A 72,089-nucleotide genomic window follows, 5' to 3' on the forward strand; every position below is an offset into this window, starting at 1 on the left:
AACCGCCGACCTTCTGATAGGCAAGTCCAAGAGGCTCAGTGGTTTAGATCACAGCGCCACCCGCGTCTGCCACTAGACTTAACTGTCGGGGTCTTTTTAAAAATAATAATAATCGATGAGCATTGCCATTCAGATGGTATGCAAGTGCACTACGTCTTGTGGAACGTGGCTTACCAGCCCTCCCCAATATTTTATTCAAGTTGGCAGGCCTGCTGGCTGTAGGCAGAGGTAAAATCCTTGGTAGCAGAGGCAGTGTGTTTGGTCTGTCTCTTTAACAAACATGCCTAGTCTTTAGAAGAAACTCCCCTCCGCTCTCTGGATGTGGTTCCTTCCAGAGCTGAGTAGGAACTAGTTGGAACCTTAGTCATGCCTATGTAGCAGGTTCTAGCAGATGTGTTGAGTGTTGTTCTGGTACAGTCATACTTCGGTTTAAGTACACCTCGGTTTGAATGTTTTCAGTTTAAATACTCCGCGGACCTGTCTGGAATGGATTAATCCACTTTCCATTACTTTCAATGGGAAAGTTCGCTTTAGGTTAAGTACGCTTCAGGTTAAGTACAGACTTCCGGAACCAATTGTGTTTGTAAACCGAGGTACCACTGTATTCACCAGGAAACACAACTATCAAAGTATCCTGACTCCTGTTGCTCTTGGTAGTTCTACCACCCTCGTAAGTTTTTTGGGAGGGTGACTATGGAAAGAGTATTCTTCGTGGCAGCCTCTAAGTTGTAAAATTGGGTCCCCACAGTAGTGCATCTGGCACCTTCAGTGTATAGCTTGTATGCTGAAGAAGCAGCTCTTTACAGACATTTGATATTATTATTATTATTATTATTATTATTATTATTATTAGGCACTTATTAGCTGCTTTTTAAAATGAAAAGTAACCTCAAAGCAACTTAGGTAATATAATAGAATAATATGCATGCTCTCTATGCTGGGTTGCCCTGGAAGAAGACTTGGAAACTTCAAACATCCACCAAGAGGGTCCTCCCTGGCTGTTCTTAACATCCAAGAGGAGACGCTATTTCAGATGCTTTAGACACCAGTGTGAGCTACGCACTAGTTGTGGTTGTAATTTGTTTTAAATTGTTTCCTATGCTGCATTTTATATCGCTGTAACCTGCCCTGAGATTTTCTGGTGAAGGGTAGGTTATAAACAACATTTGTAGGGTTGCAGGTTCCCCACCCTTGGTTTAGTACCAAACTTGGGTCTCCAGCTGTTTTTGGACTACAATTCCCATCATCCCTGGCTGCTGGCTTGCTAGCTAGGGATAATGGGAGTTGTAGTCCAAAAACAGCTGGAGACCCAAGTTTGGGAAACACTGGTTTACATAAACTGAGGGCTCACCTACACTTCTGCTTGTGCCATGCGTAGAAAGCATGAGTCCAAGTGGTTTCCCCCTTGTCTGACGCTTTCTAGTGGCTTTGCCTTTGCCCTGCTGCTTTCCCCTAGAAAACCCACTTTTTAGTGCTAAAGCAGAACAAACGGTAATCCGGAGAAAACCCGATTGCCATTTGCTCCAGTCCAGCGCTAAACTGCAGGTTCTCTCAGGGGGAAGTGTGTGCATGAGCCCTAACTGAATTGTGCTGGTAATATGCAATAGATCTATTTTTTTCATTCTTATTTCAGCATAGATCAGATTAAAAGTTTTGGTCCATTCTTCTACAATGTACAGTTACCAAACAAATAATGTAACTGAGCGATGAAATGATGCCTTTATGTGTGGGCAAGTGCTGGGCTGTGGTTGAGTATGAATGGATGGGATAAAGGGGGAAAGTGGAAGGGATCGCGAAGGATTTGTGAATCAAATGCTGCAGTTGTATGAAAATAAATCAATACACAGAGAATGGAAAAATAAATAAAGGCAATAACATGTGCATTCATGCCTATGCATTTTGGGGTTAATTCACAATCCTTTCTTCAGTTGGTAACTGGAGAAGTCGTCCCCCCCCCCCTGAAAGTGCTGTGTCACTTCTTCTTTATCCAAAATTCCAGCCAGAGCTCAGGAAGTTACCTCCGTGTGCTACTTCCCCTTTTCTTCTCTCTCCAGATTTACACAAACTAATTAGCCATACATTATTCATTGTCAAATATCTAATGCCCTGTTCCTTGCTCACTTGTCATTAGCAAGCGGCTTTCATTCTGGCAACAGGAGTCTGCGAGGTGGTGCTGTTTTACAGGGGCGATTATTTAAATTGCTCAAATCCAATAAAGGCTGGTAGGTAACCAAGCTGCCAAGGTATCATGGCTTCTGGCTGTCAGTTAAGTGGCACGAACAAAATCAGTTTATGCAAGTCCACTTTTTTAAAAAACAAAAAACCTCGGCATTCTGCTGCCTCTTTTTTGAGAAATAATGTAGTATAACCTTTGACTGTTGCTGCTGCTCTTGGAGTGCTGGCTGGGATTGATGAGAGTTGTAGTCCAAAACATTTGGAAGGCACCACGTTGGCAAAGGTTGTGTATATATCTTTAATGATTTCTCATAAACATGTGTATCTTTCATGAATGCTGGTTTCGTATAACGTTGGTAAATTCTGTGGAATTTATACTCAGCTTATTTTAGGATCTATGGTTTTTTTAAAAATTTGCATTGCTATTTCTGGCATTTTTGCAGTGATTGTAATGTAAACAAGTGGGACCTGTAACAAAATGTTGCAGGAGTGATTTCTCATGTTCAGCCAGCTATGTCTTCTTTCAGGGTACTTCATTCTATTTATGGCTCCTACGCAGGTGGCGCTGTGGGTTAAACCACAGAGCCTAGGGCTTGCTGATAAGAAGGTTGGTGGTTCGAATCCCCTCAACGGGGTGAGCTCCCGTTGCTCAGTCCCTGCTTCTGCCAACCTAGCAGTTCGAAAGCATGTCAAAATGCAAGTAGATAAATAGGTGGGAAGGTAAACGGCATGTCTGTGCGCTGCTCTGGTTCGCCAGAAGCGTCTTAGTCATGCTGGCCACATGAACCGGAAGCTGTACGCCGGCTCCCTCGGCCAATAACGCGAGATGAGCGCCAAAACCCCATGACTGGACCTAATGGTCAGGGGTCCCTTTAGTCAACCCATATTCCATGCCCACTAAGCATGGTTGGTTGTCACTGGATTATACAGTACACACTTCTGCAAACCTTAAAGAAGAAAATATCTAGATTAGGACTCTTGCTAAGATAAATAATGAGTGCTTGCTTTAATATCTGCAAAGGGAGGAATATCCCAAGCTGTAGACTTTCAAGTTTGATATCCACTCTTCACAGTGGAGCCCTGGGAATTGTAGTTTGGGGGCTTTGAACAGAATAGTTGTAGTGGTGTCACCAGACTACAATTTCCAATATTATTTGGACGAAGCTGTGGCAATTAAACTGCTACAAGTTTGTAGAGTAGTGAAGCATCTACTAAATATAGGGCAGTAATCCACAAACCTTCGTCCTCAAAGAGGCCTAATGGTATTATGGACATTGATCTATGTGAAGTTAGTGTGTTTGAGGTTTTTATTTTGTTTTTCACGTTGCTTTGAGTCTCCCGATAAAAGTTCTGCTTTCAAATTGCTCTTTTGTTGCTGCTTTATGAAGTGATTTGAAGCAGAAATGAAACTTTAGATGGTTTTTTTTAAAAAAAAATGCCTGAAAATAAACCAACTGATTCTTTTCATTTTTTCAGTTAGCTGGCTTGTAGTTTAGTGGGATGTGTGGGAAGCCGCAATTTCAAATACCGGTATGTATTTTTAACATCAAGATCCCTTTCTTAGTGTTTTGCTGTGTGTTAATTTTGTGGGGGTTTTCCAGCCAAAGGGAAACAACTGCTGCGTCATTCAACCCATCTCTTTACCATAAATCTTATCTCCTCGTTGCCTCATTATAATGTAGTTAGTATAAGGCACACAATCTTATTGCTTGCTTTATTTCCATCTTCCGTGTGGCCCCATGCAAGTTATCACTGTAATGATATTTATCTCCATCAGGGAGGCCTACATGCAAATTACAAACTTTCAGAATGTTTATACCAGTCAGTACATATTTAAGAGCAGCTTTCTGGTAATTGTTATTTATTACATTTTTATCCTGCACTTCCTTCAGGGAAGTGCAGGATAACAATTCATGGTTCTCCTCCTCCCATTTTATTTGCACAGCAACCCTACGAGCTAAATTAGCCCAAGAGATTGTGGTTTATCTAAGACTACCAAGACTTGGGGGGAATTGAACTTGGAGCTCCTCAGTTGTGGCCCAACACTCTAATCCACTGCACTTTACTGGCTAGCAAATCTTCCATTAGTCTCCTATAAATTGTCTTCTATCCAATTAGTCCTCTGATATGCATCCTACAGTATGCCTTACCCATTACTCCTAAATGTGTTGAGTCGGATCAGCATCTACATGACACATTTCTTGCCTTCTGGCTATACACTTTGGTCCCACTCATCACTGTGATTCACCAATGGGCAGGTGGAAAGTCAGGACGCATTGGAATGGCCTTGACTTTCAAGCAATTCTTGTGCCTTGTAGAGGGGAGCTCATCTGAACAAGATAGGGGATCGTTACTTTAGCAATTCCTTTTAGTGCATAAGCTAGCAGTTACAGCTAGTAAGTTCTCAGCTATGTTTGAAATTCACTAAAGGCTTAGAATACCACTTTGTCCAGGGCTACCATATTGAGGGTTGGGAACCAGATATGGCTAAACAGGAGGCTATATTTTGATCTAATAGCAGATATCTCAAAAAACAACCAGTGGAGATTCCTGTATATCTTATATATGACAAGGGCTGCCCTAACGTCCGGAATTTCCTGGACATATCCTGAACCCTGCAGTCGGCAGCAGTGTCTGGGTGGAAATTGGCAGAATGTCATATGGCAGCCCATGGCAGCAGTGCCGATTTTCCATAACAACTTTGGCCAAAAAAAAAAAAAAAGCTCAACAACTTTTCCAATGTATTTGAACCAGTGTGCACCTGACTTTACAAGCAGTAGTGGAGCTTATTAGTTATGACATTATATATGACAATTTTAAGTCATCCTTTCCTCCAAAGACTCAGCGTAGAATGCACAGGGTCACCCCATATTTTCCTTACATTAATCCTGTTATCTACACATTATCTACACATTAAGCTCATCGGTGAGGGACCTTCAGTGAGTGCCCCTTCACTGGGCGGGAGCATAGCTCAGTCAATGGAGTGGGAGACTCCAAATCTCAATGTCATGGGTTCGAGCCACGCATTGGCCAAAGGATTCCTGCATGACTCTCGTGGTCCTTCCCAACTCTGTGATTCTGGTTGGTTACCAGGGAAAGGACCTTCTTGTTAGTGGTGGCTCAGTTGTGGAATACTCTTCCAGAGCAGTTCACCTTCCTTGTTGTCTTTGCAGCCCAGGCAAATACCTTTTCATTTTCCCAAGCTTTTAGGATACCACTGTAATGTTTTTGACTGTTTTGCGCTGCCTTTGTGACCTTGTGGGCATGCAGTTTAATTATATTGTTCACACTGATGCATTAAGTGTGGCATTAAGTGTTTTACTCAGGAAATGTGACTAAGTTTGGTCAATTAATTTCAATGGGTCTACTCTGAGTAAATCAGAGCTGAATGCTCCTTAATTTTGTTTTCTCCTTTCTGGGGTATGATTGAAGGCCAGTGCAAAAATACTTATACGAGATGCAAAAATGAATGGGCTAGGCTTAGAAACAGTAGCTGGCCCAAGGCCATCTAGTAAGCCCAAGCAGAATTTGAACCCAGGTTGCCCTGTCCAAGTCCAGCACTTTATCTATTTCATCATTACCCTGGCTTTTTGTGCTGGCTTATTGGTCTTACAGCAGCACTGTAAGGATTTTGACATCTAAAGATAGCTCTCCTTGCTTGAGCTATAATAGACGAAGGTTTAATAATGCCTGACAGCTATGATAGATAAAGAATCTCTTTCTGTGTGTCTCTCTCTTACACATACACACACATTTACAGATGCAGACTATTTTTAGGATATTGGTATTAAAATAGTCAGCTCAATAATACATTCTGAGTGGCCTATGCAGTAAAAAAAGGGTGACGGGGGGGGACCATGAAAATAGTTATTGCTTGAATCTGCTTCCCTTTGTTCAAAATTTGTTGAAGACTATGATGTCAAAAGGTTAAATTGAATGTAAAAGACTATATTTAATGTCACATGAGTGTTTTGTTTTAACTTCAAAGCTTCTTCACATAGTAACTTTTCTCTAGGACAAGATGTGTTCTTCGGTAATTGCTCTTCATGGAGATGGATATAAAGGAAGTTCTATCTTCAGAGTAAAGATTTGAGAAAAGAAAGTATTATGGGTTTTTTATATATTAAAAAAATCAGCTATAAAATTTATAGGCTGATCACGTGAGTTGATATGGTGCTGTAGGTAGCATCTCCTAACATTTGGTGTAAGTTCCTCAGAAGAGCAGATCCTCCAAGTGTCTTTATTTTCCAGCGACGTCCCAGATTTAGAGAAGCAATCCCAGTTTCTGATTTGATCTTGGAATGTCCCACTTTTCCTCAGGATGTCCCTATTTTTGTTGGAGAAATGTTGGGAGTTATCTGACCCCCAAGCTGTCTGAAGGCAATGCTGTGTAGGAATGAGTTGTTGTTTTTAAATGTTCAATGTTTTATTATGTTTTTATGTAAGTTGGAAGCTGCCCAGAGTGGCTGGGGCAACCTAGTTACAAGTAGGTAGCCGTGTTGGTCCGAGTCGAAGCAAAATAAAAAAAAATCCTTCAGTAGCACCTTAAAGACCAACTAAGTTTTTATTTTGGTATGAGCTTTCGTGTGCATGCACACTTCTTCAGATACACTGAAACAGAAGCCACCAGACCCTTATGTACCAAAATAAAAACTTAGTTGGTCTTTAAGGTGCTACTGAAGGATTTTTTTTATTTTGCTGGGGCAACCTAGTAAGATGTGTGAGGTATAAATAGTAAAAATATCATAATGAAATGGGACCATCCCTGTTTTCATCAGAGAAATATTGGAGGGTATGCAAGAGAGAACTATCAATGAGAAGCTGCAGCTTTAATCTTTGCCTTTTGGGTACTGTATTTGTCTTGACTTAACAGACAAATTACTGTAACACTTTTGCAACATCTCCTGCCTGCATGTTTTCAGTTTCAAATTTTCTGTAGGCTTCTCACACTGTTAGGACTCTCCCTCCTTTATATAAACAAAAAGAACTACAAATGTGTTAATATACATAAGAATAGGAATCTTTGCTTTAAAAAAGCTGGCAATTTGTACAAAGAAGACCTCACATTTCAAACTAAGGGAAAGCAGTACACATCTGACAAGCAGCTAACCTCTTCAAAACATTTGGTTGGTCTGTTAAGTTCCTGCTTGTTACAAGCAGCCGAGCAACTAAATATAAAATATGGGAAGTTTTTGACGTCATCTGGCACACCAGAACTAGAGCTATGTATGCTTTGCAACAAGGGCGAGAAACTTGTGTACCACCCATCATCCTTGGCCATTGTTCATACTGGCTGGGGTATCTGTATGTGTGGTACAATGATAAACTACAGCCTTGGTTTGAGTATTTTCAGTTTAAGTACTCCGTGGACCCGTCTGGAATGGATTAATCCACTTTCCATTACTTTCAATGGGAAAGTTCGCTTCAGGTTAAGTACGCTTCAGGTTAAGTACAGGTACAGACTTCCGGAACCAATTGTGTTTGTAAACCGAGGTACCACTGTACCGTAATTGCATTCAACAGCAACATTTGATTTCCCACAATATGAGGCTTGTGCAGGACCAGACCAGAGTTCGACTTTTTCATTCCAAGTAGGCATGCAAAGAACTGTGAGAAGTGCATGTTGAGACCAGTGTCAATTTCGGTTGGATTGAGACCAGTGTAATCTTAGATAAGGCTTGCAAACTTATTTTCTATGCCATAAGTGGAAATACTTTTATTTTTTGCTGTGGAGGATTCATGAAATAAAGATTAGGGGATAGTGGACTTGGGAAGACTCACTAAAGGCGTTTCAGATGAGATTAAGTTAACCTTGTTTATAAATTATAATGTTTGGTAATGACTGAAAGGGAGAACAGCAAGATGGACAAGGTACATAAATAATGTACTGTAGTGAGGTGCCTGAGACTGAACCTTTGAATCAAATTTCCTTGCAAAATAATTTGGTTGAAATAACTTTTGGCTAATTTAGAATGGAAGTAGAATTGTACGCTACAATTAATTCCAAAACATTATGATGCGTATAAAAATGTATAGTCTTACACAATTATTTTCAGATCATATAAACCGTTTGCCTTTTACAAAATGTGCGGAATATAAGCACATATGTTTTGACCTGCAATAGTTTAAGTGGAAAGAAAACAAAACGAGAGCTGTAACACCGTTTTTTTAAGTCTTAAGGGTCATTTGAAGAAAACCTATTAGAAGAAATTTGTCATTAGTCATACTATAATATTGCAAGAAAGCCAGAGGGTGAATGTGACAGTACATATTTGTGTACTCAGTATCCCTGTAGTGGGTAAATTGCAGGAATGTGGCAAGGATCTGGGATGGGAGATGTTTGAAGTAGTGGCTGTCAATCAGCACAATCAAAGGATGGCCTGCTCTGACACAATTAGCTGATTTGGGCATGACCACTTAATTTATAAGGTCTCTCTGACTGCTTGAAAGCTTTATCAGTCCTTAACAGGCGCATCGAGAATACTACATTGCTTGAGGTTGGTCAGTGATAATCTACTGCACTGTTTTTGGATTATTTGATAGTGCCGAACTTAAAAATGCCTCATCTGACAGATTGCTCTTACTATCAGGTGAGCTATTGAAAATAAGTGCTAGTTTGGGTGCTGTTTCTCATTTTTCTAATGAAGAGCAATGATGTAGTTCGTATCTAATGAATGTCTCTATTGGTAGATTATGCAGCGATCTTAGTACACATTATGCATGGGTTTCAACTCAAACTTGGTCTAAAAACAATGTTCAAAGGCATGCTGAGGTTACTCTGCGTTCTTGACATTGCATTCTTTCCTGCGATGATTGTTTCTGTGGCTAGAGAATTAATTGTATAATTAATTTGGGGGAGCAGAGAAGATTGAATGGATTTCTTGAAGGCTGGGGTTCTCTGTTTGCTCATGGAAATAGCATTGTCCAATTAGAGGGCAATATTCACTATCCAGTTAAAGTACCACGTTTATGTTTAACTTAGCGGACATAGATCTTGTATAGCTTGTAGGTCACAGTGTCAGCCAGTTTCCATGACCTGCAATTTAGTTGCTCACAACTGTATTATTAAAGGTCCTCGAGCCTAATCTAAAAGAAATTGTACTTCACCGTTTTCTTTTCTTCCATAGGTCCAGACCCACTTGGACAATCCATCTAGGTATCACGTTCAGCAAACTCAGAGGCATCAAGTGAAGCAGTACCTAACGTTGGATGCGAAGCTGTCTAGCCAAAGCCTGTCATCTCATTCCCATTCAATCCATTCTTCAGCAGCTATGCCCATATTAAGGAGTGGGCATATGCCTTCGACCAACATCAGCACTCCTGGAAGTCCAGTGACCAAGTTATTAAGTCTTGGAGGAGAACATGAAAATGCGGTATGTCATAGAGCTGCAAAATAGTCTAAGGCCTCTTGAATGTTGGTTTGCCAAATTAGATGGAGTTTACAAGATGGGGGGGGGGAAGGTCTCCCCATTTGTTCAGCATTCCTACACCTAAATATGCCTGAGTTAAACTACATTTGTTGAGTGAGATCTGGAGGCTTGTGCATGACATTCCATGTCATCACTGTGGATTTTTGACAGCAGTAGCATTTGCACCATTGTCCATGGTCCTTTTATAATCATATAAGCATTGCTTAAAGAGATGTTTTCTCTCTGATGTGTTAAGGGGTGATTAATTCAGCATCAAGTCTCAGGACTAAAGAAAACCTCCCAAATTTGCACAGGTTGGAGGGTTGGAGCCAGACTGAGTCATGCTTAGAGCAGACCCACTTTCATGACAAACTAAGACCTAAGTTTGGATTCAAACCTACCATTGTTAATTACAAACTATAGGATTTTATAGCAGCCCTTGTTCCAGCAAACAAGGACTGCAGAGTCTTTGCATGATATATGCATATAAATAGCAAATAGAGCTCATATTCTGCATGCATAGATACATTCTGGGCTGCTACTAGAAACCAACCCTCTCACAATCTTGGAATCTTTTCAGACTGTGAATTTAAACAATAGCTGCCAAGTTTTCCCTTTTCTCGCGAGGAAGCCTATTCAGCATAATGGAATTTCCCTTAAAAAAGAAGGGATAACTTGGCAGCTATGATTTAAACTCCTATGTATATGTTGCCTTCCTCATTTATCAGACTTGCATTGCCATTGAAAATTTACCTTCCCCCAGTATGAGTTTGCTTTAGTTGTAGGGCTCTGGTTTTTTTGGGGGGGGGGAGGGCGGGAGAATTGGTCCCAAGTATTAATTTTGGAAGGACATAAATATTTCCAAAATGCTTTGAATGTGGGAATACTTTTATTCACAGTTATCCTTTTCCCTGCACGCTCATCTTCCTTATTTGCTGTCCCCCCCCCACTGAATTAGTCACAAACGGGTGATCCTAGCTTAATCATAGGTCAATTTATAAATGAGATGCTGTTATGATGCTATTCAGCCAAACAGTATTGGCTATCAACATCATTTCATTTGTACCGGTATGCCTCCTTTCAATATTTATGCTAAAGGCATATGCTATGCTAAAGGCAGCGTACAACATGAAAAATATCACATAACCGCTAACACAACAAAAGTAGTCATAAATAACAAATTATACATCAAAAAGTATGCAGCCAAACTGAAACAATTTCCGCACAAATAAAAAGATCTCAAATAAAGATTAAAAAACAACAAAAATAACAGTGACAACCTCCTCCCACCCAAACCAAAAAGCCCCAAACAATACCCCAGTCCAAGAGTCTTTTTAACAGCTTCAGATTTCATAGTTGAAGTCAGTCAGTCAGTCAGTCAGTCAGTCAGTCAGTTAGCCCCCTACTCAGGCCCAGTGGGGAAAGACGTGCAAGGCAGGGAGCAGGTTTTCAGGACTTGTAGCCAAGCCAAGATGCTCAGTACAGCTATGAGGCATGCATGAGTGAAATGCTTTGTAGATTGATCAAGTTTAATGACAGAGCAGGTAAGAGAGGACAATGTTGACGGATGGTTTTGGAAGCACTGCCCCCAAATAATCAGAAGTAGATTTTTTTTGTTTCATTTACATTTCTGAAAACATTTCCCCAACTTAGTAAATCGTCATAGCTCAGCCTGATCAAGTGGTTTAGAACACTTGCAGCAGACTCCTCGCTACGTACATTCAGACGTACATCCAAGGGTGCCAACTTAAATAAAATATTGGGCTGGCCCAGGTAAGCCCCACCCTGCATAATCAAGACATTACATAAATAAGACATAATCAAGACATTACATAAACAAGACATTACACACGAACACCATTTGAATGGCAATGCCCATCAACTTGGGGGGCACCCCTTCAAATATTTTACTGAGGCCACCAGATGGACCTTGTCCCATAGGAGTTTGCTCCTATGTGTACATCCTGCTGAATTCAATGGGGCTTACTCTCAGGTAAGTGGGGTTAGGATTGCAGCCATAGTTGCTTCTCTTCCACCAAAGATTTTAAGCTGCAACCTCCCACTTGCGTGGGAGTTCCCCTCATTGAATTAAATAAACTTACTTCTGAGTAGTTGGGATTGTGCTGTTAGATAATAGTAACAACAACAACAACAACAACAACAACAACAACAACAACAACAACAACAACAACAACAATTTATTTGTACCCCGCCCATCTGGCTGGGTTTGCCCAGCCACTCTGGGCAGCTTCCAACAAAGATTAAAAATACATTAAAATGTCACACATTAAAAACTTCCCTAAACAGGGTTGCCTTCATATGTCTTCTAAATGTCAGGTACAGGTAGTTGTTTATCTCTTTGACATCTGATGGGAGGGTGTTCCACAGGGCGGGCGCCAATACCGAGAAGGCCTTCTGCCTGGTTCCCTGTAGCTTTGCTTCTCGCAGTGAGGGAACTGCCAGAAGGCCCTCGGCGCTGGACCTCAGTGTCCGGGGCAGAACGATGGGGGTGGAGACGCTCCTTCAGGTATACTGGGCCGAGGCCGTTTAGGGCTTTAAAGGTCAACACCTTGTGTTAGGGTTGTTTTCAGCTTAAATGGCCCTTTTCACTTGGCTTCAAGAATAGAACTGCATCATGCACCTTTTCTGAAAGCGATTCTGATCACAAAGAGAATTCTTTTATCAAAGGATTAGTGGGTTTTTTTTTTAAAGTGAATATTTGTAGGCTACGTTCCTCTATTCACCATCCTCTTGCATTCATTGACAACTTCTTTTATTAGATGGAGGACGTAATCGATGACATAATCAACATGGAATCTAGTTTCAAGGATGAAGGGATAGGTTGCTCGGAAACTCCGCTTCTCCTGCAAAGCACTGTAAGTTAATTGACACTTCCCTTTTTAAAAAATAATTAATGAAGAATACAACTGAGAACTGTAATTCATTGTTGCACAAAGGTGATATTTGTTCTCTGCCTTCCTCTCTTGCATAAAACTATTTGAGAAAATTATCCTTTCCACTGACAAATTTCAGGATGGTGGAATGAGCAATAAAATGCCATCTTGTTACAAAGGTGTATATATATCTGTGTTATAGGGTATCTCTGCTGATAGGAAATCAAGTTTCCCTTCTTACAATGCACTGATTTTGTGTCATTATATATCTTGATTTCCTTGACAATTTATAATCAATTGTTTTAACAGTAAGCTCAGATGCGTTTTTAGAACATACCAGAAGTAATAAATGTCTAAGAATCCTGATATTCAGCAACTTATTTAACATTTGTCTCAAATGTGGAAAAATGTTGTAAGGCCAGACAAAATAGGCTGATTTTCTCTACTTAAGTGATAGTTTCAAACATTCAAAAAAATGTTGAAGCCTATTGTTGCCGAGCATCAAAAAGAACGGAACAGATCCCTCTGTATACCTTTAAATTAACCATTTTATTTATTATGTTAGTATTAAAATTTATAGGCTGCCTTTCAACCCCAACCACACCATCTCCACTTTCCCAAACTGATTCACAAAAGCATATGAAATGTGCTCAAGAAACCAGCTGATCAAATTATAAAATTCATGCCACCAATTGCATGCAAATTATTAAAATTCATAAACAATAAAACCGATAGCACAATTCCCCCCCCCCCGCTGCCCCCACATAGACTGAGATCATCTCCCAGGCTCAGGTTTCTAATTGCACCCTAGTTAGTGCTATTTGTATGATCAGTTTCTTGTCAGTGATTACCACGATCTTCAAAGCTGAGTACATCTTTGCTGGGAAAGGACCAGACTAAATATTAACAATGCCTTATCTTGGGTAACTGGAAAAGGCTGCACAAGACAACAACAAGGCAGAAATCTTTGCTAGGCACATTTTACACTAGATGTACTTAAAAGTCCAAGGAAGACTCAAAGGTCACCTTGATATTTGAGGCTCAGCATTGCATTTCCAGGTTTTGTTCACAAGATTTGCACAAAGAGAAATGGCCGTGATAAGCAAGCAACTTACTACTGTGAAAACAGGTAGCCATCAATATTCCTTCTTATTAAACAAATATGAGACATTTCCCTTAAGCTTAGAAACGCTTCCTGAAGAACAAATGGGGTGAGGCTTGGCTGGCAAACCCTGCCAAAAGGATCTTGTGGCATTCGGACTGCAGGAAGGACTGACTATGTAATAGAATCAGATTTGCCTCCCCACAGTTCAGTAGACTCATGCAAGGGGTCTGTACTGATCACTGCTAAGGAACTATTTTGCACTTCGGACTTCATTTGTGGCAGTCCCAACTCCTCTCTCATGAATAGCTACGGGCATCGTTGCAATTAATATAAGATACTGTATTTGACCAAACTGCGGGAGGCAGTGGAAGACAGGAGTGCCTGGCATGCTATGGTCCATGGGGTCACGAAGAGTCGGACACGACTAAATGACTAAACAACAACAACAACTGTATTGGAGATGGCATTTAAATTCATCCCAATTTCCAAAGCAAGCTTCACAATGTTCTGGGTATTTAGTAGCCCCAATTGCAGAGAGACAGGACAGAATGCAGCAGCTCATAGAGACACAGTGTGCCATGCACTTTACCATGATGTTCTGGTTGTTTTCGTCATCTGCCAGACCTGCAGAGCAATATTTTCACCTCAGTCTATGTCTTTTTTTGTGTTGTTGGGATGTTTTTGTTTTTATTGATTGAATTGATTGATTGAAAACGTTAATATGGGTCCAGGTACTAACCAACCACCTGTGTGTACATTTAGACGCACACAGTGTCTATAACATTCTGCAACTATTTTTGTGTTCCAAAACTAGACATACTTTCAGATTTCACAAAACCCAGGTCTATGTCCGCCAAGTGACAAGATGCCCTGCTCTGTGGTATTTACCGGTGTGAGGGGCTTCATGTGGTCTACTGTCGGTGAAGAGAGTTTTGTTAATTATGTGTGTGAGTGGTGCATATTGTTCCCGGCCCTTGCAAACACCACTGGAGACTGTGCGTTACACATTTGTCCTTGGATCGGCCCGTTTCCTTTGGTCCTCTATAAATGCCATCTGAAGAGGCTGCTGAATATATGCCGTTGAAGTGTATTCCATGGTAATTTAGTAGGAACGAAAGGAAGGCTGTTCTCTTCCTTCCTGTTGAGCATTCAGCCTTTGAAAGGTAGGTGAAAGCTGCCTTCCTTGCTCAAGTGTTCAGATTTTATTCTAGAGCTGCCAGTCACTTATAAATAGAAATGTGATGGGCCTAACCAATTCACACTGTACTTTAAAAGAAAGGCGACAAAGAAGAGAGGAAAGGGGGTTTGTTAATCTTTTAAAAGAGAAGAAGACATTTCGCACAACATGTGCTACACGTTCAGTGTGTACTGCGATCTGAAATGACATGTTATGCCATACGTCTGGTGGGTATTTCTTTTGGTACCCAAAGAGATGGGTACCAATTTGAGTGCCGAACCATCTCCTTTAAAAAGTTGTTTCCATTAATGAAATTGGGAAGAAGACTCTTCCCAAATGGGGGACTATTGTAGTGGAATACCTCTACTTATTTTCTCTTGGGGGAGGAAATCCATTCCATAAGGAAAGGGGCAATGGTAGGTTTCCTCATATTGTTTGATGGGAAGGGATTCTGGATCTCCTGCTTTGGAAACAGCAAAAAAATCTGACACAAAGTGCAGCTGCTTGAAGAGAGACTTTGAAAAAAAAAAGGCTGATAGGAAGTTTTTGCCATCCTATAAGGAAAAGGCCAGTCCTGCTTTCAAGAAAGCTGTGTTCTGCTGGAAACGAGATGGGTATATGTCATCTCACCATTATATGCTCCAGTCTGGTTCCAATGGGGAGAAATGAACCACATGGTGGTCAATAAGCAGCTACTGACCTATTCTGTTATGGGCTTTTCCAGATCATGAAAACATGGCAGTGATGTTAGTCTGTCTAGTTTGCCCAGTGTCCTCCTGAGTCCTCTTCAGGATTCCCCCATCATGTGCAAGAGGGAGAGTGGGAGGCATGGGCCCCGGCTAGACACCCTCCAACAAGTCACTGGTCTGGTTCGCACAACATGGCAAACCAAACTATGGCTTAGTCAGGCCCACATGAATGTGCAGACTCTGGAGATAAAGCTTGCAGACACTTTGCTCCTGATCCTTTTTTATTTTGCACATTCTGAGCTAAACCAAGGGCTCGATTAATGTTTCACTGACTAACTTAACCACAAACCTAGATTCAAACGATTGTTGTTGTTTAGTCATTTAGTTGTCTACGACTCTTCGTGACCCCATGTACCAGAGCAAGCCAGGCACTCCTGTCTTCCACTGCCTCCTGTAGTTAGGTCAGACTCATGTTGGTAGCTTCAAGAACACTGTTCAACTATCTCGTCCTCTGTCGTTCCCTTCTCCTTGTGCCCTCAATCTTTCCCAACACCAGGGTCTTTTCCAGGGAGTCTTCTCCTCTCATGAGGTGGCCAAAGTATTGGAGCCTCAGCTTCACGACCTGTCCTTCCAGTGAGCACTCAGGGCTGATTTCCTTCAGAATGGATAGGTTTGATCTTCCTGCAGTCCATGGGACTCTCAAGAGTCTCCTCCAGCACCATAATTCAAAAGCATCAATTCTTTGGCGATCAGCCTTCTTTATGGTCCAGCTCTCACTTCCATACATCACTACTGGGAAAACCATAGCTTTAACTATACGGACGATACATCAAGCCAAATATGGCTTAGCTCAGGACAGTACTAAAAAGGGCCAGGGTGGAGGAAAGTGACTGCAGACTCTTCTTTGGGATCCCAGACATTTATGCAGTCTTGGGAAGCCCATGGTTTGGCTTACTGTGTCATGCTAACCAAGTCATTGTTACCAATCTTGCAGTCATTTATGTTTTGAGGTCTAAACTTCAACAACATAGCCTTTTCTACAAAAGTAGGCTCTCCATAAGGTTTAGAAGTCTGATCATCCAGGGTCCTAAAATGAATGGGGAGCCTACGAGAGTAGAAGAGGTTCCCCACTTCAGAAATTCAGCCCTCAATGTGTGGAGGGCTCTGGAGTGGTGACACTGAAGTGATGAAGGGGGTGCTTTTGCTTACGGGATGATAATTGTGTGGATGAAACTATAGGGAAGGGGGTAAATTCAATTCAGTTTGAACCTAAAGGCAGACCTACCTATTTTATTCTGATGCACACAAACTGAAATGTCCACTTCTCTGGAGTTTGCAATACAGTGCAAAATTAAGCCAAGCAGTGTGTACAAAGATGCACTTACTTGGGTTAATGCATGCCTAGAAATATATATATTAGGGGAAATAACATATGAACATGCTTTATAGTATGGAAAATTGTTTTGCAGAGATATGGATGAAATTGCACACAAAAATGTGAAAATTGCACTAAAAGGGTGCTGAATTTTCACGATGACTTAAAAAACCACCCTCACATTTTAGAAAAATGAGAAACTGAGAGAAACTGCCCATCCCTAGAGGACGAACACTTGAAGAGGGCTCTGATCTTCAGATACTATCCGTCTCACTTATCTGTTTACTGCATCATCAAGTTCAGCAGTTTACAAAGGCAAGTGTAGGTAAAATATGTCGCAGATGGGCAGTTAAGCCACAGAGAATTAAGAGTTCAGAATTAGGTGTATTTTCGAGGTCATTTGTGATGCTTGAAACTAACCATTACATATAGTCTTTCAGCCCTTCTCTTTGTGAGCAGTTTTGAAATGCTAGACCAAATGGCCGGGTAGAAACAGCTCTGCTTCCCCTTTGAGTTAGAAGAGGAAATATCTTTTGATAGCTTTGATATCATTGTGTGAGTAGCGGCAGCAGTGGCAAAAGACGAGTGTGCATTAACAGGACAAAAAGCAATGCATATTTTCTAGTTCATCTGCCCATTTCAAAGATTAAACCAATCCATGTTGGCTGCTTATACTGAATAAACCCCAAAAGCAAATGATAAGAAAATGAAACAAACATTGAACAAATTGTATTTTAGTTAATTTAGGAAATGAACGAGAACATGCTTCTAATTTCAGCTATCCACTTGACAGATGAAAATTGTGCAGCTCCTAAACTTTATTAACTCAGTGGTGGTTATGTTTAAAATGAATCAATATGGTTGATGTTTAAATTGAAGATTTTTAATACGCTCTTCTTTTGGGCAATTGTTACCTAACCAAGTCACTCAAGGAGCATACTTTCTGTTCACTTAAATAATTGATTTAGCACTGGGCTCTGAGAATTCTTGTATTAAGAGGATTTGTGTTCAATTTTGACCATAGTGAACCATATTAACTGGAACTGCATTGTTTGTTTGTTTAACCAAAAACAATTTCCTAACCAAATGCAGATTTTTTTGGGGGGGGTTGTATTTAGGGCCCATTTAGAATCATAGGATCATAGAGTTGGGAGGGACCACGGGGGTCATCTAGTCCAACCCCCTGCAATGCAAGAATCTTTCACACAACACGAGGATCAAACCCACAACCCTGGGATGAAGAGTCTCAAGCTCTACTGAGTGAGCTATCCAGGCTCACACCCTGTGCCACTGTGGTTAATCTCTGGTTAATCTCAAAGCCTGGGCAGGTTGCTTTGGCTGGAGCCATCAAGTAGCATTTTCAGGTTTTAAAAAGTCAAAAACAGCACTTTGAACTTGACTTGGAAGTGCATAGGCAACCATTGTAACTGATAAAATATTGGAGTAACACAGTCTGCGTGTCTTGCCCCAACAAGCATCCAGGCAGCAACTGAAGCTTCAGAATCAGCTTTAAAGGCAGCCCCACACTGCAGTCTGGGTGTAACCAGGACATATCTGAGGCAAGATCTACCATCCCTAGATGTGTTAACCACTATCCTAGTGGAGATGCAGAAACTCATTTCCCCCAATTAGATGAGTTAGAATAAATACATAAGGAGAAGTAAACCAAACAGATAGATGCACAAACTTGCACAACACCTTGAGCTTTGGATAAAAAGAAGATCATTGTTAACAACATTCTTATCATAATCTCCAGCTACTTTGGCTTAATCGACATAATTAAAGTTTAGAGAAGCTCCATATTTCATTCAAATGAAATGTTAAGACACTATTTTGCGATGATTAAGGTTCTGTAGCAATCTTTTCACAGAGTCTAACCTGGGAAAATACATTTTGTTTTCCTTATTGGCGCTTCAGTTATACTTCAGTGCAGTTGTACCATCTAACAGGGACTAGTTAACCATTTGCTGCGTTAATCATTTAGTGCAGTTCTCATCACTGAGTGAAATGATTTACAATTTGGTTGCATGAAGACAGAGAGAGAGATGTATATTGGCCTATAGTGACTGGTGCAGTGAAGAGAGCAAAATGCACTGAATTGAAAGGTACTATTTCTCTAAATGTATTTGTTGGCATGTGCATGCAATATAAATATCTTCTGGCCTTCAGCAGTTCAGCGTACTTGACTATCATGTTGCGGAGCATATTTTTGTTATCTGTCATGCTGGTTTGGGTTGGATAGAGTTTTGCTTGACTCAGTTTGTGCACTGATCTGCCTTTGGCGAATTAAAAGATGGTGACATCCTTCAGTTTATATTAGCTTTGATCCTTAATGCAAGAGAGGTGGAATTTTGATTGCGTAACAAGAATCCTTGATCTGTTTGTCTTTTTCCTTATTTTAAGCTGCCTTTTGAATGGCACGGGGAACTCATACTCTTGCTGTAGTTCGGGGATAAGACCGCATCAAGAAAAGTAGCTACACTTTATGACTAAGACCTGTAGCTCAGATATGGTGGTGGTTGTTGTTAATAATAGCGGTCAGATATTTTTACCCGTCCTGCACCATGAGGTTGCAGCCATTTAAAAATACAACATTAAAATTGGTTTTTAAAAATCACAGTAAATGAAGAAGGGCAAGTCTTGAAATATACATCTCAGGTGTCAAAGGCCAGGGTCAAGTGGTGCATCTTCATCATACAACGAAAACCACAGGAGATATCAAACACACCTCTGTGGGGAGGAAATTTTCCAGCTTAGGGGCTACTGCAGAGAATGCGCTCCCTGTGCCAACGCCCCACCTGACTTTCTGTGGGTGGTGAAACTACCAACAGGGTGGGAAAAGATTCCTGTCTGGCACTACTACCAGTCAATGTTGACAATACTACGAGATGGACTAGCAGTCTGATGCATCCCATGTTCTGTGTTCTAAGTTCATGTATCTCTTTCAGTTGCTGCCCCTTTGCTTGCCTATCATCTTTTTCACAGATGTCAGTCCTTTCTGATGCAAACCTGGAAGCTGGTTTTCCTTTTGTTTTTTGCACATCACTGCAGGCATTTTAAAAACAGACAATATGTATGTGCTGCTTTTTTTTTTAAAAAAAGCACACCTAAATTAAATATGATGTGGGCCCGCCACAGTGACTGCCTGATTAGAACTGACAAAAAGAATTTTGTACAGCTGGGCTTAGTTTGAGATGATGATCACCAGAGCTCAGCCCCAGAACTGTTTAATATGCTAGGGCATGAGATCAGCCTTGGAATGTGAGAGGTAAGAATGCAGAAGATGGTGCATCTACAAGTTATGTGGTGATGCAAATTGACTCCCCATCAAGCAGTTGTATAAGAAGTAGGATCTGTCCATTTTGGACCTCTCAGTTTCTCATGTTTCCAATCTTAACATCAGTTCTCCACATTCTGCAGCAATTTGCAATTCAAAAATCCTCACGAAATCTCACCAGTGAATTCCTGGTGTGAATTTCTCCTAACAAGCACATTTTTATATGCTGTTCTCATTTTAGTAAACAAATCTACCTAATACATTTCCTTTTTGTGCCATTTTCATTACCATTTTTATGCTCACTCCCCCCCCCCTTTGGAACATAGCTGCCAAGTTTTCCCTTTTCTCGTGAGGAAGCCTATTCAACATAAGGGAAAATCCCTTTAAAAAAGGGATAACTTGGCAGCTATGCTTTGGAAAATGGTTGGAGAACTGCATTGCAAAATTCAGATGAATGCAAATTTGAAAGGATAGCTGTGTTTCAGTTTGCACATCGTTTCAGAAGTGCAAATTTGATAGATTCTGCTTTAAATTGCTCCTCCATCCCTAAAAAGAAGGCATGTGTTTTGAAAATTGAGAGAGATTCCTAGGTCTGGAAGACCTGGCCAGTCCTTTTGGCAGTCATGAAAATAGTGACGGTTTGGAAGCTCCCTTAGAGTGCCACAAGGAGGGGGAAAAAGATACACTTTTACTATGCTAGGAGATTCCATGGGAAGAGGAAGAGATTAACTAAACTGAAACTTGACACACAGCGGCTTGACTAAGAGCTCATTATGTCTCCTCATTCCTCTGCACTTACATAGCCAAAGAGTAAATGTAATTGAATCTGCCAGCTCCACTCTGCCTGGTGGCGTCTCAAAAAGGAGTCTGCCTGCATATAGGTGTACACATAGAGTCCTCTTTTAGATGTTCTGTGACCACATGGATGTTAGGGCTGATTAATACAGTCCTGCTCTTCATTTTACATGCTCACTCTACATGTGGAAAGGGGATTAAAGATTTGAGCTGCTTAAATGTTTTGGGTATATTCTTTATTCATTCACCAAAAAACCCCAAAATTGTATTAATACCTGTAATTTCCTATTCCTATTCCCACCCCCAACAAAACCTGGTAGGATTCGCTTGGATAAAGACTTGTAGTGATGCTTATTCATCTCAGAGGACGTTGAGGAAGCAATCTAAATAACCACAAAGATCATCTATGTTGCTAAGATCTTCAATTAAGGATCCTGTAGCTACTTCAATCTCAAGCAAATAGCAAGCCAGTCTGCAATGTGCGTGTCAATTTAATTGTCACCATTCAGTTAAAGAATGATCGGAAAGGAGACAGAACTATATATATATATGAAAATTATGATGAGAAGAATACATTTTGTCTTACTACTCAGGAATAAAATAAAGGTGCTTAAGCTGGAAATGTGCTTAGCTTTCAAATCCTACATATTAAACACGGCTTGCTCTTGAATAAGAATTCTGAACATTCTTTCAAACCTATCTCTATGAAGACATAAAAAAGATATGAGAATTGTCTGGAAGCGACAGGATAAAGACACACAAGGCTTCCGATTGGCACTTGCTGGCTACAGTTTAAGCAGTTGTAGTTGCTTCAGTTCGGTGATAGCTAAAGACTTGTATTCTCCACCCCATTAGTAAGAATAGATGGGAAAAACTACTAGTTGCCCATATCTTTGCACTTATATGGAACAAGCAACTGACGGAAAAAGAGGATAGAGTTACAGTACTGTGGTACAGTTACATACAGGTGGCGTGCAACAGTTGTGTGGCTCCTGTGTATCTCATGCAATGTTATTATAATAATTATTAACATTTATACACCTCTTAATGCCAAAATAGGCTTCTTAGCAGATTACTAGCATAGAAACCAATTAAAGGTCAAGGTAAAGGGACCCCTGACCATTAGGTCCAGTTGTGACCGACTCTGGGGTTGTGGCGCTCATCTCGCATTATTGGCCGAGGGAGCCGGCGTATAGCTTCCAGGTCATGTTGCCAGCATGACAAAGCCGCTTCTGGCGAACCAGAGCAGCACACAGAAACGCCGTTCACCTTCCCGCTTGGAGCGGTACCTATTTATCTACTTGCACTTTGACGTGCTTTCAAACTGCTAGGTTGGCAGGAGCTGGGACCGAGCAACGGGAGCTCACCCCGCCGCGGGGATTCAAACCGCCGACCTTCTGATCAGCAAGCCCTAGGCTCTGTGGTTTAACCCACAGCACCACCTGCGTCCCAAACCAATTACAGGAGAATTAAAATATACGCATGCATAATTGAAATGTGCATTAAAACAACACAACAATTAAAGCAGGATAGTCAGGTTGAAAAGCTGTGGAAGCAGGTGCCTCTTTGAGGGAACCGGTGGTATGCCAGTGCAGATGAGACCTCATATTTCAGCAAGGAGTACTTTCTATAACACTAGTGCCACCAGTGAAAATGAAGGCTGCTGCATCACCACAAGTCAATAATCATTAGGCCACAGCAAGTCTAACTGGGTTCCATTTGTTCTTGATGCTCTTATCGAGTCATGGAGAAGCACACCAGTATAGAAATAAAATAAAATTTCGAATATAAAGTGGAAATACTAAAAAAGAACTTGAAAGGAAAGAGAAATTGTCTGGTTGACTGAAGCCAGGATGAAGCATAAGAATAATTACACTGCTCAAATACGTTTGGGTTCTTAAAGACCACTTCAATAGATTTCCACTGTTTCCTCTCCTGAAGGAAGCTGTTCTTCCTATTTTCTTCTCCCACCCCTGCTTTTTTTCTTTCCATTTGGGCCACGTCTGTGAGATCTGCCTCCTTGTTTCTGTGCTCATTATCGCAAGATGGAGAAAAGTTATGGCCAAAGCACATCTTTGAAATAAGGGGTCGTGTTCCAGTTTTGATAGGAGAAGATATTAGCACAATGAAAGTCCTTCACATCTTCTGTTACTGTCAAATATGTAGCCAAGGAAATGTATTTTTATGTTGTGAACCGCCCTGTGATCTTCAGATGAAGGGCGGTAGACAAATTTAATAAACAAATAATAAATAAAATTTTGTTCTGTTCTGTGGTAGCCTCCTTTTGCCCATATTTTAATGGCCAATGGTCTGTGGCAGGTAGAGATGCAGGTAGAGATGCATAAAGTTGCCCTGTCCCAAGTAAGACCATTGCGTCCATTTACCTCTGTCTTGCCTACCCTGCATGGCAGCTGGGTCTCCAGGGTTTCAGGCAAGAGACATTCCCAGTCCATGAAACTGGGACCTGCTGTGTGCAAAACAGGTGCGCTGACACTGTGCTACAGCCCTTCCCCACTCGTGTCATACCAATGTAAACTGACCATGATCTGAACCTCCCAAACTACTGTATGGATCAGTGTGTACTCGCCCTTCTGATTTTGCACTTCTTCAAAAATGTGGAGTAAAGTTATTGGCACAGAAAGAAACATCAAAATGCGTTTCAAAATATGTAGTTTGGGACAAAATGCATCTAGAAAATGTGTACATTGCGATATAATGACAGTCGTACCTTGGTTCTCAAACAGAATGCGTTCCGGGAGTCCGTTCGACTCCCGGGGCCATTCGAAATCCAAAGCACAGCGTCCTGCAGCCATTCAGAAGCCATGGAATCTGCACTGGACATTCGGCTTCCGAAAACCGTGCAAAAACCCAAACACTCATTTCCGGGTTTCGATCGTTCAGGGGCCGATTTGTTCGGGAGCCAAGACGTTTGGCTTCCCAGGTACCGCTGTATGTGTTTTACAGCACTTTGCGATGTAATACATAAGAAAGTAGTATTTAAATGTGGGGTTTTTTAGTGGTTGATGGTGAATCCAAGGGCATTTGCTAACCAACTCTGTGATTGATAGAATCATATAATTTTATAGTTGGAAGGGACCCCGAGAGTCATCTAGTCCAACCCCCTGCGATGCAGAAATATGCAAGGGGCCCATATGGAGATCAAATGTGCAACCTTGGCGTTATCAGCACCATGCTCTAGCCAGTTGAGCTAATTCCTCTCCCTAGCAAATTCAACTAAAAAAAACTCAGGATACCTATAAAGTAAATTTTCTGGGTTTTTGTGTATTTCTTGTTACACATAAGAAATTAATGAACAACAGTGCTAACATTTAGGCATATATGGAAGGTGCATAATGATTTTTCTAATCTATCACAGTACCATTTTAAGGCAGTTGTCCACAACATGGCCCCCAAACCCATTTTAAGGTGTTTTGTATCACAGTGCCTCTTCCTTTCTGCAAAGTCTCAACAAACTGAGAAATGAATCTTGAGTTCAGGGAGATAGTTACAAATTCACTCAGGTCTCAGGTAAGACCAGCAAGGTTATTCTCCCTTCCAACTTAACTCATATTCGAAGTGTAGTTGCAGTAATCCTGTTATTGGAAAATATGCTATGGCATTAATTCCAGATCGGACATCAGGGGCCATAACCAGGCATCATTCTGCATATGAAATGCACATCAGCCTCACTCAAGTTTCTGAATATGGAACAATGCCAGACTTTGACCCTTAACATTTAATTTTGTTTTATACAAGATAAGGGCAAAGTCTGCCTTTAGATGCATATTTTCTACCTCCCGCTGCGATTAAGACATGAATACGCATCGGAAAAGGAATTTTGTTCTTAAGTGTCTACATATGCTTTTCACCTTACAAATCATGAATTTATTCTGATTCACTCACCCCTAACTTTTCTGACTCTCTCTCTCTCTCCCCCTCCCCAATCCCTCTATTTTCCCCACAGCTTTCAAGTAGCATTTTGGATATATACAACAGTGACCAAGGAATGCCAGCTGCTAATATGGGTCTCACAAATGCATCCTGCCCATCTACTTTGCCTGTTAAAAGGGAAATCACAGGTAATATAACGCTGAGATGTTGGCACAGGCTTATCATTTTGAAAATAATAGAACCTGCCTTTCTCCCACCCCCCACCCCGAAGTCCATTCTGCCAGATCCTAGCCAGTGCTTTTGTTCAAGAGAAATAGGTGCCAGAACTCACCATGAAGTTGTTATAGTAAGTCACTGGGTGACTCGCGGCAGCCCTGAACAAATGCCGGTTTGACAAGAGCTGCGTTCACCGCCCGCGAAAGTGCTAAAAGCTACGGCAAGCTGTCTCCCTAGCTAGTCCGGGGGTTGCCCCTGGTTCTGGTGCAGGTCAAATAAATGTGCCCCCACTTCCCCTGTTATCTTAGATTCAGGTGATTGGCTAGGGCACCTTGAAAGGGATCTCGTGCAAATGCGCACATGTGCAACGGTAGAGGCCTGGCTGGAAAGCTTGAAGCGCACCGCTGCTACACAGAAGACAGATTGAAGAAAAGGAAATATGAATTGGGCCTGTCCTGTAGCTTGACCAGTCACAGCTAGGAGCTAGCTGGAGTCGTATCTAAAAGAAAGTGTAGACACTGGCCAGCTTCTGTTTTGACTTGAAAGGTTTGTTTTGGGCTTCTCAGAAGAACTAAGTAAAGGCAATAAGCGGGCAGGGCTAGTGCTGGCCCACAATGGCACCCACCTGAGAAGTGCCAGAACTGCGCTCTGGCACACTCTGGCTGACCCCCCCCCCACTGATCCTAACATTATGCATAGCTAGGACTCTTGGGGAAATGGCATTGGTCAACCATCAGCCACTGGGAGATGCCCTGCAGCAACTTTTGGCTCCTTCAATGTTCCCTCAATTATGCACACATAGCTTGCCACCCACCTTTGGCTCTGCACTAGTTTTGACCACTTCCTCCACACTTTAGAGCTGGGGGGGTGCCCTCCAGATGTTATTTCCATCATCCACCACCATTGGCCATACTGGCTGGGGCTGATGGGGGATGCAATCCAGCTACATCTGGAAGACACTACATTAACTCCCCTTGGTTTTGATTGCCTGTCTAATAATCTATAGTTGGCTCCAATAATCTATAAGAGCAATGTTTGCAGAACACATGTGCTATTAAATATCATATGTCTTGATGCTTTGACTTACTTGATTCATTTTCAGATGTTGACCTATAAAGGATTTATTAGCTGCTGCTACCTTATGGCAGGCATCCCCAAACTTTGGCCCTCCAGATGTTTTGGACTACAATTCCCATCTTCCCCGACCACTGGTCCTGTTAGCTAGGGATCACGGGAGTTGTAGGCCAAAACATCTGGAGGGCCGCAGTTTGGGGATGCCTGCCTTATGGCCTTGTTGTATATCATAGGCAACATCTCACATTGTCCAGCACAGGGACTCTTAAACTTTGGAGTGACAGCACAACTCACCCTGCCATGCTCTTCTGAGGTCTGAATTAATTCCTGCCTCAGCTACTTTCTTTCTATTCCAATTGTTTCTTTCCCTTGTAAAGTGCAACCACCACTCCCCATCACAACTAGTTTTCAGGGAGATTTTCTCAAGATTTTGGAGGGTGTGGGGATGCAGTTTAAATGTATGGTGTGTGAATAATAATAATAATAATAATAATAATAATAATAATAATAATAATAATTTATACCCCACCCATCTGGCTGGCTCCCAACAGAATATTAAAAGCACAATAAAACATCAAACATTACAAACTTCCCTAAAACGGGCTACCTTCAGATGCCTTCTAAAAGTCAGTTGTTTTTTCCCTTGACATCTGATGGGAGGGTGTTCCACAGGGTGGGCACCACTACCAAGAAGGCCCTCTGCCTAGTTCAGGCAGCAATAGTCTAAAACTGACCCTTCTCTTTATCCCCACTTCGGTATCCATCATCAGCTGAGGATACAATGTGTTTGGCCCTTGGTCACTTGTTTTTTGTTTACTAGGTTGGAACCATGTGGGGGCAGCTGGATTGAATGTGGTGGGGGTGTGGTTTTAAACTCCCTGTCTGCTCACACTAAGTTCCTGATTTGGATCACAGCCCTCCTGTGGCTGCTATCCAGCATACAAAAATCAAAATCAAGCATAATCATTTGTAGGCTACCTATAATCACACCTATGTTTGTCCTTTATCTTCAGAGACAGAACTACCCCAGAAGTCTTTTACTGCCTTCTGAGCCCTTTGAAATGCATGCTTTGAGGGATAAAGCAGGAGCAAAACAAGTTAATACTTTAATTTTGTTTTTCAAAACTGCCCTGAACTTTACATTTCCTCATTGATTTTGCAAGGCCTTGGTCAGACTGTCTTGTCCTGCTTCCTCAGAACAGAATGTTCCCAAAGATGAGTTATTTGTTAGTTCTGTCTAGCTGGGTAAGCTTCTAAGCAGGAATCTTTCTGGATATAATGCTGCTAATAAACATAATTACTGTAGGAAGCATAGCAGATTCGGGCACATTTGGGCTTCTGATCGATGGTATAAATAAGTTACCGTCCATTTAAATTTGTTCCAAGTTGCCACAAATGACTCTCTTAAAGGTTCACAATACATCTATTCATGGAAAATCCGTATTAATGGATTAACAACTTTAAAAGTTACATTCATTTAATCCAAAGAATGCTAACAACTGTGTACAGTGTTATCAGGGCAATGGAAAAGGAACAAAGAGGGGGTTTCCTCTCCCCCTTCCCCAATATGAATATTTAAGAAATCTGATTATTTCTTGCATGATGGGAAGGGAAACTCAAATTCACTCTGGATGCTTACCCTCCCCATGGTAAAGAACAGAAAATTAGAAAATTGCTAAAAATTAGAAAATTGCTAAAAATTAGAAAATTGCTAAAAATTAGAAAATTGCTAAAAATTAAAAATGCATGATAGCTAAAAAATAATAATCCCCTGGCACACATGGAATGGCAACACATGCTGTAAACAGCAACTGACAAACTGCAGGAAGTGGTACAATCATCTTCAGTAAATCAGGGAGTACATAGAATTGCTGGAAGGCTCGCCTGAAAAAGTTGTGCAATTAAAAGGTCCTGTTGTTACACAGAGCAATTTCTGGAACTGTGACCCAACGACTGTTTAAACAGTTTTTGCTTCCTGTCAGAAACAGATACTCGAGCGATGGCAAAGGAGAGGCAAAAAAAGGATAACCATAATCTCAGTGAGTATATTTACACGAATTGTTGTCTCTAGGCTGTACAGGGTGGGGAAGTATCTGCTAATGCTGAAGGATATACTTGGGTTCCTTTAGGTGTGAAGCTGACACAGTACAAAAATGCACATGCGTAAAGGGAGATCAACCTCATTCCTGACACCCAGAACGTTGTCTTTCATATATAATGTTTTGTCTGCATTGAAATAGTTTACCTATGGGAGTTTACCATAGCTTTGCCTACTGAAGGGTGGTGGTGGGGGTTCTGCTTTCCATGCAGAATGTCCAAAGTTCAATCGCTTGCATTTCCAGCTGCAAGGCTCTTAACTGAGAGAGGCCTCTTGAGCCCACGGATGTTGATGAAGCTGGCCCAAGCCAGGCTCGCAGATTAATTCAGGGGCTTGACTTTAAAAACGAGGTGAGTTTTAATGAGCCCCCAAACTCTCTTCCAGCTTTGAACTTGATCAAAGCCAGAAGGGAACGCCACCTGCCATTCCCTGGATTTGCTCTCCCGCCCTGGCTGTTTGTTAGAAAGCAAAACAACCTTGCACTTAAAAGCAGAACTATATTACTACAGTAATGCCATGTTGTTATTATTGCCCGTTCATTTCTACCCCACTTTTATGCCCAAATGACACGTGTAAACCAGGACAGATGCAACTGCAGACTATAGCTGGTTAGGGCAGTGGTTCTTGAGTATAGATATAAGATATAGATGTGTGCTTGGCCATTGGTCACATTGGCTTTTCACCTATTGTGTCATTCTTTCCTTCCTTGCAACTGTCAGGGTTCAGAGAGCTACTTCGTTCTCCTTTTCATTGATTTGGTTGAGTTTGTCATAACTCAACAGGAATGGTTCAGTTTCTGAGAACGGTGCCCCTCAACCTTAGGGATTCTTTGTGGGATGAATATATTGCGCTAATAATAATAATTTCTGCAGTTGGGTTGGCCAGGAGGGGGAATCCTTTGGGGTTGTCTTGCCAGAGATGGATGCTAGGGAAACCAAGCCAAGGCCTCCCACTTTTTGAGGGAGTGGTCTAGGAAGAGGAGTCAAAATATTTAACTTGCTCTGCTAATTAGTAATTAGATCTAGGCTGAGAGGGCTGAGAGTGCCCAGATCTGGAGGCTGGGTGTGTGGCTGACATTAGATGCCACAATTGTCTGAGAGCAAGCAGTAATCTCTTGACTGAACCTCCTGGCTCCAGAGTGGCTGAACTAGCATTCCTCCCCCCCCCCCCGTTATCACGGATTGAGTATTTTCAGATGTTACAAAGAGGGTGGCGTTGTGATGTTTCGAAACAGGCACAGTATTTCACTGCCTACTGATGAATTACATCCTTTCTGTTACATGCTGCTATTATTATAATCTCTTGTTTTCATAGTTGAAAGAAGAAGACGGTACAACATTAATTACCGGATCAAGGAGCTTGGTACACTTATCCCAAAGTCTAATGATCCGTGAGTTCGGCTGTCATTTCTGTCATTGTTTCTGCTGCTTAAATATAATGAAAGGGGCTGAAGATGAAATAGATTTGCTAGATGTCAAGGTTAACTTGGACAGTTTGGTTTCATATCATTGTTCTCCTAGCAGACGTCTGTGGATTTGTTGATATTTGATTAATTCAGATCCACCTCCCCTTTCCCTACATAATTCTACAGGTTCACATGCAATACTAATATCATTTTGGGCAGAATCCCCATGACCAGAGATGTACGGTATATGCTATGCAGGGCTGTTTCTTAGTAGAAAAAGAGGGGCCAGAACTCATCATGACCACCTCCCTTGTTCTCTTATTATGGAAATGGTGTCCATCTGAGAGGTGCCAGAAGCAAGCTCTGGTTCAGAAAAAACCCTGGCTCTATGATGTCTCATATTGTCTTGTCAAGTCAAAAGAACATGCAATACAATAGCACAGAGAGCTTTTGCAAATATTTTTATTTATTTACCAAATTTCTATCTCACCCTTCCTTCCAATGCAATTAAAAATAAAAGAAAAACATTTTTTAATAAAAAAAAAAACAATTCAAAACCTGTTCCTCTAAAAACAAGTGCAACAGTCACATATTCGCACAGCTGATAAGTGCAAAGTTTCCAGGAATATTATTTTTCAGCCATCAACTGACTGAGCGAACAGGAATGTTTTTTATATCCCTCCTGAAAGTTAATAATGAGGATCATATCAGGGAAGGCATTCCACAAATGGGGAATTGCCACCGAGAAGACATTTTGACTGTTCGGTGCCAAATGGGCAAGCATGTAATAGTGGTACCACAAAGAGGGCAAACGTACTTATAGGGTCCACAGTGGCTCATAAAAATCTCTGCATTAATTGTGGGGTTTTAATAGCTTATAAGGGATGGCCTCCACGTAGGAATTACGAGCAAAGAATTGTTATAACTGAGATGTTAATACACAAATAAGAAGGTGAGAACAGCGCTGACTGGTCTGTGCAAAGGCCCATGCAGTTGACGCATCCTGTTCTTGCACATACCTGCAGGATGCTAGCAGGGGCCCACAGGCAAGACCTGATAAGTGTACTAAAGTGTCAACAATTTTTTTTCTTTAAAGAAAAGCAGCTTCTAAAGATGACTTTGAGGGAAGAAATCTTGGGGGTGGGGAAAGGGTTTCTACTTAACCTTTTATATGCTGGCCACTTTCCCCACACTAAATCAGTTCTCCATTCCAACTAGATTTGCTATTTGGCTGAAGTGAAATTAATAATAATAATAATAATAATAATAATAATAATAATAATAATAATAATTCATTTATACCCTGCCCATCTGGCTGGGTTTCCCCAACCACTCTGGGCGGCTTACAACAGAATATTGAAAACACAATAAAACATCAAACATTAAAAACTTCCCTAAACAGAGTTGCCTTCAGATGCCTTCTAAACCTTGCATGGTGATAGCTTCTGAACCGGTGGTGATTGACAAGGAAGGAGATCTTGGGGTCATGGTGGATAATCCAATAAAAGCATTGACCCAGTTTGTGGCAGCTGTGATAAAGAAGCATTCTACATTAGGGACAATTTAGAAAAGGATTGATTTTTTAAAAAAATGCCAATATCGCACCTTTTAAAAGTCCATGGTGCAATCACACTTAGAATACTGGGTGCAGTTCTGGTTGTCATATGACAAAAAGGACATCGTAGAACTGGAAAAAGTGCCCAAAAGTGCAACCGAAATTCTCTGGGGCTTTTTAGTTCAGAAAAAAGATAAGGGGAACCCTGATTGAAGCCCCCCCCCCCTTTCAAATGCCTTCCTGTGCACTTCATAACTGGTACCGAGTGAGCTGTAAACCTCTGCTTCCTACAAGAGGGGGTTTGGCAAAACACTGCTGTAAATAGCATGATTTTAAAAGCCTAAAGCAGCCTTAGAATTAACTGCTCAGTTTATTATTTACTGCCTATGCTTTCATCTTTGGAGTTCTAATGCCACTCAGCTAAGCCTAAATGGTATGCGGTATTATGATTGTGATGCAATCACATAACTGCATATTTATACAAACATTATGCCTTTCATTTTCTCGTGCATACAGCTCCAAATGCTATTGGGGTGAAATATCTCTTTGACACATTTCCCCCCTTCCAAGAGCTAAGAAATATTTGATTCAATTAAGGATTTCTATAACAATACAAAGCTATGTGAGACTAACATAAGTACAAGGTTGATGTGACAAGCCGCATTGAATGAACTCACCAGCAATAAACTTAGTGCAGTCATAGGCCATATATATGACACACACACACACACACACACACACACACACACACACACACCAGTTTGGCTCTGCTGGTGTGTTTACAGTGCACTGACCTTGCATCTCTCTGTCCTTGTAAAGGTAAAGGTAAAGGGACCCCTGACCATTAGGTCCAGTCTTGACCGACTCTGGGGTTGCGCGCTCATCTTGCATTATTGGCCGAGGAGGGCCGGCGTATAGCTTCCAGGTCATGTGGCCAGCATGACAAACCCGCTTCTGGCAAACCAGAGCAGCACATGGAAACACCGTTTACCTTCCCGCTGTAGCGGTTCCTATTTATCTACTTGCACTTTTGACGTGCTTTCGAACTGCTAGGTTGGCAGGAGCTGGGACCAAGCAACGGGAGCTCACCCCGTCACAGGGATTCAAACCGCCGACCTTCTGATCAGCAAGCCCTAGGCTCAGTGGTTTAACCACTGCACCACCTGGGTCCCTCTCTGTCCTTGTATGTAGCAGCAACTCAGCCAGAGGGAGGACAGGCAAGTAAGGTGCTGTTAACTACCACTCTTCATATAAATCCCGGGAAAGATTCCCTGAATAGTAATGCAACATAGTGTACAACAAAGCGTATGAATTACAATGGGTGATAGCCAACTCATATGCAGAGTAAACCCACTATTAATAGAATAGTTAAGAAGCCCTTCTATAGTAAAATTCATCCCAGAATGAAAATAAGTGTCAAAAGAAAGTAATAAAGTGACTGTAAATATCATTTACAGACCTATGTAAATTAAGGACCTTTATCTTAGTGGTTTTATTCTGTGTATGACTTAGTTGGGTATCAGCTGCTTGGCTTCTCTTTGTTGCAATCCAGACTTAACTAAACTTGCTGTTGGCTCTATTTGGATCACTGAGATTGGGAGAGGAGGGGGATGGACTGATAAAAATATGAAACTTCCAGGAAGACAGAAAATCCAGGTCACTAGGGTATCGATCACAGCTTAAGCCAGGACCAGTAAACCCAGTTTGGCTTCACTTGCCCTCATATGAAAATACCTATACAATGGTACCTCGACTTACAAACGACTCGATAACTGAATTTTTCGACTTATGAATGGGGGTAATGGCCACGCACGTAGGAATGTCTCAACATTTGCGGCGGTTTTAGATAGGGATTTTTCGACTTACAAATTTTTAGATAGGGTTGCTTCGACTTGTGAATTTTTTCGTTTCCAATGCATTCCTATGGGAAATCGTGTTTCCAATGGCGTTTTTCGACTTACGAAGGTGCCTTCGGAACGGATTAAATCCGTAAGTCAAGGCACCACTGTACTTGTTGATTAAACCCAGATGTTTTGAGGGAATGACCACACTTTTTATTTGCATTGTTTTGCAAAAAACCAACTTGTAAGAAGCAGTAGCTCATTACTCAGGATCAATTATATTGGCACCTTGGTCCTAAAGATCTGTACAGTTGTGAAAGTGTATAAGCTGGCACAAACTAACATAGCTTCTGTGACACCCAATGAGACGTGATCTGGGCAAGGCAAACCCTTGATTCCCTAAAGATACTTTCCTAGTGCTATTTGGTGTCTACCCCCCACCCCCATCCCCAGTGTCCTCTCAACTCTACCAAGTGGCTGTCTTCCCTTATGTCACCACTTCAAATATACACCTTGATGCATGCAACTCTGTGTGATTGCAATTGTACAATTGCACTTGTTGGTACGTTCTCTTAAACTGCTTCAGAACTGCTTCAGCATGAATGTGCGATGCAATACAAGGCAATAGGCGTACGTACCGTATACTGAGAAGTTTGTTTTCGTTTGCATTAATCACACAGGTTTTGTAATATGACATAATAGTTGCTAAACTATGGTTTCTGTGTATCATCAGCAGTAGGGATCAAAATTGAGCCTTTTATTATTATTCCAATAAGCATAAAAGCATCCTCATTAGAAAGTCAGGGAAAAAGAGAAGTATATTTGAAATGATCTTTAAAAATTTAGGCTTAAACTCTCAGTAATGTATGTTTCCTAGTTCATTAATGTAGAAATACTGCACATAGATTTTAATCTTAGAGTTAATAATAAAAGCAATTTTCACTAAAAATATAAAAACTGTAATGGTAGAATCATGATATTGCATTTAGCTCTTCCACACACAAAAAGTCACTTTATTACTTTCTTTTGACACTTATTTTCATTCGGGGATTAATTTTACTATATAAGGGCTTCTTAACTATTCTATTAAAATTTCCATTCAGAAGCAATAATATCTAAGAGTGAATAATGGTCATGTAAATCATTATTTCATATTAATGTAAAAGATTTTGTACGTTCTTATGGATTTTGCTGACATGCACAATTGTGAAAAGGTTATCTCCACTTTCTGCAGTGATATGCGCTGGAACAAAGGAACTATTTTAAAAGCATCGGTGGAGTATATCAAGTGGTTACAAAAAGAACAACAAAGAGGCAGAGAATTAGAGCATAGACAGAAGAAATTAGAACAAGCCAATCGGAGGCTTTTGCTTCGAATTCAGGTTTGTATCAGGATGGACCCGTTGGGGTCGAGTCCCCCCCCCACTTTTCCATCATCAAATTGTGTCTTGCAGTATCTTTCCATAGTACTTTAACAGACCAATGCTTAAAAATCTTACTGATTGCAATATTTTATTTGTCCAGCAGTATTTGTAGGGCTAGCTGCACAACAGTGTATATTGCAGCAGTTCAGAGGGGAATACTGTAAGGACATTCTGCCCTCCGTGTAAATTGGACCTAGGTAAAATCCACAGGGTGGGGGGAGAGAGAAAAAACCACTCCTTATTTCATTTGTTTGTTGAAAATAGTATTTGAACACTCAAGACTCCAGGATACTGCATAGCACTTTGAAAAATGCCCGTGACATTGTGTTACCTTGGGGTATGTTGTGCCACATTAAATTAAGTCACACATCATCTTTCCGTGGCTTTCTGTAGCAGTGCGCACATGATTTATAACATATTTAATTGGGTAAGGTATCTGGTGTGCTTCTAGATAGCATTCCTGAATTTTGGTAGATAATTAGCAAGTAGAAATGCTGGCAGGATTTTCTCATCACTTCTAAGTACTTAATGCAGGGCACAATCCATCGAAAATTAAGCTGCTGATTTCAGTGGGGGAGATTAAGCATATGCTTAACTCTCCCATTAAAATCAAGGCAACTCCAAAGGGCTTAGGTTTGGCTGGATCTTGCATCCAACCGTTGATCCAGTCACAATTAGTCATTCTTAGAAGCCATTGATTTAAATGAAAAATTAAAGGTTACAATCTTGTACTCACACCTTGGAGTAAGCCCACGGAACTCTATGGGACTTACCTCTGAGTAGACATGTAAGTAAGCCCTGCTGAGTTTAACAGGTCATAGTAGATGGTTAAATATCTATGATTACATTGTAATTTTCTCACTGAAAGAATGGAATTTAAGAATGCTTAACTTTGGGTGGATTGAGCCGCAATGTCCATTGTCCATTGTGCATAGCCATGGTACTCCTTTCAACAACTTGGTTTATTGAAAAATATTTAAACACTGAGGTCTCCAATATACTCTTTTATGCTTTGAAAACACCCATGATATTGCCAGTTTTCTAACGTATCAATCAACTCTGACTCGTCATAATGAGAATGAATCTTAGGATTCTGCACCCACTGTTTACCTCTTCTCCTCTGCCACAACTGTGAGGAGGAGATGAGAACATTTTACTTTCATTTTCAATTAATTATATGTTAGCTTTATGTCTGAACTGTAGTTAAACTAAATATGGTTTATTGAAATGCATCAGCTAATAAGCCATGGTTTGTAGTAGGTTAATTTCTGTAAGCTACAGTTAACACTAACCACTGTTTGTTGAAATTTGGACATAACACTAAACTGTGGTTAGCAAAAAACCCGAGGTTTTCCAGTATCATCCATCCAGTTCTCCCAGGCTCATTACCATCATGACAAACCATAGTTATCATGCTAACCATAGTTCAGTGTAACATTTACAAGCCTGAATAGCCTTGTGTTTTCCCCTGTCCTCAAAGAAGGGAGGGAAAAAGATTTTGTCAGTGTGTAGTTTCACTTCCACCTTATCCTGGATTGCCATTATGCACAAAGCAGAGTTTGTGGTTTAAAGCAAACTCTGGCTCATTAAGCAAGCCAACTTCACAACCTACTGTGTTCTAGTGCAGTTTTGCCCTACCTGGTACCTGCCAGATGTTGTAGGACTCAGGCTTCTATCAGTCCCAGCAAACATGTCCAGTGGTCAAGGATGATGGTGGGTTTAGTTCAAAACACCTATAAGGCATCAGGTTGTGGAAGCCTGGTTTAGTATGATGTGTGAACATCACTGTTATGCTACTAAAAAACAACATGCTGTACAATGTTTGTCAGCAGTATGAATATTGCGCATTTTAAGCATACTGTCAAAATAGATTTCAGAATTATTTCAGATGTAGCTTTCAATTCCCTCATTACCACATCTCAGAGATTACAACAGGGATGGGAACCTCTGTGACATTCCAAATATTGTTGGAGTACACTTCTAATTATCCCTGACCATTGGCCATGTTGACTGGGGCTGATGGGAGTTTGAGTCCAACAACATCTGGTAGGCCACAGTTTCACCATTCTGGTTTACGGAAACAAAATCAACTCACCTTTTACAGTGATGTTCTAAATATTATTGTCTTCAACCACAGGAACTAGAAATACAAGCACGAGCTCATGGCCTGCCAATCATGCCTACAATCAGTACGGTGGACTTAGCATCCCATGTCATGAAACAGCAGGTCTATCAAGAAGAGAATTCAGTCGACTATTCTCAACATCTTGCTGTGGCCCACGAGCAACACTCTGACCTTGGTGATGCCTCTGCAGCCTTTTCGGATCCACTCTCACACTTTACAGATTTGTCTTTTAGTGCCGCTTTGAAAGAGCAGAGGTTGGATGACATATTACTGGACGATACAATCTCACCATTTGGGACAGATCCACTGTTATCCTCTGTATCTCCTGCTGTGTCCAAAGGAAGCAGCAGAAGAAGTAGCTTCAGTTCAGATGATGGAGATGATGTATAGCACGGAAAAGAACTGCATAGTTAGGGTGCTGCTGTTTTGTTTTGTTTTGACTTCGTTGGTGCTAAGAAAATTATGAAACGTATTTATGTTGTTGCTCAGCTTAAGTGGAAAAAGAAAGGAGTCAGCTGTTGTTGAGAAACCCTCCCTGGGAATATATAGTCTAGGTGTGTGCATACATCACAGATGAGCAATAGAGTGAAAAGCAGTGCTGTTTTTATAGAAAAAGAGGTTCCGGAAGTCACCTCCCTTGTTCTCTTAGAATGGCACCTGAGACATGCCAGAACCCACCTGAGTGGTGTGAGAACTGAGTTCCTGTGAGTTCCCCCTGAAAAGAAGCTCTGGTGAAAAGCATATCTTTGGTTGGAAGTGATCACTGTAAGACTGATATTTCACAGCTGACATTTTGCAATGGATAAGATCTAGACTTGGTCATGCCACTGAAATTTGTAGGACTCCCATTAAGTTAAGACTAACTTCAGTTTTATTGATTTCAGTGGGTCTGCTCTCAGTGTGACCCAGTCTGGACCCAACCCACTGATTCGTATTTATTTACTAATAATGCTGCAGATATGTTTCCTTGCAATTATACACCAATATTGTATCCAGTGCTTTTTTTTTCTAGACAAATAGGTGCCGGTATTCACCAGGAAGTTGTTACAGTAAGTGCCACACATTTTAACAACGACAAAAAGAGGTGCAGGTACTGCATACTCTTCACTACCCCCTGAAAAAAAAGCACACAAAAAAATGGTGGATTGTTGTTGGGGCTGTGTTGGGCCCAAGGACAGCCATACATGACTCAAGATTTGAAGATGGGTATACCAATTTGGGAGCCTGAAGTAAGAGATGGTGAAGCCACAACCTGAAGTACAGCAAGCAGACGGTACTGTTCTGTTGACCAATCAAAGGCAAAAAGCTAGGCTGCTACTGTTTCTAACAAAATCTGTCATCCCAAAGGAGCAGAGAATGGCCGCTTACCCAGTTCAAGGGTGGACGGTGGTTGCATCCCGTCGCTATGATTATGGCACAAACCAGAGCACTGCCACCTTCCTGTTAGCTCTATTCCTGGCCGCCATGGAGCAACACGGGTCCCCGCCAGACCTGGTTTGAACTTCAGACAATCCATGGTGGCCTGGGGGCGGCGGCATTCAGGAGCCAACCTTGGAGCAGCGGTTTTCACTCCGGTCTGCTCCTGGACCATATAAACAGGCCAGCACTGTTTATAGGAGCTGGGAATACTTGGTCTACAGTAGCTAACCGAGCTAGGCCTGAAACTGAGAGGCACTTGGTTTAAGCACCAGAGTCTCTGTCACTGCTAAGGCAAATACATCCTAGGGCTGTGCTAAATACCGATATCACCCACCTTTCCCAAAGTGATTGAGACACATTAGATAATGTGTTTATCAGGGCTGAATTGAGACACTTGCCAGTTTCACAGGCTGGGGAGATGGACTTTTCAACTGTTTTGGGGAGATGAGGATGAAACTTACTGTGATTTCTTGGCAGTCACCTATTTTCTGGCCATCATTCTGTCCCCCTCACAATGCCCCCCAAACTGACACAGTTATCATGCAGCATGAAGTGGTTTGTTTGTTTTTTAAGTAGGCATTTCTTAACCCCAATTCCTCATAAAACAATTCTTTGGGGAAAGGTAACATTGTTCCAGGAGCATTGTGAGAGTAAATTGGCTGCTAGCATCCTGAGAGGACCCACTGCCATGAAGCTGAAAGTAGTGGCAAGAAAAGAAAAGAAAAATCACTTTCACCTCCTTTTTTTGCCCCTAAATCTTCCCCATCCCCACAATTTGAGGAAAAGTTCCTTATGGGCTCAGTCCTAATGTTTGGTGATTTTGAAATGACATATTGATATTGGTTCTAAAACTCTGGAGAATGGGAATATTATCCAACTGGAGAGTTAGTTAATACAAGTTAGATAATACATATTACAGACTATCTATCTATCTGGGACCCAGGTGGCACTGTGGGTTAAACCACAGAGTCTAGGGCTTGCTGATCAGAAGGTCGGTGGTTCGAATTCCTGCAACGGGGTGAGCTCCCAATGCTTGGTCCCAGCTCCTGCCCACCTAGCAGTTCGAAAGCACACCAAAGTGCAAGTAGATAAATAGGTCCCGCTCCGGCGGGAAGGTAAACAGCATTTCCGTGCGCTGCTCTGGTTCGCCAGAAGCAGCTTTGTCATGCTGGCCACATGACCCGGAAGCTGTCTGCGGACAAACGCCGGCTCCCTCGGCCTATAGAGCGAGATGAGCGCCGCAACCCCAGAGTCGGACACGACTGGACCTGATGGTCAGGGGCCCCTTTACCTTTTTATCTATCTATCTATCTATCTATCTATCTATCTATCTATCTATCTATCTATCCATCCATCCATCTATCTATCATCTGGGGTGTTGTTTGTCCCTTAATGCAGCAGGAATGTTGAAGAAATTATTTATTTATTTTAAAAAAATGAAATGGCAATGCTTAAAACATTTTTTTGCAGTTCATGGAAATCTGTTACCTCAAAAATTCAAGTATTTTCACATTATTGACCAGAGAAAGGAATCGATAAAGTATATCGGTCAAATAGACTAGAAAAGATGCATAATTCCTGCAATTATGATGTTACATATCATACACAATTAAGACTGCAGTTCTATGTACAGTTACCTGGGGGAAATCTTACAGAATTCATTGTCCTGCTTCTCAGTAGACATGAATAGGGTTGAACTGTGAGTGATGCAAAAAACAGCGAGCTTAGTGCACAACTTTATACTCGTTGGAGTCAGTAATCATTAGATTATAATATTATTTTCAACCATAATAATTGCAGCTAAGTAATATTTAAGAAGTGTAGCTTGTTTACTTTGCTTGTTTACCATATACTATGGTATATCTTGTTCCCCTTGCCAACGTTTTATGCTAAAACTACAGTACAGACAGATGTGGGCTTTAACTTTCTGGTGATATTTTATAAGTCTAGATTTACTATCCAAAAGGTGACCTTGGAATCACAGTGGATTATTAGGGTAACTCTATGTGTTAAGGTGGTAATACACTTGTAATGGTACATATAGATTAATGAAATAATAGAGGTTTAGCAGTAAGAGGGCATGGGTTACTCACATCATTTTCATATCTAGAGGGATCATGGAGAATAGTGCGGGTTGTTGAGCTGAATAAATAGAATAATTCTATATCAAATACTAATAATCAGGAAATAAGCTGGCACTCATCCGCCCCCAACTTTGCACTCAGAAAAGTTAACTGATGTTTCAGAAGTGGAAAGTGAGAGAGGAGAGAGTATTTCAGATTGGCCTTTCATAGAAATCGCATTATTTTAAAGACATCGGTGGACAAGTCCTTAATGGAGATAAAGAAATTAAATATGAATGTTCTACATGGTTTTCTCATTCAGCTTCTATGGGCGTGGCTGGTCATTCCATTGAACTCTGGATTTTAGGAGATACTGAATCTCCTTACTTCTCTGAAAAAAGATTGCAGTACCCATGCATAAGTGTTTCAAATGTTCGTTTTGAATTTTTATTTTATTTTGTTTTTTTAAAGCAATTTCATTATACAAGACGAGCAGACAAATCTCCCAACTGTCGGATTATATGCCTGACGTTTGAATGGACAGCAACCCAGCGCAGGTTGAAATCTCTAGTATGCTTGGTCACACTCAGGTTTTGCACCAATCTCAAAAATAATTGCTGTGCAAATTGTGTTAAGTATCTGCATAGTGCCTTTGGCTACAGGCCTTTGTTATTTTACTGACACTCAGCACCTGGCAAGATCAAACCCTGGGAGATCTCATATAGAGCTCTTTATAGAAAGGAGATGGAACTTCCTGTCTTAGTTCATGCAACATTCCCCAGAATGGGAAAGGAAAGCAGACCAGATTAATATTTGAGTGTATGCTACAAGTGTAGTTTATGAGAAATATGTCCGAGAGGCTTCCAATACAGCTTTAATCAAGTCTTAGTAATAGGTATGTACTGTTCATATGGTGGAGGCCTTAGGAACTGAAATATTCATTGGAGCAGAAGGGCTGGTTAGCTCCCCACCCCACAAGCTAATAACAGACATTCGAGAATTATCTTGTTCTTCCGGAATACATGGACCAGTAAACTCATCGTTATGCAAAAAGACGAACTGAAATATTGCTGTCTTGTCTAATTTGTGAAATGGACATAGGTCCTCATTGAACAACAACAACAAAAATCCTGAACCCTAGAGTGTTTTGTGGCCGACATTGTAGATATCAAATGCTAAAAGAAGTGAAACCATTTTTTAAGAGCTAGACATGCTGTTGCTTTATACTATAAAGGGCTGGGAATAATTCAGCCACTTAATCTTAATAAGAACATTGTTATTATAATACATTTGACTGTAATAGGGTTGTGTATAAAAACGGAGAATGTAAAATTATTGTAATTTAAAATTATGTTAAGTCTTTTAGATCAGTTAAGGCATTTACATTGCTATTATCAGACTGTAGAGTCATTTTTATAGTAATTGCTATTTTCTCCTGTTAATACAAATCTCTTGTTTTCTAAGTATGCGACAGAAGGTGCTTTATTTCGTACCTTTATGCAATCTTTATTAAAACTACTTTTAATATGGGCTGGTATTTATATTTATTATAGGTATACAATTCTCAAGCAAAACTAAAATAGGTCTTTGTAGAGCCCACATGAAGTTGTTTTGTTCAGACTGACAATAAGCATCACATCCACCGAGACAATATAATAACACCAGCTAAGCACATTTGAAAGGGGACCCAGCAGAGACAAAGTCGAACAACAGCTAAACACTGCATCCATTATAAGACATCATGATCCAGTAGCTTCCCATTATACATTTAATACGATCTCCTCCTTTCTGTTTATTCCTGCTGCTAAGGCTTTGATTTATGGGAAACATTTTTAAAATGTTGCAGAATTGCTAGCAGGCAAGATGATATCAGTTAATTCATGAAGAAGTACTGGAGACCCTTTTTAATATACTAGATGTTCCCCAGACAATCTAGGATAAACAATACGGTACTTTAGGATGTAAAACATTTCAGAAAGCTGATAATTAGACAACATTTTGGCACTTGGAAGATACCCATGTTTAATGAAGTTTAGTAAGGATTTGCTTGTTAACGTTTAAAACTCCTGGTACCAAGAGTACTTCCATTCTTGGAATGCATGTGCTAGCTTATGTATATCATAGAATGGCGCACTGTGATTAAATATGAGTACAATTTAGCAAAGTTTTGTAGTCTTGGTGGTGCACATTTTAAAACACAGTTTATTATTATTATTATTATTATTATTATTATTATTATTATTGAAACCATTAGTCATACATCAGATTTATTTGCTTTGGAATTGTTTAATTATAACTCTTTTAATTTTTGTGTTGCAAACAGTGGCGGCTAATTAGCACTCTTGCAGTTAATTTTGAATTTGATGAACTAGAAAAGGAAATGTGACTCTCGTGTGTGGCAACACACTAGGGATCTGAATCCGCAAAGGGCTTAGTGCATTTTAATCCAAAGAATGTTCAGCACCTGGCAGAATGGAGCCGTTAAAGGTTATATACAGCATGGAGAAATTGAATCACAATATTCAAATTAAGAAAACATTGCATGCTGCCTACCTGATTAGAGACAGTGATATTACAAAAGCGCTTACAATCAAATTTGATGTCAGCATCCTGTGTATTGACAGACAATGCCGATTAGAGACGGACCTGTGAAGTTTTGATACTAATCAGTGTCAGGACCACAAATTTAATCAAGGATGCTCTGGTAGTTAAGTGCCAAGTGGTCTCAGTTAAATAACTGATACCCATCAACTTAAATATATATCACTTTCATTAATTGGCAACTACAAGACAAGTGTAGAATGCTCAGGATGGCAATGATTCTGATATAATCCACCACATTGTGGTTAAGTATATGATTCATGTAATAAAAAAATGGTGCCTGCAGGCTATTGTTCCTAGCATGGATTAAAATTTGCATATTGCTTCTCCTTATGTCAAAACATCTGGTGTCTGCAAATGCTAACATTTCGTTAAAAAGTTTCATGAGCCAGGAAAAGTGGACTGGAAATATTGCATGTGACTCATTCGAGCATTATAATTGAATAAGAGGCTAGGTTAGAGTGAGAGAAAGTGCTGAAAAACAATTGTATGGTGAGCATTATAGATTCATGGGGAGGGCATATACTGCAGGAGATAGGAACATTTCTCATATTGTACAAGAACTAGCTTTTTCTTCCTGATTTCATTAAAACTGACAATTGTTCTTATTGAGGTCATATGTGACACTGGTGTGTCATTATTAAGATAATATGAAGATATTAATTTATGTCTGAAATTTAAGAGGAATATTTTACTCAGCTGACATTATTAATTCAAATGCAAAATGTCCTGCGATGTTATTCTTGGCACCCACTGCAAACCTTTATAAACATACAGCACACCTGTCCAGAACAAGGGATAAAAAGAACAAGGACCAGGGGGCAGGATAATAGCAACATCTGCTCCCCTCCTTTCAGTTTATGTGGCCTGGGGACAGGGGTTAGAGGCTCCAGAAACCCAAGAAATTGGACCCAGTGAGAGTAGGGTGACAGACCCTATATAGGGTAGCACAGTCAGCCATTCTATATATTTTACATTGCAACACACATAAATACTTATGCCTCAGCAGGGACCTCAGATCATTGCTAATCTAGCGACTGTGTTGGTAAGATTTTTGAAATATTAAGTGGTATAGACATGCTTTTAACTATTAACAAACAAATACATTTACTTAGGGGGAAGTCATTCCAAGGGTGAAGACAGAAGACTGTGCATGTGTGACACTGTGGAGCAATCAACAAGCGGCAAAGGGACTGAGGTTGTGTCCCTTGTGTTCACGAACCACCCCTCTCTCCATGCTCAGTATCACTGCTCAGTATCACTCAGTATCACTTAGCCTTGGTTTGTGCAAAAAAAAATTGCTGTCCCTGATCACTCAGAAAGAGTCTATACACACTCCATTTGTGAGTGTGTAGGTCCTTTCACAAGTTGGTCTGAGAGTGCGAACAGGGGAAGCAGAGCTTGTGGTCACAACCTCACATGCAGCCTCTGTGTGAACTTCTCCAAACCTTCCTCCCCACATCCCAAGGATCCTTGGAACACCAGGAAGTCCTTTACCTTCATTGACTCCTAGTAGGCCTAGCACTCAGACTGACATTGGAGCGATTATCATCATGGGATCCCTTCTGTGACACAGCTTTACAGTATATATCCAACATTGCGCACAGATCTGTGTGTGCTATGTCCCTGGTAAAACCAGCTTTCCTTCTCAAGCAGTTTCTCTCACCCCTCAGTCCTTCCTTTCTTCTCTCTCGCCTTTTACGGCTCCTTTGGGGAAGTGCTTGCTCATTCCTCTTGGCCTTGCTCCCCTGTCCAACCCTTCCCTCTTTTGTCTTCACTATCCTTGTTGGATTCCACCATATTTATGCTTGCCCACCTGAGAGCTTCTATCTCACTGGCATCTCTTCCATATCTCTGCTCCTTTTATTCTAAGCTCCTCCTCCTCCCTGGAATCGGTCTCAGAAATGGTAGTTGTTAGCCTGTTTATCTATCTTACTGGGGATTGCGTATCTCCCTTTTCTCCAGAGTGTGGCCTTACCACACTTTCAGCCACATCTCACTCTCTCTTGAGAGAATGAGAAACTCTTAAGAGTGCATGGTATGCCACTGCCCTGGCATCTCCTCACACCATTTTTCTTGTTGTACACCATTGTAATATATGTACAGTCCTAGCACCAAAGTAGATGTGATGCTAAATGAGTTACTTGAAATACAAAAATTGTCCCGTCCTGTCCCCCCCCCCAAAAAAAGTATTAATGACTTCAGTGGAGGGTGTCATCTGAGTCCACAGCATGTTGGAAGCACAGCGCATGGGAAGGACAGCTGTAGTCCCAGCAAAAATTGTGCACACATATGGACCCCATGGGAGCTATCAGTCCTGGAAGGCACATGCCCATAAGTGTCTTTGCTCTCTGGAGGCAATAGCCACCAGAAGAGGAGAATGTTTTTCATCAGAACCAGAGCAGGAGTGGAAACGGTAAACGCCTTCTGGGGCCCTTTGCTCCTGGTTGGAATCTCCTGCCCCACAGATGCTGTGAACACTTGACACATGTGACCCCTCGGCATTCATTCTAAGTTAAATTGGTGGACGTGGAGCAAAACACATTCACTGCATTTCCAGGCATTTGTTTTTCAGAGAATGAAACGTGTGTTCTGGCAACCTCAAATGTCTATTTGTCTCTTGTCATGGCCCTAAATGTGTCCGCACTGAAATGGGCCATATGGAACAATGTCTACTGAATCATAGTTTCAAAAATGCCATTCGTAAAAGTTCCTGGAAGACTTAGCATCCCCTCCCTTTGCCAATATATCTGTCATTAGCATATATTTCCACATTTGGAAGGCTTTTGCTGACCATCAGAACGAAGCCCTTGATACTAAAATACTATATTGCCATATTCATATAATCTAAGAATACCAGTTTAACACTTACAGCATCAGAATGTTAGGAGCTTGGTATCCTCTTCAAGCATTTGCTAGATGCTATGTCCATAAATTGGCATTTGAAATGGTCCAGTCTTGGATATATACCAGGTATTTTGATGTCAATCATACTGAGCACCATTATACCCATTAACTGACATCTACCATTCGATCCCATGCATGTTTTCTCAGAGGTAAACCCCACCGTGCTGAACGGGGCTTAATTCTGAGGTAAATACATAGACAACAAACAGTCTCTCAATGAGTACAAACTTTTGCTAGAGAACTGCAGTTATATCATTTGCTTGGCTTTAAAATGTGAGGTGCAAAAAAAAATGGCACCACAAAATTATGACTCAGTAGGGCAGCAGAAATCCACTGAAATCCCATGCTGGATTGTATCATAAAGTGGTAACGGACTATCATTTTAAAGGAAAAGCCCTTGTTAAGCCTCACCCAGGAATGGCGAGGAACAGAAGTCCTGCTCTGCTCTGCCGCACTGCCTGTACCACTGACTCCACCTCTGCACCACCTGTGCCTGTGGCACCATCGCCACATGACTCCTTTCTGCCTGCACCGCCGCTGCACCACCCTCTGTAGCTCTGATTTTCGGTGAGATCGCCTCTAAAAATCCCTGGTCCTCCATGGTGTCCTTGATTTAGGAACGTGAGGCTCCCTTTTAAAATAGATAAAAAATAAACATAATATTTAGGGAAATTAGCAGTCTCCGCCTAAAAACCTTTATAGTTGGCATGCACAAACCAATGGGGTTTTTTTTTAAAAAAAATATTTTTTATTGAATTTTATAAAAAGAAAGGAATCACATCCATATAATTGTACATTGTTATAACATCCATTTTAAAAAAGACAAGAATGAAAAAACAAAAAATAAATAAAATTTAAAAAGAAAAAAAGAACAAAAACCAGCATCATATACGTTCCATTTTTTTCTCATTTTGGTAGGGGACCTCCCTGAGTCCCCCTTCTAATGGTTCATTGCATTGCATAAAATTCTTGGCAAGTTCTATATCTTATTTTCCAAATCTAATTACAATCCTTTTCTCAATTTTACAACAATATTCTAACCTATTTTCAATTCTATCTCACTTAATTTCTTAACCTGCAACTTCACAATTGCTTATAATTCTCCTCATACATCAATTCTACAATATTTTTTATAATAAATTCTAAATTTCATGCACAAACCAATGGTGATCTGCTGGTAGAAGCAGAGCAGGGCTGTCTCTAGGCCTGGGCCAGGTGGCGCAATGCGCCAGGGTGCCTGGCCACCAGGGGCGCTGCTGCACCCGCCAGACAGCTGATGTCTGAGCCCTATGGCTCCGCCGCCGCCACGTCTCCTTTGGCTGTGGGAGTCCCCTCAGCCGCTGCCCGCCAAGCTGCTGTTGCCTGCAAGAGCGGCGGTGGCAGGAGCAGCTCCTGAGAGGCCTCCTCCACATCTGGTGCCCCATCACCACCACTCCCGGGGCACAGGTGGCGGCGTGGCAACCGCCTCCTGCTCCTTGGGCTGCTGTGAGCGCAGCGAGAGGCAACGGTGGACCGGTCAGCCGGCCGGGGAACAAGCGGCGCACTGCGGGACCTGGAATTCACCGCTCACACTTGTTTCCTCCGGTGCGGATGGCGGTCGTTGGGCCACGCGGCCTCCGGGACGGGGAGGTGGCGGGAGGTGGGGAGCTTCCCCAGGGTTTCTTTTTCCACATACAAAAACCCATAGGAATGCCAATATCTGGCACCAACAGGAAGTATGTGGCAGCAGCTATGCCACAAGTGTTGTAACACTACGAGTGATCGCCAAAGAAGAAGAAGAACACTGAAATATATCTAGGATCCAAGCTTAGAACATAACAAACACATTGCCAAGGTGCTCTTCAACAATAGTGCCTTAAAACCAGGAGGAAAAAGAGAAGGAAAAGAATGGGAATGTTTGCAGTATTGAAAAGTTACAATGTTTTAGCAGTAAACTGCCGGACATGGACCAATTGCAGTTGAAGCGCTAGAACTGCCTCAAGATGATTGCAGGCGCAAATGGTATTGAAAGGTCACGTATAAATAACCTGATTGCATCATAAGCACAAATCATGATGAATGGACAATAAAAAGAAGTCTAGAAGGGCCCTTACACTAAAAGCTAAACTGCAGCAAACTGGGAAAGTAGCAGAACAGAGCTTGATTAAAATCACTGAGGAGACATCATACAGTTCCAAATCTCTTTCTGTCTCTATATCTGCATTTAAAAGAATTTACTCAAAATGCAGCAAAACTAGAATGCTCCTCTGCTTTTCAACACTGCCTATCTAATTGCGAGTGAACTATTTAGGTAACTTTTAAAAAAACCAACTGCTTTTATAATATTATCTGTGTATCAATGAGGGATTATTATTTTCTATCTTTTTTTTTATTTCCAAGGTTTAATTCTTAGCGACCCCAAGTTTTCCTTCAAGAAAAGAGATGAAATGTATACAGAAGGAAGCAAATAATTAAATGTGGTCACAAAGCAACGCGTTGGCTTTTTAGCCCCTCTGCATTTCGTATTTACCTATGGGCATGTCTGAAATGCTTCTATTAAAATGGCAGCTACTTATAATTTACAGAACAACGCTAATACGGGCAGCCCATCCTAAACTGACAAAACCCAGATATTCGCTTAATTTTACTCCAAGGAATTTTAAACTGACTCTGTTAAAGCCAAGGTTATTTGCCGTGGGGATGCCTAATGGAAGGATTATTATAGCAGTGTCCACAAATAGGTATCTTGAGAGATCCGGGGCCATAGTACTTCATTGACAGTTAATAGATTGCGCTATTGCTGTATCACAGTGATCTTTGAGGGCAGGGGGTCATACCTCTCCCTTAATATTTAAATAAAGATACTTGACAAGAGCAGAAAACAGCTTATTGCCAGTTATAGCTGCTGCTCAATTTACAAGAACCTTTACAAAGTCATGCTAATTCCCGGCCTCCTTAGAATGCGCAGTAACCTTTCATAAATCCATCTTTTCCAGATGTCCTTGGAAATGACAGTTATAAAACTACAAATGATTTGTAATGCAAAAATGGGACTGGCAGACTTGAAGATTACTTCTCAATGTACTAAAATGACTGAAGACTATAGCTAACAAAAGGTTTAAAATGCATCGATGAGTATCTGCCAAAACAGTTCATGAGTATCTTAAATATGTTTAATAGCCTCTTTAGTGGTGGTGGTGAGGAGACGATGGGGGAAGAGCTTTTGTATTTTTGTACAATAGTGCAGGCATGGTCAATATCCCAGAGCAAAATTCCTAGTAATGTTGCTAAACATTTCTGCACAACAAATAGTGTTATCTTACTGTAAAGACTTTAACACAACTTACATCTTTAGCTCTTCCAGTGCTGTGGTTGTTGTTTTTTCTGTAGAAAAAAATGGCCTGATTTTGTATTCTTAGGTGCTACTATTGTCTTCAGGTGGGCTAAATGATTACCGGTAATATTATTTTTCACAAAGACTGGCCACAGAAACTGGCCCGCTTACAAGTGATATGAGCAGAGCTGTAGCCCAATAGTAGTGCATTGTGTATTTGTGAGGAGTCAGTCTGTTAATGTGCACCTAGGATTGAATCCACCACAGCCATTGTGTGAGCACAGAAACTTCTGCTCGTACAATACAACTTTGCCTCCCTCTGTTCCCGCATGTGCCTTCTTAAATCTGCTCTGGATGACTGGGGGGAACCCCCATAGCAGATTTTGGGGATGATGCAATTGCATGGGAGGGAGGGCAGAGGAAATTCCACTGCATTTCAAGATTTCAGTCTGGAAGTCCCTTTCCTCTCACTGGGAATCTCTCAGTCCACAATCTTCCCCACTCAGGCTGTTCCACACTTCAGTCTAGTCCTGTGGATCAGAGATCAGACACTCGCCAGACAGTCTCTCTCTCTCTCTCTCTCTCTCTCTCTCTCTCTCTCTCTCTCTCTCTCTCTCTCTTTGATTTTTCACACTCATCTTTTTGAAGATGTTCCAGACTTGTTGATCAACTTTAGCTAGATTCTCATCCTTGCTTCCCTCCTCAATTCCCCTGTCTCTAAATTATATTTATCACCCTCCCCAGCCCCCAGACTAGTCAGAACTTTTGCAGGAAGCACAAGCCAACATTACCAAAAAGCAACTCATTTCTATTATGGGGGAACCTAGAAACTCAAGGGAACCAGTCCTGCCTCAGGAGCTCTCTGTGAAAGCTTTGCTTACCTTCAATGAAAGCTTGAGTGGAGGATGGTCCATTAGGACCCACCAACCTCAGCCTGCCATCAGCCAGCCCCTGCCTGCCTGCCTGCCTGCCGCCTTACTTAAAACCAATAAGGAGTTGGTTCTTTCACTGGCTCTCAATCCACTGACTGCCTTCAACCCTAACAGTTCCAGTGGGCACCAGCCATCACTGGACTCAAGATTTTTCAGGGCGCAAAAGATTCCTCTCACAGGAGACAATGCTAGATTGTCCCAACTCTTGTCTAATTGTAGGGGAGTCCCCATCAACCCATGAAAGAACTAGCCTTCACAAACAGCCCCCAACCCCTCTGTGTCCAACTGTGGGTCATCACCCCACCCTGGAATTATTAAAGGAATTTCTCCTTCCTCTCACATTATTGTGCCTTATGTCTCTCACTTCCTTCTCCTGTACATTCTGTTCATAACATCCTTACCTACACCCACTTCATCCTGTGCTGTTCCTTGTAGTGAACCGAACACCTTCTCCATTTTGTAACACTGCCATAAAGCCATTTTAGTTTAATTTATGATAATAATTTTTGCCATTCTTTCTAATTCCCCTAAGCAAGCAAGATAATCGGCATGTTCAGGCATTCACCGGCTACCAGAGAGTCATCTCCATCTCTTGCCATCATTTGAAGATGTTTCAATCCTTGACAACCTGGCCTTTGTTAATTTCGGTTTTGTTTGTCTTCCTCTATTTTGCCAGCCATAAAACAGCTGTAACCTCTTAAAAATATAATATTTATTTATTCATGTCATTTCACTTTTGAACCACTCCCATGAAACATCCTAAAGGGATTAACAATATAACATATATAAAAGCAATTCCATTTCCAATACAGGTATGGACTTGGATAAGCATCTCTGCCTAAAAAATTAATGGGAGGAAATGCCATCACACCAAAGGCCTGATTCTTACATCATATAATACTTACATCATATAATATTAACCTCCAGATGAAGAATATTTGTGACTGCGCAGTCATTGTCACAAACTAAGGAGTCGAAGGTTGGCTTTTCAAGAGTGATTGAATCACTGCCTCTTTTAAGAGGCAACTTTTTAAAGCTCATTGTGTGCAGCAACTCAACATATTTATTGGGTTAATGTCACCATTCCATCACCAGGGCTTTTTCTCTGGGAGATTCACCCCCTCTTGGGGAGATGAAAATCTACAGAGCCATTTTGGTGAGCCATTTTAGTGAATGTGAACAGTACACCGCGCAAAAATGATGCACTGGAATAATAAAATAAAGAGGCTTTCATAATATTGGTTGCGATGTGTATGAACCTATCTGAAACTGTTCATGCCCAATAGCCTTTTTTTCTAAAATAAGAAATCTGCAGAGCCGAATTTTGCTCTGCCTCTGCATATACCGAGGCCAAAATAGCTTCAGTAAATTGTAAGATCTATACAATAATGGAGAAAAATGTTCCTCTGTTGGAAAAAGTGGTTGAAATGGATACAATTATTTTTTGCGAAATGAAAATGCACAAATAAATGGGCCAGTTGTTGGATATGTTGAAGAGAATAGTACAAGTTAATATGTGCTTTAAAAAATCCTCAAACTTTCAACTTTTAAGGAGCTTTGCTTATAGTTTTAAAAACTAAAAGGTAATTAAAAATAACCTGACTGTGTAATAAATAGATTTCCCACTTACTGTCCAAACATATGAGAAGGTCAATTCAAGTGAAAGGCACTAACAACGAATTGTGGATGTTCAATTTTCTGTCACTTAAAATGTAATGATTATTAATAACCCCCAAAAGTCAGAAAATAGCATCCTCAGAAACTCATTCTGGATTAGCTTGCCTCATAAACCTTTAAGATGACAGCATTAGCTGATAGAATTCACGGGACCTGCTGTGGTGAGAGATTTTTCTTTTGCAGCCAACACTTATCACACCTTTGTTTTCCTCAGTGTTGCCATAGTCTTCCCTTTCATGTTTCTCTTCTCTCATCTTAACATACACCCCATGTTTTAATTTGCAACTGTTCTGTTGCTGAAATATAATGTCATTAAGAACTAGGCCAAGGCAAAAATGCTCGCCATTTTTTTGGAACTCCTACCCCTTCAACCATAGCTGCCAAGTTTTCCCTTTTCTCGCGAGGAAGCCTATTCAGCATAAGGGAAAATCCCTTAAAATAAGGGATAACTTGGCAGCTATGCCTTCAACATTGGGATGATTTTATGAAAGTTGTTTCACAAATGTTTTGTCTCATCAGGATAAAATGAGCATTTTATTGTTTTGTTTACAGCATCCAGATTATTATTATTTATATAAAGTTCCTTTCCAGAAATAAAGGCCCTCTTTCTGAATTGACTTTGTTCTCAGAGATGTCAGCATATAGCCAATACAGATTGGCATTATCAGGAGGCACTGGGGTGAAGTGTGCTTGATGGAGCCGCAAAATGGCCGCCAACCCAGTGGTCTCAGGCTTCCCAGACGGCAGGCAGAGAGAGCTGACTCAGGGACAGCAGTGCTGAAAGAACCACCAGGTCCACATGGATGGACTTAACGAAGTATTCACAAATTAGGGGAAACAATGGTAACAAAACAGAGTGGAGAAAAGAGAAATAGTTACAGCATTTTGTGAGCGATTTCTACCCACTCCCAAACCAATAGCAAATTTCTGACTGAAAATAAAAACAGGGTTTATTTAGTTATGGCATTTACAGGTCACCTCGAAACGTGAGGTTTTTTGGGTGGCTTACAACAAATGAGTATAAAAACAAAATAAGCACTTTTTAAAAAATCGACATTATACACCTTTGGGCGCCAGGCAAAAACGTTCTTTTTAACCAGGCCTTTGTTGATCTGATTGACATCCTATGCCCTTTTAAAATGTGACTCTTTGGAGGGGGGGTTGTGTTATTGGATTGTTGTTTTTATTTTGATTATATATATGTTGTGGTTTTTATGTTGATCTTTTCTGTGAACTGCTCTGAGACCTCTGGGTATAGGGCAGTATATAAATTCAATAAATAATAATAAAACAGGAACACCAAACTTGTTGAGACCCTAAAGTTGTTGTTGTTGTTAATTTCATTTATTAGTCTTTTTTTTTAACTACAAAAAGTCTTCCTGGGGACAACATTCCACAGAGAGAGGCCACCACTGAAAATGCCTGTTCCTGTATGGTAATGCTCTGCAATTCCCACCTCCCTTTTTAGCATCTGAAATGTTATTTTTATATACTGATATTTTGTATGTAAGGATTTTTAATGTAGCCACCTTTCTTTTACATAACTCTGCAACTCCGCCCCCCCCCCAATCCAGTTTGAAAGAAAGTTGCTAGACAGACTGAGGTCAATAAACAGCTACATCATCGTAATAGGTTAAGATCGACTTCCACATCAGCAGGCAAATATTTTGAAAAAATAATAATAATGCTTTTCTTGCAGGGTTAAGTCAGTGACAGAGTCTTTTTCATTTATGCCTTTTGTGATATTCCTTCTATGTTTTTCATTCTTTGTATGCTGTTTGGTAATTTATTGCTTTTGAATAGACAGATTATTATTTCTGAAAGCATGCAGTGTGAGTGTGATTTCTACTCAGCCCCCTCTTGCTCAGCTCCACCTGGGACTGTTTCTGAAGGATGTGTATTTCCTCTCTGCCTTAAGTAATAAAAGCTCCACCACGCCTTGCCTGGTTAGCCATCCATTGGTGCAGTCCAAAAATCTTTGGACAGAGCCTGTGGTCACGAAGATCTGCAGGCCCAAGAAGGGGGAAAGAATCCATTTTTTTAAATATAAAAATAAAAAATGATGTAGTGGCAAAAGAGTCATCACTATAGTTGTGTCTAACAGTGCAATCCCATTCACGTTTACTCACCCATTAGCTGACTTCAATGGGACTTACTCCCATGTAAGTATGCGTCCTAAATCCCACTCAAGAACTAATAGAACAAGTTATCCCAGCTAACGTGAATCCCATTACTTTTGACAGGATGTAGCCACAATTAATGGATCAGTACCAGCAAGTGTAATAAGCAATTTATTGCCATTCCGATAGATATATGTGATCCTGTTCAGAACAATGCAGCTGGTAGGTAAGTTTTGTTTTCCTGAAGCACAGCAAGCGCGCAAATACAATATTGTGGGTTTGCAGCAACAACAGCATAAGAAAGGGATTATGCTCAGATGAGAAAATGCTCGATTATGGGGCCAATTTTAGTACTGGAAGAAATGCTTCAGTGTCAAAGTGACCTTGGTCTGACTTTCTAGGCATTTCCCCCTTTTTTCCAATATAAACGCAGCCAGGGGTGTTGGTTTGGCGCATACCGATGACAGTCCAAAACCACTAGAAGTAAAGAAAAATATCAGGAAAGGAAAGATTCCTTTTTTGGAATCCAGCTTCTCACTTTCTTAGTTCCCCCTGCCATAAAACACACCTGATTTCATACACAGAAAATCTCTTTTCCTGTTCTTTATGATTTATATCCTGCTTTTTTCAGCTCAAGAGGTTCCCAGAGCAGCTCACAAGTTAAAACAAACATTAAAGGGGGGGAAAGAATCAACACAGTAACGCAGTAAAAACACAGCAGGGCAGCAGCTGAAACAACACTATTCCCTCAACTTCCAGCGTCCAGGCTGTGACTGCTGGCGCTTCTGTAACCAAAACAGTACCATCCATGCATAAGGAGCTGGGGGAAGTTCCGAGATGTACAAAAGTACAAATCTTACCCGACACCAGGTAGGTCCATGAGGACAAAATGTGCTCAGGGCCATGGAAGGAAACAGAAAATGGAATGGGAGGGCAAGGCATGAAGTGGCTGGAATCCTGAAAAACACCCCTGCCTGCCGCAACATTTCGTTGCAGGACTTACTCAAAGCAAGAAGCTGTAAAATGACTGGGTTGAGGAAACAAGAGATCTTCACCTGGTACTGAAAAGACATCAAAACTGGTGCCAGGTGAGCCTCCCTGGGAAGGGAGGATGCCACAAAATATCCTCAATTTCTTCAGTTACCCCTCCACCCAACCTGCGCTCTAAAGGCAAAGGAATATTAGCCTGCATGTTTGAGTGGTACCTAAAAATAGTGGTTTTTTTAAAGAAATTATTTGCTTGTACAAAGCTTACATGAAAGTTAGATTATAACCAACCTCGGAGGCGCCAGGCTGCTCCCAGGACTGAGGTAGTTTGGCGTGTGTTGAGTGTGTGTGATATCACACATACACCACGTGATGTCACACGCATCTCACATCACCGCGCAGGCTGGTGCAGCCTTCTGCTAGGCCGCACCAGCCCCTATGGCATCTTCCAACATTGAGGGTTCCGGACCCCATTCAAACAAATATTGAGGGGACTGGAGACACCTCAGCCTCCTAAAGTTGGGGTGTCATGCCAGCCATTACTGAGCACTCATCCATCATTATCTGCTTGTGGGGTATTTATTAGGACTGTGCACACACACACACACACACACCCCAAGAAAATCTGCCTTGTGGTCTTGATCTGTGGGGCCCCCATATCAGGGCAATTCACCCTATGCAATTCATCCCTGAAACATTATGAGCCAGAACAAAGGTTTTTTAAAGGCTCCAACAACCCTTTAAAACCCCTTTGAAAGTTTGGGGGTGCTCAGCACTGCACAGGATCAAATCCTCCTACTTAAGAGCTGTCAAGTGGCAGGATCTGACCCTGTGCAGTACTGGCTGCTGCTCCTTCTCCCTGCACATGAGTGATGCTTCTCATGAAGTAGAACCCACTAGCACCATGCAGGATCAGAACCTTTCACTTCTTAAGCAGAAGGAAGAATCTGATCCTGCACAGGTTCTACTTCACACATAAAATTTTATGACGTATAGATCTATGAAATCAAATAAATAAAACAAGGAAACAAAAACTCACTGTGACCCTACAGTTCTTATTTATTCATTTCCGTTCATATATCAGTCATTTTTTCCAACAAAATTCTCAAAGGAACTTGACCAAAACAAAGCAATTTACAACCATAAAAAAATTAAGCAATTAACCATGCAAACTACATAAAATGGCTTCAGGTTACAAGAAAGGAGATTCTGACTAAACATCAGGGGTGGGGTGGGGGGATCTGTCAGTAAGAGCTGTTCGACAGTGGAATGGTCTTGCTCAGGAGGTGGTGGACTCTCCTTCCTTGGAGGTTTTTAAGCAGAGGTTGGATGGCCACCTGTCATGGATGCTTTAGCTGAGATTCCTGCATTGCAGACAGTTAGACAAGATGACCTCCGTGGTCCCTTCCAACTCTACAATTCTATGATTCTATGATCCAGCAGCATGCTAATAAGGACCAAGTCCTTCCCACCCCACTAAAAGATGGGCACCACCAGAGGAGACAACAGTAGTTAAACGAAGGTCTTAACTTGACACCTAAAAGCTGACAGAGATGGGAAGAGCAGATGGGGGGGGCACCACTGACCAAGTCCGTTCTTGTCTGGACACCCTCCACTTCTTTCCTGGGAGGGGCACACAGATCAGAGCCGCTGATGAAGACCACAGGCCCAGGCTGGTTCAAACACAAAGTTACAACCAAGATTTAAAAACTGAGAGGAGCAGAGTACAAAGAGTTATCTCAAGGTTATTGGTGAATAGAAAGGCCTGCTTTCCTCTTCCAAAGGAAAACAACAACAGTGGCTTCAAAGTTAAGGAAATAATAGGAGAGCTTTGGCAAATGCTCCAACGATCCTTCCTTCCTTCTCTTTCAGAGATGGTAGAAACTTCTGCTAGTAGCCCTATCTCAGTATCTTGGAGCCTTCTAGAAGCTTGGCATAGGACAAATGATGTCCTAGTTACCCTCACAGCTAATGAGAACATACGGTAGTTCACAGGCCAAAACCTTTGGGCCAGTGGGCAGATCTGGAACTTTGATAAAGTGCTGTGAATGCCTGACATAAAATGGCTGCTGGGGGTGGGGGCGTGGCACAAGTATCGGCTTACCTGTTAATGAAAAAAGTCAGCTACAGAAGCTACTGCCATAGTCTTATAAGGTAGCATTGGTTGGCCAATCCTGGCATCCAATGAAATATGTGGGCTTGTTTAAGGAGCACGGTTCAATGAAGAAGAGGTGAAGTCAGTGCAAACAGGAACTAAGCAGGAATTCTCTCAAAAAGTATGAAATTTGTGAGGGGATGCTTACTGAGAACTTCCGCAAGTGTCGTAGACAGTTGCTGGCATCTGTCTGTCTTGGGAAGCAATGGAGGAATGCGCCTTTGAGGGTAAACTCAAACTGTTGGAAGGGTGCAGCGCCTGCTGTGGATGCAGGAGACTGATATGGGAGAGACATGTTTTGTTGTAGCTGGGGCAGATGAAGGCATCCGGTTGTGATGCATCATGGTGTTTCTTCTCTCTACGCTCCTCCCAGCGGTCATTCCTCCTCTAGTCACTGCTATGAATGGACGACCTGACTGTCTGTCTCTAGGCACACCCATAGGGAGCATTGGTGGGAATATTGGGGCCAAAAGGTATCACTTTGATGACCCCAATATAGCTTGTATTCTTCATTTTATGTGTGTGATTTGTAGTGTGGACAGGTTGAAGTGGATACAGGTGTTTAGGGATCCATGTCCCAAGCCTTCTTCTTAGCTGAATATTTTCTTTCATAGCCAGCCTATCCTTTCCTTCTGGTCCTTTGATCCTTGTGCCATCTAGATGGTGGAATTTTATTTATTTTTTAAGCGCCAGTTATTGTTGCTTCCCATTATTTCCACCCTATGCATTTTTGTACACAGCCTGCGCAAAATTCAAATTAGGTAGATTTTTTTTATTTAAATGTGAATTGAATAGAACTTCTGCTTCATCCCTAGCCAGCCCTACCAATAGGCAGAATGAGATGGTGGCTTCAGGTGGCAGATAGGAACACAGGAAGCTGCCTTATACAGAGCAGGGCCGGCCCACCCATGAGGCGAGGTGAGGTGACTGCCTTAGGTAGCAAGATCCACCCCCCCCATACCTTACTCCTGATGTAGTTCTCCACTCACCTCTTCTTCCCTGGTGAGGAAGGGGTCACCATTTTGTGGTTCGCCTCAGGTGCCAAAATGCTTTGGGCCGGCCCTGAGAAAGAGTCAGACCTAGTTCAGTTTTCCTACACTGACTGGCAGTGGCTCTCCGGATTTTCCGATGGGCCAGTCTCTGCCCTACCTCAAGATGGCGGGGCTTGAACCTGCCAACTTCTACATGCAATTGATGTATGGACATTCTGTGAATGTTGTGGGTAAGTAGCAGAGAGGTGTTGGAGGATTAATCTGTCAGGCAGAGGGACCTTCTTGGTAGTGGCACCCACCCTGTGGAACATCCTCCCATCAGATGTAAAGGAGGTGAACTGTATCTTCTCCTTTCCCTTTCTCTTTGGCGATCACTCGTAGCTGAGTAAGATTGTCTTCCATAAACACAGGTTTTAACAATGGTCCATAAGTGACTGTGGAGGCCAATTCTGGACCCACACGTCCTTCCACAGTGGGGACATTGGATCCTGAGCAGGAGTTGATCATGGTATGGATTTGCCAAGCGTGCCTTCCAGTGGCATAGTAATGGGGGGGCATGCCACCCCAGGTGGCAGGCTGGGCAGGGGGCAGCAGGCTGGATGGGGGTGGCCACCTCCGACGGCCACCACCACCACCGCTGCGAGTACCCCTCACCGCCCACGTGGAGGTGAGGCCGAGGTGCACTGCAGAAAGAGCTCCAGCGGCTTCTGAGCCCGGCTCCTCCACGGCGTCTCCTCCCTGCCGGAGGAGATGTCCTCCACCAGCAGCGCAGCCCTTGCCCACCTCCATGATGGCCCTGAAGAAAGCTAGGCGGCGGGTGAGCAGGACCAGCCCCTGCAGAGCCAGTGCAAACTGGCTGCGAGGAGAACCGTCTCGAGCGCGGTAAGGATGGGTGGAGGGCCAGAGGGAGAGGGGGAGGCATGCTGGATGCCGCCCACCGCTGCCTGCTGCGTTGCCGCGGCACTGCATCATATCCCTCCTGTGTGCACATGCATCTTGATGTGTGCGTCGTGATGCGCGGCGCATGCGCATGACAGATACCCCGCCCCCTGGCGGGGTGCCTTCAGGTTTGCCGCCTTGGGCGGCCAGGAGGCTAGCTACGCCGCTGGTGCCTTCCTCTTAGCACGTTTCTCCCTTTCATTCTGAGTTCGAGTGTCTTCAAAGTCCATGATGACCTTTGGTAAAGGCAGAGTGTTTGAGGACTGGGACATACGCAGGGAAACCAAAATGCTTGTTTACAAAGCTGTTGTACTACCAACCTTACTGTATGCTTGTGAAACATGGACCACTTACAAACGGCATCTCCAACTTCTCGAAAGATTCCATCAACGGAATCTCACACATCACTTGGGAAGGTGAACTGTATAACTCCAAGAAGACAACTGAAGGCAGCCCTGTATTAGGAAGTTTTTAATGTTTGATGTTTTATTATGCTTTTATATTTGTTGGAAGCCTCCCATAATGGCTGGGGCAACCCAGTTAGCTGGGAGGGGTACAAATAATAATAATAATAATAATAATAATAATAATAATAATAATAATAATAATACCTTGCCATACATCCTGTAAGCTTGCCAAGGCCAAACTGAATTAACTCTGTATACTTTGGTACATTGGAATACTGCATATCTCTGGCCTTTAAGTATAATGCTGAATTTTCAAAATTGTGTACGTTTGACAGAATGCATATTTTCTTTTCTTTTAGAGACTCCTTGCAACATGCCCTCTTCTTCTACTTAATCATAGCTTACTGGATAATTGATAAATGTAGGATTGGGATAATGCATTGAAATATTTTTTACTATAGCATTAATCATTGATTTGGCTATTTACTAAGTTTAATACCTGCATTCCTTTAGTGTCCACATTGAAAAGGCAAGGAGAACAACACACTCATCCTCTGATAACAAAAGTTTCAACTGTACAAGTGGAGGATCAACAGTGAGGGGGGGGGATTTCACCCTTTTAGTCACACACAACTTTTGCCACTAGAGGTCGCTCTCGTAACAGCTTTCTTTTGGCCATGCTCCTTTAATTATTTTACTCAAAGGAACAATTTTAGCTTTTAGATTGGAATTCCTCACCTTAGCTGTTATGCTAGAGAAAGATATAATGCCTTCTTAGCCTGTTCTCCTGCTGATGAGTAGATGTTGGGTTCACTGAATGAATCATCTTGGATATTTTAATACACAATGGGTAGACTTCGACACAGAAGTTTGAGCTTTCACCCTGGCTTTCCAAAGAGTGAATGTTTTGACCAGGCAAAAACAATACAGTAAAAATACCTTGCTGTTGAGAGGTAAGGCAGTGTGACACTCCTCAGAAGACACCAAGGATCCAACATAGACTTAGATCCCATAATTGCAAGAGTGAACCCTTTCCGACTTCTTTTGGAATAAGAAGTTTAGCGTATTATTAGGATTTCCCTTTACTCCCCCCCCCTCCTGATTTTTGGAACAGGAATTGGAAAGAGTATATTGAAGGGTTTCATTTAAATTTGACTCCAAGTAGTCTTATAAGGCTTCTTGAAGTGGCTCTTTCCTGAGCACAAAAATATGCAGTACAAGCTAAAACCATGAGAAGGGCCCTGAGGTGTTGATGTTGCCTGCTTGTGTGCTAGGTTTTGTGCCTCAAAAATGCCCACTCAACCTATGTATTTTAAATATATATATATATATATATATTAATTTAATTATGCCGCAGATCTCCAGTGCTCAACTGTTATGCCCAAATTCTGTTGCAGTTTTTTTTATATATATAAAAAGTTTATGGTGTGAACTATTTACATTATAAAAGTTGGGCAGCATGGAGCACAATTGTTCTGCAGTGTTTGCATCCAGCCTACTGTTCTGATCTTCCTAGTCATGGGGGGAGTGGCAAGGAACAGCTCAAGGGATTGAAACCCTCAAACTTTGATGCAGCCATCCTCTCTGGCTTCTGTGATTTCCGCAGGATTTTCAAGCACATCTTTACAGCCACGAGGACTAGAAACCCACATGTTAACAAACGGAACGTTCATATTGTCAGCTGAGGTAAGGAACATGCAACGGCAATCATCGGGAATGGAAATGTGATGTTTTGAATATTGTTGTGGGGAGAAACACCCGTTGAAAAATTCGTGAAGTCGGCTGCCTGAATGACTGTTGACATTTATTTAATTATACTGAAAAATATGAATGTGGTTGTTTTCCAGGGAAAGCCTATCCATAGTTGCTTTTAAGATAGAGGCACTGGGCTGGTCTATGTAGTGCTAGGCCCTAGCACCCCATTGGTCCACCTTGCTAAGTATCATTGACTTGCCAGTAGCTCTCCAGCCCTACCTGGAGAGGCGAGAGAATGAATGTGGGGTATGTGCTCTGCCACTGAGCTATGTCCCTTCTGAATTTCTTTTCTTTTCTCTTCTTTTTTCTTTTCTTTTTGGATGTCTCTTTCACGAGAGGCTAGCATTCTAGGATGCTAGAGAACACCTCTGAAACTCTATTGCAGGCATCCCCAAACTCTGGCCCTCCAGATGTTTTGGACTACAATTCCCATCATCCCTGACCACTGGTCCTGTTAGCTAGGGATCATGGGAGTTGTAGGCCAAAACATCTGGAGGGCCGCAGGTTGGGGATGCCTGCTCTATTGCAACATAAAGAAGCGGAGAGTCTTCACCCAATGGCATATCCTTTACTTTTTCTGCGTTTTGGTGGAATCCATATCAATCCTAAATAGGTCGTCCCTCCGAGTTCAGTAGGAGCTGCTGTGCAATGTGGATGTTTAGGGTTGCAGCAATTACACTGAAATGAGAAAGAGAGACTGGCTCAGATGCAAGTGCAGAATGGAGAGGGGGAAGGAGGGGCAACAAGCAGTGTCTCCAGGCATTACCGCTTTCCCCGTCCCCACTCCCTATTAACATTGAAATACTGTCTTGTGACATGTGCCAGCAGATATTTAGGAACAATATTTGCATCATGAGAGCCTCGTTGAACAGAACAACGCAGCAAAAAGAAATGGGGAGGGGGAGCTGTGAAAGTGCTGGTAGCCGGCACAGTTATTTAGCCTCTAGATAGGCTGCTATCATTGTGGCAGAAAAGTACTGGGAACACAGATTTGTCCTCCAAGGCAACGCACTCTATATAAGCACCCCTTTGCACAATGTCTGGCAGTCAATAACAACCAAACAAGAAAGCCAATTGTACTGAAACAAATATATCTTGATGTGCAGACGGGGTGTAAAATCCCATAATAAAAAATGATTTTAATAAATAATAATTTGAAACTGGGAAACTGTTCCAAGAACAAGGCTTTGAAAATATGAGAACAGCTGGAAAACCGAAGGTGCCATACAATCAAATTTTCTCTTGCTCCACCTCCCCATCCACAGTTGCCCTGGTTTCAAGTTTCAATCTCACCGCATTTCTTTAAATATAATATCTCGGACTAGGGACTTAAGCAGTCAAAAGCAGCCCAAATGCTAGTTTGGAAAGACCCCTGGTTTCTACTTGATTTCATCTCATGGCCGTTGGTTTTATATTATTGGCCTATTTACGTGGTTTCCAAAGTCATCTAGGTTTATGTTCCCGTCGAGCTTCTCAAATGGCTTTCCCGGTAGCGATATGATAACATAAGCTCAATTGCTTTGTTTACAGAGAAATCTTGGCATAAATACATAGGAATATTGAACGAGAACAATTGCCTTTAGCAGCCAACCCTGCAAGTCATCTGCAAGCTGTCATCGGGAACTGAAATGCGTCTGCATATTTGGTACCATGTTTGGCTCTCTAATCAAAACAAGATGTAAACTGTTGGCAAGCAGGGGGGCTTACCAAGCCAAAATTATTTACAAGTTACATCTGTGCTTCTGGAGGTTTTCAGAGGAGGAAAAGTAAAAAGGGCAAACAGTTTAACAGCAAAGCAGTGCCTAAGCCTTAGTTTTCCACATTCACAAGTGACTCATACATATTTGTTTTCTTTGTCCTCCTCCTCCTCCTCCTCCTCCTCCTCCTCCTCCTCCTCCTCCTCCTCCTCCTCCTCCTCCTCCTCCTCCTCCTATTTCTTGGAAAGAGATGACACCATGGCCTAGTTCAAATATCTTCTTGTGGTCAAGGAGCAGATACATGGCTCTTCTGTCCAATGGTGTAGCACAGAGGGGGGGCAGATTTTTTTTTTGCTAAAGACGCTTTAAAAACTTTTAACAGTGTGACCTTATAAAGGTATAGTCAGAAATAAGCACCACTGAATGCATTGGTGCTTACTTCCACAGAAGCACTTACAGGATTACAGGTAGAACCTTGGCTCCGAAGAAAAGAACAGAAAACCTTTTTTTTAAAAAAAAAATTAAAAATTAAAACTCTTCACTTTTGACTGGAAGATGAGAGCGATGAAGAGAGCTTGCAACTGCGAAATAGGGCAAAAGTAAAGTGCCAGCTACTCTTTTAGTCTCTAGCTGTTTGTTTTTACAATGGTTGCAAGTTTCCATTATAACACTTGCCTGGCTGAAAAACTCTGACAAGACTTTGGTTTCCATGGTGACACTTCTTTTTCATACATATTTATCATTTAAAAGCAGAAAACCCAGCCTTCTCCCCCCCCCCCCCTATCAGTGAATGCTACTTTTAGCACTTAATAACTGAAGTCAAAGCTGATTTATTTTTTATGTCAGTGTGTCTTAAACATACCCCTCCTATCACTAAAAACTTGTGGAATGGTACAGTCATTTTCTTGTAAGTAGTTTATTTAAGACATGACTTCTGAAAACATTCCCTCTCTCTCATTTCCAAACAAGAGAGTAGTTCCCTTCTAGAAATAGTTTTCAATTAACAGTGTGGGCATAACTGGCCAAGTTTCCAAATATACCATCCTGAATATGCAGGATGTAATCACCATCACATAACCTGGCTCAGGATTTCACTAAGACTTTCTGAATGACTGTTGTTTTTTGGGTTGTTTTTTTTTAAAAAAAGGAAGTTGGGTTGAAACGAAAGAATGTAAAAGAACAAGAATCCTTCGCGTTGAAGATTTGGCAGTAAATCTAATGACATATGACTACATGAAAAATTTGGAATTCACTTCCCTATCTGGCATCCTTTTCAAGTTACACTATAATTGTCTATTCCACAACATGGGGAAGAATGAATAGCATTTTCCCTTTCTTTTCCTGTCCTGTACAGATTTTTTAACTCTGACAGGGGTGGGACACTAGCAGTGGTAGATATTGGGGTCTCGAATTTCAGCAGCGCCTTGTGTGGTGCTAAAAGTTGGCACTCACCCACCGCTTGCCTTCCATTCTACATCATAGCTGGGGTGTCTCTTGTGGCACCCCTGAGGCTCTACACCCAGTGTGACCGAAACTGTTCACACTCCCCTAAATCTCCCTCTGGAGACTTATGGCCCTTGGGATGTTGTTGGACTCCAACTCTAATTACCCCAGACAGCATGGCCCAGTGATCAGGGGGTGATAGGAATGGTAGAAGGCCACAGGGGAAGGCCACAGTTTTCCTCCCTCTGGTCTACCTGCTATTGGTTCCAGGATTTGGAAAACAGAAGCACAACGAAGGAGATCCATGCAGCAAGCTGTAGTGTTCAAGTGCTTCTCAAGGGCATGCTAGAAATCCAGAAGTCATAGTGTGGAAATACATTTGCATGAACATAACATCATCGGGTTGGATCCAAAGAGCCCTTTCCTCTGGTGGAAGGAATATTCTTCAAATGCAGGGGGGGGGAACATGTGGCCCCCATATGTTCATGGCTACAGCTCCCACCGTCACTGGCCATTGGCCATGCCATCAGGGCCTGGTGAGAGTAGGAGCCCAATGACAACTGGAAATGACTAGTTTTCTCATCCCGTTTCAATGGAAGGAAGAGGTTTTGTGCCCTCATTTCCCTCCATATTGTTCCCATCCTGTGGATGAACCGCAAACAATTACCCTCGACCATGGGCTCCGAACCCTTCACTCAGTTGTCCTTGATGATCTCTGAGTGTCAGGACTGCTGACTGGGAGATGGGGCAAGTGGGCCTTCCATAGACTCAGACAGGGCTTCCTGGTAGTCTGTAGCAATTCAACTGGCACTAACAAACTTCTCAGGTGCAGGAGCCAGACATCAGGCATTGTGTTGTGGGAAATCTAAAATGGTGCCCGGGCCCAATAGGCAGTGAACATTCCATAAGCACTTTCAGACAGTGGCGGAGCTTCATGCTCTGGCACCGGGGGGCAGAGAGCAGGCAGAGTGGGGTGCGCCGCCCACAGGGGCATAGTGCACATCCTGGGGGAGTGGCGCATGTCCTGGGGGCATGGCGCTTCACTCACAGGGGCATGGTGTGTGTCTTGGGGCGGGGGGCAGCACCTGCAGGGGCGTGGTGCGCATTCTTGGGGTGTGGTGGGCTGCCTGCAGGAGTGGGGTGCCCAGTGCGGGAGGGGGGACAGCCATGATGGAACCCCACTGGGATCGTGTTGCCAGGGCCGGTGCGTTCCCCCTGCACTCCTCTTCCTCCACCAGTGCTTTCAGACTTCATTAGGCTAGGTTTTTTTTAGGGGGAGGGCTTAGGACTTTCTCTTAAATTTGGGGTTTCCCCAAATTTGGGGTTTCCCCAAAGCCTACTGATGCACCCCACTTGTGCATGTGTGACCTGGTCCATATTGGCTTCATAAGTAATGACATAGGCTGAAATTGAAGGGTTGATACCAAGAAAAAAATCACATTACAACAAATGGGCATTCACTTTATTCACAGAGAAGTTGAAGAGATTTTAACACCTGAAAATCTATTGTACTTCACATTTCACTAAAACTAAATGGGAAGAACCATCTCTCAACCTACTCTGGCGTGATCCGCCCCTTTCTTTGTTTTCTCCACTTTCCTCCACCACAAGAATTTGCTTTTCCTTTCGTCACAATTTGGTTGATCGCACCATATGCAACTCATTCAGTCTGGAGCTTGATAAGATCTCCTGGATTTATTTATCTTCTATTGTACAGCTGAGGTGGTCTTCATATGCGCACTAATAATGTTTACATTTGCAAAATGGAGCACAGACATTCTGCTGGGGTGAAAGATCACGAGGTCAACAAAACACAGAGATTAGATCGTCTACCTAAGCAGACTGTAATGCAGTCAAACGTCAGTGATCTCAATGTGTATCTTTTTATTTTACTGTCTGAAGCCAAGATGTTCCTTCGATGAGCAAGTTTCTTAATTGTCTAAGTTTTCACTTCTGTGTCACATCCACCATCAATATGTAATGGCAAAAAAAAACAAAAAAAAACCGAGGGGAGCTTATCTCTTAGTTAAGATGAGGTGACAGCAGCTGTCCTCTGTTTGGTGTCATCAGCATTGGGTGGGTCTGATGGAAGTTGGCACCCGGTTGAGAAAGGCAGCATTCGAGCAACGATCCCACAAGCCAGCTTCATCACTTGCTATGATTGTTTAAGCCTTGAACCACCACCAACCTTAAGGCAATGGTTTTCGAATTTTGCACCTCCAAGGAACGCTGTCCACATCAACTCACCCAACGTAATTGGCATGAAATATTGTTGCATGGCAGAAAATTCTGAGTATGCTGTAAGCCAGGTTGAGTCCCCATCATATCTCACAAATGGCTAAGATCAGTGCTGGTTTTTTTTCTAGAAAAGAGGTGGTATAACTCACCATGAACCCTGTTCTCTTAGAATGGCAATGGCACCCACCTGAAAGGTGCCAGAACTGAGTTCCAGCTGGGGGAAAAAAAGCCCTGGGTAGGCTGCTTGGGGTAAATGGAAGTTCTAGTCCAACAGCACAACTGGTGACTCAGGGTTAGATACAACTTCTAGACCACATATTCAGTTCATATGGTGTCGTGGTCAGGTCTGTTGGATCTTGACATGGCCATGCTTAAACTGAGGGTATAGTTTACATGTACACCCAAAGTCCCGCAACTGTACTTAGCAAGGGAAGATTGATACTGGTGGCTGGGCAAGCCAGCATTCAGGAGACTTCCCCAGCATGATCAATTTTCTTTCACAGCCCTGCATCACATCCTTACATTTGGGGAATGAAAACAAAAATTAAAAAAATCATTCCAGTAGCACCTTAGAGACCAACTAAGTTTGTCATAGGTATGAGCTTTCGTGTGCATGCACACTTCTTCAGATACACAGTTGTTTTGATTAGTAGCCTGTGGGTTGGAAAGGTTAGATAGTTTTTTGTTTTTCTGTTTTTTCAGTAACTCCAGTTGAGAGTGGTAAATGGTTTGTTTTTCCTTGTGGAACTCTTTCCAAGCTGGTTGATTCCTGATAGAGTTGTCCAGTACAGAGAGTTCCTCCTTTATTAGCTTCTGTTTGGAGTACAGAACGCCGATCAGATGTTTTAGCAGCTTCTTCGAAAAAGTGTGGCATAGTTTCCTTGCATATTCAGTAGGATAAGTGGATTGTAGAGGGTTCTTAATTCTAAGACCCTTGGGTATAATGTCCAGGTTCTTGCATTTAGTCAGAAAGAAGATGTCAGTCTGTACCTGTGCAAGTTTCTTAGTGAGGTTGTGTATCTGAAGAAGGTTGGTGAGGTTGTGCATCTGAAGAAGTGTGCATGCACACGAAAGCTCATACCTATGACAAACTTGTCTATGGACCTGTCTATGGACCACTACTTTGAGTAGCACTGATGTACACCACCTTGAGCTCTTTTGGGGGAAGGTGGCATAAAAGCACAATAATAGATAAACAATATTTAAAGGTAAAAAAGGTAAGGTAAACCCCTGAACCATTAAGTCCAGTCAAAGGCGGCCGTGGGGTGTGGCGTCTCCACCTCCATCGTTCTGCCCAGATACTGAGGTCCAGCACCGAGAGCCTTCTGGCGGTTCCCTCGTTGCGAGAAGCCAAGTTGCAGGGAACCAGGCAGAGGTCCTTCTCAGTAGTGGCGCCCACCCTTTGGAACGCCCTCCCATCAGATGTCAAAGAGAAAAACAGCTACCAGATTTTTAGAAGACATCTGAAGACAGCCCTGTTTAGGGAGGCTTTTAATGTTTAATAGATTATTTTTGACATCAGATGTCAAAGAGAAAAACAGCTACCAGATTTTTAGAAGACATCTGAAGACAGCCCTGTTTAGGGAGGCTTTTAATGTTTAATAGATTATTTTATTTTATTTTTCTGTTGGAAGCCGCCCAGAGTGGCTGGGGAAACCAGATGGTGGGCGGTGTATAAATAATAAATTTATTATTATTATTATTATTATTATTATTATTATTATTATTATTATTATTATTATCTCCTCGCTTTTCAGGCCGAGGGGGCTGGTGTTTGTCCACAGACAGCTTTTTGGGTCATGTGACCAGCATGACTAAACCACTTCTGGTGCAACAGAACACCATGATGAGTGCCAGAGTGCACGGAAATGTCATTTACCTTCCCACCACAGTGGTACCTATATATTTATTTGCACTGGCATGCTTTCAAACTGCTAGGTTGGGAGGAGCTGAGACAGAACAACGGGAGCTCACCCCATTGTGGGGATTCAAACTGCCGACCTTCCGATTGGCAAGCCCAAGAGGCTCAGTGATTTAGATCACAGTGCCACCCATGTCCCTCTCTAAATAATATTTAGAGAGCCCCAACTCGCCTATTATCTCCAAACCTCCCCTAAAATTCCCAGAGGTCCAGGGGAAGAGGAATCACTCACACATCAGTTTAAGGCTGTTGTGCAGATACGCCCAGCAAAGTTGACTCATGAGCTCAGAATACATCTGCGAGTGCATTTATCTTGTTCAGAATAAATATTTTGCTAAGGTAAATGGTACAGTTTTGGATGAGGGTGGATAACGTGAGCCCTTGATAAAAACGAGCCATTTGTTTTCTTAGAGCGAAGTTATCTCATTTCACAGGGTGCAGGCTCAATCAAATCCATATGTACTCATATTTTTAGGTTTTTGCATTGCGTATGATGAGCTGAATCCCACAAGGCGCTGACATAAGGTCTCACCAATTCATTTCCCATTCCTGAAGCCAAATCTGGTAGTTGAACAACCAGATGTTGATGAGCCTAATTCTTCATGTCTATTATAATTAACTTTCTTTACACATGGGCAGACTTCAGCGTTGCAATTCTTAATTCCTATCTTTACATACTTCCTGCTCTAAATTTCTTCCTTCCACCTCTTGTGTTCTTGCAGCCTATGCCCAGTGTCTCCTCCTCTGTTCCACACCCAACTATTATTTTACAGATAACTTCTTAACACTGCAGTACTATTCTTGACTACTCAGAAGTAAGTCCCACAGGGTTTACTCCCAAGTCAGCGGGTAAAGGATTGCAACTTAAAATGAATTTTACCAATAATAAATGAATAGCTAACATTCCTTTGCATTGACCCAACATTGCTGACAAAGGGCAGAGAGCCTGGAAAACACACCCCTTGGTTTTTTATCTTGATGCATTAGTTTTATCTTGACAAACTGACATTTCTTACTGAGATGGATGTAATCTAAAGAGGGGGTAAAAAGTAGATTGGGGCTTTTGGATGCTTTACAGGAGAGGAGCAGTTGAACAGTAGGAAAGCAATTGTTTAACACTAGTAATAGCAAGACAGCGAACTCTTTTTTATTTGAGGGAAAACAAATGAGGAAAGGGAGGTGATAGAGGTGTATAATATTATACATGGCATGGGGAAATTGGACAGATCTCTCTCTCCCCCCCCCTAATATCTGAACTCATGGTCATCCAAAGAAACTGAATGTTGGAAGATTTGGGACAGACAAAAGGACGTATTTCTTCAAACAACACATAGCTAATCTTTGGAATTTGTCCCACAAGATGTAAGATGACCACCAACTTGGGAAGCTCTCAAAGAGGGTTAGACAAATTAATGGTGGATCAGGCTACAAATGGCTATGTTTTGCCTCCACTGTCAGAGACAGGTTGTTGTTGTTGTTGTTGTTGTTGTTGTTGTTGTTGTTGTTGTTGTTTTGAATCTGTCCATCTTGAAAGACAATGGAGTGTGCCTCTGAGGATGAATTCCAACCGATGCATTAGCAGCACAAAGTGACCTCCCTGGGTTGCAAGCCTGGGGAATGTGTATGGAGGTCCTGGGCTGCCCAGCTGATGTGGTCCAAAGGAAAGCAGACCAATACATTTGGAACCAGCTTGGCTGCAGGAGTTGCTGGAAGGAGGCATACAAGGCACCATCCAACCAGCGGTGGAGGAAGCCTCTTGGACACCTGGAGCGGAGTGCCCAGGGGCAGGGTGAACTGCCCATAGAGACGAGACGCAGCCGTGGCACCCATAGGGACGGGGCACACAGTGGGGCCTCAGCTGCCCTACAGCTGGGGGGAGGCAGTGGGCGTACAGCGTGGAGCCTGCGGGCACTGAGATGTGTGGCTCGTGCGCACTGCAGGCCCCGCGGTGACGAGTGCCGCTCATTTTGTCACCCCCGTCAGGGTGGCACCCAGGGCAGACCGCACCCCCCCCTTCGTACTCCCCTGCATCCAACTATCTTAGGGATTCCACTCTGGATTTGTGCAGGGTTTACTCCTTAGCATTTTCTTTTCCTGGCGATATCCCACAAGGCAGCGGCGGTTTGGGACCAGAGTTTTCCTTCTCCAAGATGGGCTACATTCCCAGGCCAATGAGCCCCATCTGTCCCTGGCTTCCCTTTACAGCATGTGGAGAAACCGCCTTCTTGACTATTGGACCCACTGTTGGTTTTGTCTGCCCAATCTGCTGGAGCCTGTTGTCACACGCAGGGGGAAAATAATAATAATAATAACAATAATAATAACAATAATAATAATAATAATAATAATAATAATAATAATAATTTATTATTTATACCCCGCCCATCTGGCTGGGTTTCCCCAGCCACTCTGGGCAGCTTCCAACAGAAAAATAAACACAATAGTCTATTAAACATTAAAAGCCTCCCTGAACAGGGCTGCCTTCAGATGTCTTCTAAAAGTCTGGTAGTTGTTTTCCTCTTTGATATCTGTTGGGAGGGCGTTCCACAGGGCAGGTGCCACCACCGAGAAGGCCCTCTGCCTAGTTCCCTGCAACTTGGCTTCTCGCAACGAGGGAACTGCCAGAAGGCCCTCGGTGCTGGACCTCAGTGTCCGGGCAGAATGATGGAGGTGGAGACGCTCCTTCAGATATACTGGACCAAGGCCATTTAGGGCTTTAAAGGTCAGCACCAACACTTTGAATTGTGCTCGGAAACGTACTGAGGGTTTGAGACCCATCAGCTACCCTCAACTGGTTTAGCCAGCTAGTCAAAGCCATTATTGGGGTGTGGCTGCCATTGTATGCGGACAGCTTCCAGGAGCCACGGGTGAGTGCAGGGTGGACAAACTACCCCAATATATGCCTCTGGACTAAAATTACAAGCTGGGAGAGTGCTGTCAGGTCCTGCTTGCAGCATTTTTCTGGGCATGTTGCTGGCTATGGTGAGAACAGGATGCTGGGCTAGATGGACCTTTGACATGATCCAGTGAGGCTCTTAAGTTCTTACCCCCATTCCAAATGAGAATCCCAGATTTGTAGTAATTCACATGTATTGTTCAAGCAGGTCATCCCAGTGTATGGGTGCAATATATAATGGACTCCGCAAGCTGAGACACTTGTTTGTATCTGGCTCCATCTCCAGCCAGTTGTTGCACCTGGCTTCAAGTTATTAGAACTTAAGTGTTCTAGCATAAATCAAATTAGGTCCCACAAACCTAGTGTCTCCCTATTCTTGCTCTCCAAAAACAGCATATGCTTGTGGTTAGATGTAGACGCTCAGAAACTTACCTTCCAAGTCCCGGACTGCAGAATACGGGACCGGCAGCCGTGTGACACTGGAAGTTGCGTCGACGTAACTTCCGGTGTCGCTATGCCCTTCTATGGGCACCAAAAATGGCTGCCAGCGGCTTCGAAAGTCACTTGTACGCATGTCAGGAAGTGTGTCGACGCAACTTCCGGTGTTGCTCCGCCCATCTATGGGCACCAAAAATGGCCGCCGCTGACACCGGAAGTCTCGTCTATGCACTTCCGGACATGCGTAGATGCAACTTTTGAAGCCACCGCCAGCCATTTTTGGTGCCCATAGAAGGGCAAATCTGAAAGGGAAAAAATGGCCGCCGGCAGGAGAAAATAACGGAGAAAAACGGGAGACGAAGTGATACGGGGGACCACCGGGAAAAGGTAAGTAAAAACGGGGGTTTCCCGGGGAAAACGGGGTACTTGGCAGCTATGCTCAGAAATGAGGTGGGAAACTATTTATTGGGCTATCTCCACTGCTGAAGCTTCCTATATTTTGACAGTTAAGTGGAAGCATATAAGCAGAAGTTCAAGAAAAGCAGCAACATGGGGTCAGACCGAGACCATTGTTGCATCCTGTAGTGCCTTTGCCTTTCTTGATGAGAACTTAAGTTCTGTCTGAAAAGAACTTAAGCTCATGCAAGTTGGGACACTCAGTTTT

The 72,089-nt window shown here is 42.1% G+C and overlaps 1 protein-coding gene across 1 annotated transcript; it reads left to right on the forward strand.

Moving 5' to 3' along the window:
* The first annotated feature begins 12,364 nt into the window (after window positions 1–12,364).
* Window positions 12,365–38,989, forward strand: TFEC (transcription factor EC). Its single transcript, XM_035127609.2, has 6 exons — window positions 12,365–12,460; window positions 24,861–24,975; window positions 28,066–28,116; window positions 29,490–29,565; window positions 34,211–34,358; window positions 36,538–38,989. The coding sequence occupies exons 1-6, from the start codon at window positions 12,365–12,367 to the stop codon at window positions 36,913–36,915; spliced, it is 864 nt and encodes a 287-aa protein (XP_034983500.2). The 3' UTR covers window positions 36,916–38,989.
* The last annotated feature ends 33,100 nt before the right edge of the window (window positions 38,990–72,089 follow it).

The sequence above is a fragment of the Zootoca vivipara genome, chromosome 10 (assembly GCF_963506605.1).
Source record: "Zootoca vivipara chromosome 10, rZooViv1.1, whole genome shotgun sequence".
Taxonomy (NCBI): Eukaryota; Metazoa; Chordata; class Lepidosauria; order Squamata; family Lacertidae; genus Zootoca; species Zootoca vivipara.

Bases quoted from the DNA above. Each gene is read 5' to 3' on its own strand.
- TFEC (XM_035127609.2), top strand. From the start codon at position 12,365: ATGGAGGACGTAATCGATGACATAATCAACATGGAATCTAGTTTCAAG. The intron at 12,461-24,860 runs GTAAGTTAATTG...TTTTCCCCACAG, and splicing joins CGCTTCTCCTGCAAAGCACT to CTTTCAAGTAGCATTTTGGA. The intron at 34,359-36,537 runs GTTTGTATCAGG...CTTCAACCACAG, and splicing joins GGCTTTTGCTTCGAATTCAG to GAACTAGAAATACAAGCACG.